The following is a 71,488-nucleotide window of genomic DNA, read 5'->3' on the forward strand; positions in this document are numbered from 1 at the left end:
AAGAGGCACCAGACTTGCTCAAATGAAAATGCTCAAATTGAATGAAAGTTGCGTACATATCTGAGGATCACTCACGTAAATTGGCATAATTTTCTGAGTTACCTACGAGAGAATTAGGCCCAGATTCGTGACGAGCAAGAAATGCATTTTACACGCAGTAATCCAAATCTAGTATGAACCTTACTATCAAAGACTTTACTTGGCACAACAATTCAACAAAACTAAGATAAGGAGAGGTTGCTACAGTAGTAACAACTTCCAAGACTCAAATATAAAATAAAAGTGCAGTAGTAAAATAAACACATGGGTTATCTCCCAAGAAGTTCTTTCTTTATAGCCATTAAGATGGGCTCAGTAGTTTTAATGATGCACTCGCAAGAAATAGTATTTGAAGCAAAAGAGAGCATCAAAAAGCAAATTAAAAACAAATTTAAGCCTAACATGCTTCCTATGAAAAGGAATATTGTAAATAAATAAATTCAAGAAGCATAATGCAACAAGCATAGAAAGATAAAACAAGTGAAGCTTCAAGATTTTCAGCAAAAAGAGAGATGTTTTAGTAACATGAAAATTTCTACAACCATATTTTCCTCTCTCATAATAATATCCAGTAGTATCATGAGCAAACTCAACAATATAACTATCAAATGAAACATTCTTATCATGAGCTATATGCATAAAATTATTACTCTCCACATAAGCATAATCTATTTTAGTAGTTGTAGTGGGAGCAAATTCAACAAAGTAGCTATCATTATTATTCTCATCATCAAATATAGGAGGCATATTATAATCATAATCAAATTTATCCTCCATAACAGGCGGTACCAAAAGACTATTATCATTATAATCATCATAAATAGGAGGTAAAGTATCATCAAAGTAAATTTTCTCCTCAATGCTTGGGGGACTAAAAAGATCATGCTCATCAAAACTAGCTTCCCCAAGCTTAGAATTTTCCATATCATTAGCAACAATGGTGTTCAAAGTGTTCATACTAATATGTTCCATGGGTTTTTTAATTTTCGAATCAAACCATCCATGTCTTAACTCGGGAAATAGAATAAAAAGCTCCATGTTGCTTTCCATTATGCCAAACTAGTGTAAAACAAGAAACAAAAAGATGCAATTGCAGGATCTAAAGGAAATAGCTTCGAGTACTTACAACGGCGCCGGAAAATAGTTTAGTAGCCGAGATCCGGAGTGTGAGTACCTTTTACCTTTCCTCCCCGGCAACGGCGCCAGAAAAGTGCTTGATGTCTACTCGCGCTTCTTTTCCTGTAGACAGTGTTGGGCCTCCAAGAGCAGAGGTTTGTAGAACAGCAGCAAGTTTTCCCTTAAGTGGATCACCCAAGGTTTATCGAACTCAGGGAGGAAGAGGTCAAAGATATCCCTCTCAAGCAACCCTGCACAATACAAGAAGTCTCTTGTGTCCCCAACACACCTAATACACTTGTCAGATGTATAGGTGCACTAGTTCGGCGAAGAGACAGTGAAATACATGTGGTATGAATGTATATGAGCAGTAGTAACGACACCAGAAAATAGCTTGATGCTACAACTGGCGTGTGGTTGATGGTGGTAATATTGCAGGCAGTAGAGATGCAGTAAAACAGTAAACAAGCAGCGATGATTTCAGTATTTAGGAACAAGGCCTAGGGATTATACTTTCACTAGTGGACACTCTCAACATTGATCACATAACAGAATAGATAAATGCTATACTCTACACTCTCTTGTTGGATGATGAACACCACTAATTGTGTAGGATTACACGAACCCTCAATGCCGGAGTTAAAAAGCTCCACAATATTCGATATTCATGTTTAAATAACCTTAGAGTGCATGATAGATCAACACAACTACACCAAGTACTAACATAGCATGCACACTGTCACCTTCACACTATGAAAGGAGGCATAGATCACATCAATACTATCATAGCAATAATTAACTTCATAATCTACAAGAGATTACAATCATAACCTACGCCAAGTACTACACGATGCACACACTGTCACCATTACACCGTGCAGGAGGAATAGAGTACTTTAATAACATCACTAGAGTAGCACATAGATTAACAGTGATACAAAGCTCATATGAATCTCAATCATGTAAGGCAGCTCATGAGATCATTGTATTGAAGTACATAGGAGAGAGATTAACCACATAGCTACCGGTACAGCCCTTAGCCTCGATGGAGAACTACTCCCTCCTCATGGGAGACAGCGAGCGGTGATGAAGATGGCGGTGGTGTCGATGGAGAAGCCTTCCGGGGCACTTCCCCGTCCGGCGGCGTGCCGGAACAGAGACTCCTGTCCCCCAGATCTTGGCTTTGCGATGGCGGCGGCTCTGGAAGGTTTCTCGTACCGTGGCTTTTCCGTATCAAAGATTTAGGTCAGGGACCTTTAAATAGGCGAAGAGGCGGAGTCGGAAGGTCGACGAGGTGGCGACACACTAGGGGGGCGCGGCCCACCCCCTGGCCGCGCCGGCCTGTCATCTGGGGCCCACAGGGCCCTCCTCTGGTGGCTCTCGGGTGTTCTGGAAGCTTCGTGGGATTTTAAGACTCTGGGCGTTGATTTCGTCCAATTCCGAGAATATTTCCTTACTAGGATTTCTGAAACCAAAAACAGCAGAAAACAGGAACTAGCACTTCGGCATCTCGTCAATAGGTTAGTTCCGGAAAATGCATAAAAACGATATAAAGTGTGAACAAAACATGTAGGTATTGTCATAAAACAAGCATGGAACATCAGAAATTATCGATACGTCGGAGACGTATCAGGCGGTAGTACCGCTCCCACATGCGGTAGTACCGGTTGTGCGGAAACTGTGGGTAACGGTTGGATTCGTGGACCTCTATAAAAGGGGGTCTTCTTTCCCAGCTCAACCTAAGTCTTTTCTCTCTCTCTCCTCCATTGTTGTTGAGCTCAAATCCTTGAGGATCTCCCTCCCCATTGATAACCCACAAGTATAGGGGATCGCAACAGTCTTCGAGGGAAGTAAAACCCAAATTTATTGATTCGACACAAGGGGAGGTAAAGAATACTTATAAGCCTTAACAACTGAGTTGTCAATTCAGCTGGACCTGGAAAAGCACTAGTAACAGGGGTGATGTGAAAGCAGCAGTAATATGAGAGCAATAGTAATAGTAACACAGCAGCAGTAGCAATAACACAGAGGCGATGGCACCAGAAAATAGTTGATACTACTTCCAATGACATATAGAACGAGTATATGATGATGAGAGATGGACCGGGGTTCCCAGCGATCTACACTAGTGGTAACTCTCCAATAACAAGTGACAAGTGTTGGGTGAACAAATTACAGTTGGGTAATTGATAGGATTGAAATAGCATTAAGAAAGAACATCAAGATTATTAATCATGTAGGCATGTTTTCCATATATAGTCATACGTGCTCGCAATGAGAAACTTGTACAACATCTTTTGTCCAACCAACCGGTGGCAGCCGGGCCTCAAGGGAATCTACTGGCAATTAAGGTACTCCTTTTAATAGAGCACCGGAGCAAAGCATTAACACTTGGTGAAAACATGTGATCCTCATACCTACGCCTTCCCCTCCAGTTGTCCCAATTTCTGTCACTTTGGGGCCTTTGGTTCCGGACATAGACATGTGCATACAACTTGTAGATACAATCTAAGCAATAAGTATAGAGCTTAAATCTAAGATCATGCCACTCGGGCCCTAGTGACAAGCATTAAACATAACAAGATTGCAGCAACAATAACTTCACAAACTTTATAGATAGACTAATCATAATGTATCATCCATCGGATCCCAACAAAAACAACATCGATTACATCAGATGGATCTCAATCATGTAAGGCAGCTCATGAGATCATTGTATTGAAGTACATGGGATAGAGAGTACCAACTAGCTACTGCTAGAACCCGTAGTCCATGGGGGAACTACTCACGGAGCATGATGGAGGCGGTGGCGTCGATGGAGATGGCTTCCGGGGCACTTCCCCGTCCCGGCGGCGTGTCGGAACGAGAGATTCGTCCCCCGAATTGGAGTTTCGCGATGGTGGCGGCCCCCTGGAGTCTTTCTGGAGTTTCGTCAATTGGTATCGCGTTTTTAGGTCGAAAGGGCTTATATAGGCGAAGAGGCGGCGCAGGAGGGGCACCAGGGCGCCCTCCCCATAGGCCGGCGCGGCCAGGGGCCTGCCCGCGCGACCCTATGGTTTGGGGGCCCCAGGCCTCCCCTCTGACTCCCCTTCGGTGTCCTGGTCCGTCTCGGTGAATTATGATGTTTGGTCTTCGTTTCGTCGAATTCCGAGAATATTGCCCGAACAGCCTTTCTGGAACCAAAAACAGCAGAAAACAGAAACTGGCACTTCGGCATCTTGTTAATAGGTTAGTTCCGGAAAACGCATAAAAACATTATAAAGTGTGAGCAAAACATGTAGGTATTGTCATAAAACAAGCATGGAACATCAGAAATTATAGATACGTTGGAGACGTATCAGCATCCCCAAGCTTAGTTCCTACTCGTCCTCGAGTAGGTAAACGATAAAAAGGAATAATTTCTGTAGTGACATGCTACTTACATAATCTTGATCATACTATTGTAAAGCATATGAGATGAATGCAGTGAGTCAAAGCAATGATCTATAGTTGCTAACAAATAGATAACATATAGCAAAACTTTTCATGAATAGTACTTTCAAGACAAGCATCAAAAGTCTTGCATAAGAGTTAACTCATAAAGCAATAAATTCAAAGTAAAGGCATCGAAGCAACACAAAGGAAGATATAAGTTTCAGCAGTTGCTTTCAACTTTCAACATGCATATCTGATGGATAATTGTCAACGCAAAGTAATATGATGAATGCAAATAAGCAAGTATGTAAGAATCAATGCACAGTTAACTCAAGTGTATGCTTCTAAGATGGAAGGAAGTAGGTAAACTGACTCAACATAAAAGTAAAAAAGAATGGCCCTTCGCAGAGGGAAGCAGGGATTAAATCATGTGCTAGAGCTTTTTAAGTTTTGAAATCATATAGAGAGCATAAAAGTAAAGTTTTGAGAGGTGTTTGTTGTTGTCAACGAATGGTAGTGGGCACTCTAACTCCCTTGCTAGACAGACCTTCAAAGAGCGGCTCCCATGATGTAGTTTATTTTTATTTTTGGGTGACACTCCTTCCAACCTTTGCTTTCACAAGCCATGGCTAACCGAATTCTCGGGTGCCTTCCAACAATCACATACCATGAAGGAGTGTCTATTTATTTTAGTTTTATTTAGATGACACTCCTCCCCACCTTTTCTTTCTCAAGCCATGGCTAATCGAATCCTCGGGTGCCGTCCAACAATCACATACCATGGAGGAGTGTCTATTTGTGATTAATTAGGGCTGGGAACCCCGTTGCCAGCTCTTTTTGAAAAATTATTGGATAAGCGGATGAAGCCACTAGTCCATTGGTGAAAGTTGCCCAACAAGATTGAAAGATAAAACACCACATACTTCCTCATGAGCTATAAAACATTGACACAAATTGAGAAGCATTTTGAATTGTTTAAAGGTAGCACATGAAGTATTTACTTGGAATGGCAGGAAATACCACATAGTAGGTAGGTATGGTGGACACACATGGCATAGGTTTTGGCTCAAGGTTTTGGATGCACGAGAAGCATTCCCTCTCGAGTACAAGGCTTTGGCTAGCAAGGTTATTTGAAGCAAACACAAGTATGAACCGATACAAGCAAAACTTACATAAAAACATATTGCAAGCATTATAAGACTCTACATTGTCTTCCTTGTTGCTCAAACACTTTTACCAGAAAATATCTAGACCTTAGAGAGACCAATCATGCAAACCAATTTCAACAAGCTCTACGGTAGTTCTCCACTAATAGGTTTAAACTACATGGTGCAAGAGCTTAATCATGATCTACTTGAGAGCTCAAAACAATTGCCAAGTATCAAATTATTCAAGACAATATGAAGCATTTTCTGTTTCCAACCAAATAACAATAAGTGCTGTAGCTTCCAACTTTTGTCATTGAACATTAAAATTAAAGGCGAAGAACACTAGTGTTCATATGAAAAAGCGGAGCGTGTCTCTCTCCCAAACAAGGATTGCTAGGATCCGATCTTATTCAAAGAAAAACAAAAATAAAAACACACAGACGCTCCAAGTAAAGCACATAAGATGTGACCGAATAAAAATATAGTTTCAATAGAAGAAACCTGATAAATTGTTGATGAAGAAGGGGATGCCTTGGGCATCCCCAAGCTTAGACGCTTGAGTCTTCTTGAAATATGCGGGGATGAACCACGGGGCATCCCCAAGCTTAGACTTTTCACTCTTCTTGATCATATATCATCATCCTCTCTTGACCCTTGAAAACTTCCTTCACACCAAACTTCTCATAAACTTCATTAGAGGGGGTAGTACTCAAAAAACTTGAATCCACTTTAGTCCTGTAGTGACACATTGCAAGAACTCAATAAAACATTAGCTACAGCTCTCCACGTCTAGAAAGCCTTGCTTAAAGTCCACAAGAGACAATGCAAAAAAAGAGACGAAATCACCAAAACAGAACAGCCAGTAAAGACGAATTTTTAAGAGGTACTTCCGTTGCTCAAATCAGAAAACTCAAAACTAATGAAAGTTGTGTACATATCTGAGGAACACGCACGTAAATTGTCAGATTTTTCTGAGTTACCTACAGAGAACCCTGCCAAATTCGTGACAGATAGAAATCTGTTTCTGCGCAGAAATCCAAATCTAGTATCAACCTTCGATTAGAGACTTCACTTGGCACAACAATGCAATAAAATAAAGAGAAGGAGAGGTTGCTACAGTAGTAACAACTTCCAAGACACAATAAAACAGTAGCAAAATAAAGACATGGGTTATCTCCCAAGAAGTGCTTTCTTTATAGCCATTAAGATGGGCTCAACAATTTTAATGATGCACTCGCAAGAAATAAGAGTTGAAGCAAAAGAGAGCATCAAAAAGCAAATTCGAAACACATTTAAGTCTAACCCACTTCCTATGCATAGGAATCTTGTACACAAATAAATTCGTGAAGAACAAAGTGACAAGCTTAAGAAGATAAAACAAGAGTAACTTCAAAATTTTCAGCATATAGAGAGGTGTTTTAGTACCATGCAAATTTCTACAACCATATTTTCCTCTCTCATAATAATTTTCAGTAGCTTCATGAACAAACTCAACAATATAACTATCACATAAAGCATGTTTATCATGATCCATAAACACATAATTTTTATCAAGCTCAAAAATAGTGGGATCAAAACTTTCAAATCCAATTTTATCAATAATATAACAAGATGACTGATCAATCTCAAGAGATATGGGACTCATAGATAAAGTCAAGACCTCTCCAATCCCATTTTCATTAGTAGTACAATTAATATTATCAAGTAACATAGGATCATCATCTAGAGATTTATCATAAATATTTGCTACGCAAAACTCCTTAGTACCATGCATTTCGACATCAGGCACAAACAAAGCATTATCATAAGATTTATCAAAGTAGCATGGATTATCATAAATAACAGTAGCATAATTATTCTCACAAGTTTTACTCATAGGTAATATTTCAAGAGAATCCACGGGAACATAACATTCAACCTCCTTTGGTAAGCATGGAGGACAATCAAATAGTGTAAGAGATAAAGAGGAAGTGTGCCGACAGCGATCACATCGACTTTGGATCCGTTTCCAACGCGCATCGTCACTTCATCTTTCAGTAGTCTTCGTTTATTCTTTATTTCCTGTTTCGAGTTACAAATATGAGCAACCGAACCAGTATCAAATACCCAGGTACTAGAACGAGAACCGAGTGAGATAAACATCTATAACATGTATATCGAGATATACCTTCTTTCTTCTTCTTGACAAGGCCGCTCTTCGAACAGCCGAGATACTTGGAGCAATTACGCTTCCGAGTGTCCCTTCTCCTTGCACTAATAGCACTCGGCATCGGGCTTAGGGCCGTTCTTAGGTTTCATAGGAGGCGTGGCAGCTTTCTTGCCACTCTTCTTGAATTTTCCCTTAGACTTGCCCTGTTTCTTGAAAGCTGGTGGTCTTGTTGACCATCAACACTTGGTGCTCTTTCTTGATCTCAATCTCAGCGAGACTTTAACATGGTGAAGAGTTCGAGTAACTCTTTGTTCATGTTACGCATATTGTAGTTCATCACAAAGTTCTTGTAACTTGGTGGCGGTGATTGAAGGACACGATTAATCCCCGATCCGTTAGGAATCACTATTCCCAAGTCAACGAGTTTCTTCGCATGCCAGGTCATGGCGAGCATGTGCTCACTAACGGAGCTGCCTTCTTCCATCATGCAGCTAAAGAAGTGTTTCGATGCTTCATAGCATTCCACGGCCGCATGAGTTTCAAATATAGCTTTCAGCTCATTGACCAACTCATGAGGATTGTGGTGCTCAAAACGTTTTTGAAGATCGGCTTCCAGACTGCACAGGATGGCACACTGAACTTGAGAGTACCGAGTTTTCGAGTAGCGTAAACATTCTTTACTTCATCGGTTTCGGTTTCTGCAGGAGGGTCACCTAGCGGTGCATCAAGCACATATTGCAGATTTCCGCCGACGAGGAAGATCCTCACATGACGGAACCGATCGGTGAAGTTGCTACCGGTTGCTCTTAAGCTTTTCTTTCTCTAGGAGCTGGTTAAAATTGATTGGGGACGCCATATCTACAACATATATTTGCAATAGTTTAGACTAAGTTTATGACAAATTGAGTTCAAATTTTAATTCAACATAATTAAAAATCTAGGTGAACTCCCACTCAAAACAATATCCCTCGCATTGTCTTAGTGATCACACGAACCAAATCCACCACACCATAGTCCGATCATCACGAGACAAAGTGTAATTTCAATGGCGAACACTCAAAGTGTTCATCATATCAATCATATGATTCATGCTCTACCTTTCGGTATCACGTGTTCCGAGACCATGTCTGTACATGCTAGGCTCGTCAAGGCCACCTTAGTATCCGCATGTGCAAAACTGGCTTGCACCCGTTGTATGCACTTGTTGATTCTATCACACCCGATCATCACGAGATGCTTCGAAACGACAAGTCTTGGCAACGGTGCTACTAAGGATGAACACTTTATTATCTTGATATTTTAGTGAGGGATCATCTTATAATGCTACCGTCGCGATCTAAGCAAAATAAGATGCATAAAAGGATTAACATCACATGCAGTTCATATGTGATATGATATGACCCTTTTGTCTTTGCGCCTTTGATCTTCATCTCCAAAGCACGAACATGATCTCCATCATCTTCGGGCATGATCTCCATCATCGTCGGCGTAGCGTCAAGGTCAATGGCGCCGTCTTCATGATTGTTCTCCATGTAACAACTATTACAACTTCTTTGAAATACTACTCAACATGAAATTTAAAGACAACCATAAGGCTCCTGCCGGTTGCCACAATACAATAATGATCATCTCATACATATTCATCATCACATTATGGCCATATCACATCACCAAACCCTGCAAAAACAAGTTAGACGTCTCTAATTTGGTTTGCATATTTTACGTGGTTTAGGGTTTTCGAGAGAGATCTAATCTACCTACGAACATGAACCACAACGGTGATACTAGTGTTGTCAATAGAAGATTAAATTGAATCTTCACTATAGTAGGAGAGACAGACACCCGCAAAGCCTCTTATGCAATACTAGTTGCATGTCGAACGAGGAGCAAGTCTCATGAACGCGGTCATGTAAAGTTAGCCCGAGCCGCTTCATCCCACTATGCCAAAAGATGCAAAGTACTCAAACTAAAGACAACAAGAGCATAAACACCCACAAAACCATTGTGTTCTACTCGTACAACCATCTATGCATAGACACGGCTCTGATACCACTGTAGGGATTCGTTGCATAGAAAACAAAAAATTTCCTACCGCGAGAACGCAATCCAAGCCAAGATGCAATCTAGAAGATGGTAGTAACGAGGAGATGATCGAGACTCACCCTTGAAGAGTTCCAAAGCCTACAAGATGAGGCTCTTGTTGCTGCGGTAGACGATCACTTGCCGCTTGCAAAAGCGCGTAGAAGATCTTGATCACGGCGCCACGAACGGCAGCACCTCCGTACTCGGTCACACGTTCGGTTGTTGATGAAGACGACGTCCACCTCCCCGTTCCAGCGGGCAGCGGAAGTAGTAGCTCCTCTTGAATCCGGCAGCACGACGGCGTGGTGGCGGTGGTGGTGGAGAACTCCGGCGGAGCTTCGCTAAGCGTGCGGGAGAGAAGGAGGAGCGGGGCGGCTAGGGTTTGGGGAGAGGGGGGCACCGGCCACTCTAGGGGTGCGTCCACCTTGTGGTGTTGGGGTGGCCGGCCCCCTCCCCTTGGCCCTCATTATATAGGTGGAACACCCAAGAGTTGGTCTACAAGTCTTCGAATAAGACCCCAAACCAAAACCTTCCATATCACATGAAACCTACCCAAGCTAGGACTCCCACTAGAGGTGGGATTCCCACCCTTCCTTGGGAGGGGGTGGCCGGCCCCTTAGGGGAGTCCACTTGGGACTCCTCCCCTTAGGGTTGGCCGGCCATGGTGGTGGAGTTCCTTTGGGACTCCGCCTTCCAAAGTGGATTTCTTCCGGAATATTCTAGAACCTTCTAGAACCTTCCATAAATGCACCGGATCATTTTCAAACTTATAAAATGACTTCCTATATATGAATCTTATTCTCCGGACCATTCCGGGACTCCTCGTGATGTCCGGGATCTCATCCGGGACTTCGAACAAATCTTCGAACTCCATTCCATATTCAAGTTCTACCATTTCAACATCAAACCTTAAGTGTGTCACCCTACGGTTCGTGAACTATGCGGACATGGTTGAGTACTCTCTCCAACCAATAACCAATAGCGGGATCTGGAGATCCATAATGGCTCCCACATATTCAACGATGACTTTAGTGATCGAATGAACCATTCACATATAATACCAATTCCCTTTGTCACGTGATATTTTACTTGTCCGAGGTTTGATCATCGGTATCACTCTATACCTTGTTCAACCTCGTCTCCTGACAAGTACTCTTTACTCGTACCGTGGTATGTGGTCTCTTATGAAATTATTCATATGCTTGCAAGACATTAGACGACATTCCACCGAGAGGGCCCGAGTATATCTATCCGTCATCGGGATGGACAAATCCCATCGTTGATCCATATGCCTCAACTCATACTTTTCGGATACTTAATCCCACCTTTATAACCACCCATTTACGCGAGTGGCGTTTGATGTAATCAAAGTACCTTTCCGGTATAAGTGATTTACATGATCTCATGGTCATAAGGACTAGGTAACTATGTATCGAAAGCTTATAGCAAATAACTTAATGACGTGATCTTATGCTACGCTTAATTGGGTGTGTCCATTACATCATTCATACAATGATATAACCTTGTTATTAATAACATCCAATGTTCATGATTATGAAACTAATCATTCATTAATCAACAAGCTAGTTAAGAGGCATACTAGGATCTCTTTGTTGTTTACATATCACACATGTATCAATGTTTCGGTTAATACAATTATAGCATGGTATATAAACATTTATCATAAACATAAAGATATATAATAACCACTTTTATTATTGCCTCTTGGGCATATCTCCAACACCACAACCGTGTGATCAAGTTGGAAAAGGAGCACACTCCATTTTGGACGAGCTAACCACTCTATTTTGAACGAACTAATGAGGAAACTTCGCTTTAATGCCATATTATTTACTTGGCATGATATTTCATCTAGAAGTTATATCAGATATTTTTCTTCTATAATTAGAGTGATAGATTCCTCGGCAAGTGCCACAGATTTGTGCGACATTTCTCTAGAAAACACACTTTTTGCAGATAGCCCTTCCGTGATCTAAAATTTTCCCTGTACTCATTTCATTCATCATTCTATCCAAGGACTCTATGGATGTTTGTGGTATTCGTATCTGATAAGTGTTTATATAAGACAACCATATTATATATAACATGGCATTTTATGTACTAGACATTTAACATTTATGTTCCAAAGTTAATGTTGGAAAGATTTATGCCAGTTTGGAACACATGGATCTCTAAGGTGAATACAAATTAGTTCTCTGAGAATAAAAATAAATCTAAGCTAAGTTTGAGGAGGGGAGTATATGGCTGTTCTAATTAGGAGAACAAAAATAAATTTAAAAAGTTTCTCGATTCCTCATTATCAGTTCTACAAAATAGAGTATGCTTTGCATTGTTTTGTTCTCAATTATATTATATTAACATGGAACAAGTTGGCTACTCTTAATTTTGCTCTCAAACATGAACTTGCTATGACCATTGCACTTGATCAAATCCATTGATCTATTGAATAGAGCACTAGAACTGCTACTATAATCCCGTAGCACACAAAGAACAAGTTAGTTTTCAGTAATAGCAAACTCTGAAATCTTTGTTTATGGCATGTTCTGCCCTGACGCTGTCGTATGTCTATATATGTCACACAAACAACAAGTCAGTTTTCAGTTTTTAGTCAAGTTCTGAAAATTTTGTGTGTCTCGTCTTGATTGTGTCATGATGCCATTGTTTCTTCACACCGAAGAGTGATCTGAATCCTTGGAAACAACCACACCGAACATCGTTTATAAGGAGGTCTTTAGCACTAGAAGTTGCTACACCAAATTTGTGTAGCTTCCTTAAAGATTGGCACCATGAAGAGAGGGCACCACGTGCGCTTTCCATGACATGAATTTTTTCTAGTGAGCTTCGTGGTTGGCGGTGCACCGATGGTTGCCGAGGCAGATGGAGTCGAGAAGGACGCAATCAGATAATTTGGGGAGGGAAGTGTGGGTGTATGGGATTTTGTAGATTAGGGGTCTAGGGTTTTGGGAAGAGAGACCAGGTCCGGTGACACGCGATGCCGCGCCAAACCATGTCGTGTTGTCAACGGGCTTCTTCATGTCTAAGTCGTAGGTTGACTATGAGAGGACGTCTCGAGGAGTCGAAGCACGGCATGTCCGTTTCACGGATCGGCTGAAATACCGTTGAGGCAGCAAGGAGTGGGGAGCTGCCTTGTCGTGCTTGTCTGCATCCTAACAATACAGAACAGCAACGACCTGAGGATGGCGAGTTCTCTGATAGGGATGAGTGAGTCAAGGACAACGCAACACATATGACACACCCCCACGCGACATGGGCGGAGCCGGTGGAGCATGACGAGCTCGCTCCCACCACGGGTGACCTACCTAAGGACCATTCACCGCCACGTACAAGGCGGCATGCAATCCGCGGGCTCTCCCTCGGCTCGACATGTGTACGTGCCAGGCTAGCGGTCTTCGGGTCGCCGAGGACTTGGCGAGGTTGGCTGCCTCCTCCTAGTATCGAGATGAGTTGATCTAGACATACCAGTTCGGTTGAATAAGGGGAGAAAATACCACATTAGACTTCATGATAGCACGGTAGACTGGTTAACTGGTTATTAAAGCTTTTACTGATTGTCTATGTGTTTTGTACAAGTGATTACAATAAAATATGGTGTTCTATAAAAAAACAAATGTTATGGTTCCTTACAAAAAAAAGTTCACCAACAATTTCCTCAAGATAAAAACACTTCCAAATAGGACACGTATCCCCGCAAAAATCCTAGCCACCTCCAGTTTAGCCTCCTCTATAGATCGGTTCCCTCTCCTCCGGTCGGCTTCGTCGGCATCAGGAGGAGTGGGGAACCCGATCTATGCGTGGAGTTTCCAATAAAAGTAGTGTTTTCAGTTGATTATGTTAGGATTTTGGTAGCCGTCTTCTTGTTGGTTTCCCCAATGGAGATGACATCGTTTGCAATAAGTGATCTTCGGGCTTTCGTTTGACGACGAGATCTCCTTTTCGACGTCAACAGTGGTGTTGAAAGATTACAATCCTCTAGGTATGGGCCTTCAGATCTTGCTTCACCAGATCGATTTTTGATCTTCTGTCGTTGTTACCGCGAGGAGGATTATCCCCGCTGTTTTTATCCCGGCTGCTACGTCATCGACAATGGTGATTCGTATTCTCGGCTCTCCATCGACATTGATAAGGCTAGTCGGTTGTTATTCCCTGACATACTGGTGTTGGTACTCTTGCCGATGTTGAATGACTGCTTTAATAGTTGCGCGCATGCACGCAGCCTTGGCATTGCGGCTCAAATTAAAATTATGGGAGAACCTTCATTGGTATTTGTTATCTATTTGTGGCTACCTTCAGAAGAGTGCAAGATTATGTTCTAGAAGAAGATAAAATTTGAAGACCTCGAAAAATTGTTAGTATCTTTTAGACTTATACTCCCTCCGTTCCTTTCTATAGTGCCTATAGATTTTTGGCACGGAAATTAGCACATGAGTATTTTTTACACAAGACCCCCTGATTGAACGATTTGAGATCAGACTAAAATTAGGGAAATCGATAACTTTCTAACTTACCGTAACAAATCTCAAAAATCTGTCTGATTGACTCTCCATATATGTGCAGCCAGGTTTAAAGGAAAGAAAAACATTGATTTCTAAATCTAAGCAATCCTTGGGGCCATGCATTAGGAATCTCAATTAATTGTTTCCTATTTTGTATGAATTTTTTTTCATGCATGTCGTGTTGGACTTGACCGGGGAGGGGGTAATTGAAAAAAAGCCAAGCTACAGCCTTATATTATGAAACAAATGCTAAAAATCTATAGGCACTATAGAAAGGAACGGAGGGAGTATTTTGTAATTGTTGGAGTCAGCTCGTGTCTACATGTACTATTTGTTACTATAAATATAGGTGGTATTGATTGTAGAAAAAAAACAATTTCCTCAAGATTTTGCGATAGGATACTAGTCGACAGAACACGGGGTTATTTTTGTCTCAAGGCATCTCCAAAAGAAAAGAAAAAAAAAAGGACTGCCGTTCTCACCGACTGAAATTGTAGCTGCAGCAGTTCCAGTGTGAACCATGGCCTCCCAGCAACCACCAGAGCCGCCGCCGGCGGAACCATCTCCTACCACCTTAACCGCTCTCGGCGACGACCTCCTCCGCGAGATATTCCTCCTTCTCCCCTCCCTACCGAGCCTCGTCCGCGCCGCCTTCGCCTGCCGCACCTTCCTCCACGCCGTCCGCTCGTCCCCCGCTTTCCCCAGCCGCCGGCCGAGTTCTACCATTGCTCCAACGACAACTTCAACTGCTTTGATTTCCACATCATCTCCCCTGAAGAGGACGACGGGGTGTTCCGCGTGATCTATGCCTGCCATGACGAGTCGCGGGCACGCGCTGCGGTCTTCTCCTCGGATACCAGGGCGTGGAAGGTTTTCCCCTGGTCCCAAGCTGTGAAGACGCTGCAGTCTGCCCAGGAAAAGCACTGGCTTACCGCTGGTAGGTTCGTCTACTGGATATACTTGGATGAAGCCTCCATGCTCCTGCTCAACACCACGACATTACAGTTCTCTCGGATGGATCTGCCGCCCTACTTGCAAGGACGTACTCACATGTTTAGGGTTGGCAACACCAAGGATGGGATGCTCTGTATCGTTGTTGCAATTGCATTCAAACTGTATGTTTGGGTCCGGAAAATTTGTGATGATGGGTGAAAGGTGAGCTGTTTGATTTAGAATTTATTATTGAGGAGACTGGGTGTACACTCGAGGAACACCGTGAACTCAAGGTTGTGGGTGTTGTTGATGGATTTGTCTACTTCTCTACCCGTGAGACCTTCGAGGATGCCAATCTTCCATGCTGGTTCCTATCTTTAGATCTGGAGACATCAGACATTGACTTGCTTTTTCAGAAGAGATATGATAGTCATATCCATCTCTACATTATGCCGTGGTCTCGTTCTTTGGTATGCGACAAGCCATGTCTTCAAGTTGAAGGTGCTTCGTGAAATGTCGGCAAGGTATCATTGTCTTTTTCTTTTTGGGCCATCAGATGATTTTTTTTTTTCATTTTTGATATTCCGAACCTGACAAAGAATAGGTCATTTTTATTCTATGATTCAAGTAAACTGCAGTATCTACATTTTCTTAGCCTTCATCAGATACTTGCTGTTGTTAAAAAAACTAGCACAGTATATAGAGTTATAGACAGTATTGAGTCTTTTTTCTCTCTTATGTCAATATTATTTTACTTGTGTTTAAACATACGACATTTTATTGGATATGGATACAGTCCTAAATGTGTAACTTTGAATGTTTTGATATATATGAGTGCAGTGCTAAGAAATAACAAAATATGATGGAACTTTTTTTATTAGAAATATTAAAATACATGTTTTTTCTCAACAACCTATTTTGTAACCCATTGGGCGACGGTCTAGATTAAAACTTCCCATGCAACATATATATGCATTTGATGTGGTCAACAAATTTATGAATCGGTAAACTGGAAACAAAGTTGCTTCTAATTTCTTGATCTTGTGATAAATACAAGAAAAAAAGTGCACGAATCCTGCAATTTCGTAATTCTTTCATGTTCATTTAAGTAGACGACAAAATTCAATAGTAAAGCTAATTATGACTCCATGCATCTGGAATTCACGTGAGGTGAATATTTGATGGAAAAGGGCCTTATATCGCTAAACTTAACTTCAAGTAATTACATCTCAGAAACATAACGTATTAGGATTGGATGAGAAAAGTCTGACCTCAAAGGGTGGTAGCACAAATGAAAGAAACTGAGAATGACCCAGTCCGGTCTTTTCTTATCCATCTTTTATGATTGGTGATTAATATATTGAGCAATATAGACTCGATGTGGTCCAACCCCTCCCTGGACCCCACGCAAAGCAAGAGCTTCATGCACCGGGCTGCCCTTTTTTTATATTGAGCAATATAGAGGTCAAGAGCAATCATTTTTCGCTGAGATATGGGAAAACAAATGACATACATTCTCAAGATAGCATCAGGATTCTCTCTTAAAATTAATCATCTGTTCACTTGCATAGGGTGCTGATTTTACCTGAAATTGAGAGGAGATATCCATTACTTTACTTCAAGCATAAAAATTGAAAATACACGCATTAAGTGCCATTACATGGATATTGTATGGAAAAAAAATAGACAAATAAACATCGCTAAAAAAACCCTGAAGAAATTTAATAAAAGGTAGCCATTCATGTCAGATACCTTAGAGGGGAAAAAAACGTGTATAATCTCTTTTAGGCTAGATGTCACCTAGAGGTTATCGATAATAGGTTCAACCTGAGAGTTGTACTATGAATCATAAACCCATAATATATACTGCAACATGGTTGCAAATATGGCAAGGGTGGTTTCCTTTTCAGTAATGGCTCAACTCCTAAACATTTTCATTCTAGTCAATTTTAAACTAAATTGTATGTTTTGAGATGAAACATATTAGTACTACGATTTCCTCTGACTTCTAAGAAGTTACTCTTAGGACCATAAGTGACATAAACTTGTCAATATGATTTGGATTCCTGATCTTACAGTAGTGAATGATGAAGAATAGAGTCTCTTTGTCCTTATAAGTGACCTCACAATGTAAAATATATATTGATCGAACTTAAACTCATAGTATGACCCTTTGAAAAGTTCATATGTCTGCGCTGTGAATTTTGTTTGGCATAATCCTATTTAAACTTGGATTTCAAGCCGGATGGATGAGCTTAAAATCAGAATAATGCGGTAATGATATTGTATTCTGCTCCTTGTAGTAAATGTAATTGGAAATGGAAAGAAAGAACACTCACACTACGGGAAAGAAGGACGTTGCCGTGCAACAATTCGCACGGCAAAGGGCTCTATACGCACGGCAAAGACTTTCCCGTGCGATTCCGCACGGCAAAGATCGCACGGCAAAGTCTCCGTCGGCAACGACATCTTTGCCGTGCGCATCGCGAATATTGCACGGCAAAGGCTTTGTCGTGCGTCGATTTCTTTGCCGTGCGTTAATAGCCTCTGCCGTGCGGGCTGCCTTTGCCGTGCGTCGTGAGCCTCTGCCGTGCGGGCAACCTTTGCCTTGCGCCATTTCTAAATACCGCACGGCAAAGCCTAGTTTTGAATTAAAAAAATTAATGTCCGCCACCGCTTGCGTCTGCTACTGCGCGCAGGCGCCGCCGTATCCGCGTCGCGGCGTGTCACCGCGCCAGGCCGTCGTCTGCGTCGCGGCGTGTCACCGCGCCAGGCCGTCGTCGCGTCCAGGTTGCCGCGCGCCAGGCCGCCGTCGCGTCCGCGTCGCCGTGCGCTAGGCCGAGCCCGAGACCGCCGTCGTCGCGTCTGGGTCACCGTGCCCCAGGCCGCCGTCGCGTCCGCGTCACTGTGCGCCAAGCCGAGGCCGCTGTCGTCGCATCCGCGTCGCTGTGCGCGCCGTCGTGCGTCCGCGTCGGCGTGCGCCAGGCCGAGGCCGCCGTCGTTGCGTCCGGGTCGCCGCACGCCAGGCCGCCGTGCCTCCGCGTCGCCGCACGCGTGGCTGAGGCTTCCGCATCGCCGTCGTGCCATCCGGGTCGCTGCACGCCAGGCCGCCGTCGTGGCGTCCGGGTTGCCGCACGCCAGGCCGCCGTGCCTCCGCGTCGCCCAGCACGAGAGAGAGAGAGAGCTAATAATTTAGGAGAGAGAGGAGAAGGGAAAGCAATGGAGAGAGAGCGCGCTCACGGTGGAGATATTTTGGTTGAGGCTGCATGTGCGCGGGGTCCCCACATACAGAAGGGAAAGCACAGGGAAGGATTGGAGAGACCAAGGCCGTTGTATTTTTAAAGATCTAACGGTGCAAGGAGTAAATCCGTGGGACTATGATTTGGACCAATCAGAACATAGCTCCTTTGCCGTGTGTTACACAAAAACGCACGGCAAAGCCACACCTTTGCCGTGTGTAGTGTCCTGGTACACGGCAAAGAAAACTGCCGTGCATCGAATCTTTGCCGTGTGCTGGTTTCTTCCGTTGCCGTGCGTGGATTCTTTGCCGTGCGCTGATTTCTACCGTTGCCATGCGGCCTTCTTTGTCGTGCGTTTAATCGAGTCTTTGCCGTGCGTCGTTTCTTTGCCGTGCATTTTCCTGACTTTGCACGGCAAAGATTTCTTTGCCGTGCGGAGGCGCATGGCAAAGAAAGGTTGCACGGCAATGCCTATTTTTCCGGTAGTGTCACATGTCTACCATGCTCGGAATATATATGTAAATTAATAGATGATTAACCCGCAAAATAAGTGATACATGATTATATTAATGTTTAGTTCGGTTGCAATCTAAGTAAAACCAATTAAATATAGTTGTATAGTGGATGAGAGACTGAAACATTCTGATGTCAGTTGATTACTGGATTACTCCCTCTGATCCAAATTAATTCTCGCAGATTTAGAAAAAAAATGTTGCCTAAATTTGTCTAGATTTATTGATATGCAACAACTAATTTGGGTCAGAGGGTACTACTTTTGATGAAAAAAATAATTCATTGAATCAATTAATAAGTAGGCCTACTAAAGAAGTTAGCTGAGGTATTCCCAGGATTACTATACTATCGAGCCGACGGTAAAAATTGGATATACTGAAACTGGATGGTTAATTTTTTTTATAAAAATGGATGCTCCATTTACTATATGCAAAAAGAGAGATTGGTCTAATAGATAGTCTCGCCTACTCTATAGGTTTCTCTTAAGGTTGTTGTTGGTGTGGCCTAAAACATAAATTGCATGTATAGTGTGTGATTGTGAAGGATATCTGTGTGAACCTATATCAAAATATTCTGATCGAAGACTAAAATAGATCGGCTTGTTTAAATATGTGTTTCTTGGTTTACTGTTCTCCGAAACAGCATTGGATTGAATCATTGCTATAAACTAGTGTGTAAATAAGCTGAATGAGAGCTAGGTTGTAGGTAAATTAGGCACTTGTCGATTATAAAAAGTGTAGTGAATCATTTATATGTAGTCGGTCTCAGTCCTAATCTTCGTAAATGGACTTCTCAGCTCAAAGCTGAACATTTATATTTCATCAATATAAGAGCCCTTACGTAACTCACTTGCCATTGTATGCTTGGGAATTTAGCGATGACATCACCAGAATATATGTTACAAACGATGCTAGCTTTAATTGTTGACCTCAAATATTTGACTCAACTTGTAGTCTTAAAAGAATATATGTATGTCCAGTATCTTGCATCTATTCAATTAATTATTGATTCCAGTGAAAACTGAGTAGGGAAAAGGAAATTAAGAAGCTAAATTGTAGTAAAATAGATTCAGATTCCCCATGCTCAATCGAAATTTATTTGGATAGGCGAACAAATATCCAATATAGAACATAGAGGCTCGAGAAAATAGCGTACACATCTAACTTTTGGAAACTGAGTAGGGAAATGAAAAAAAAAAGAAGCTAAATTGTAGTAAAAGAGATGCAGATTCCCCATGCTCAATAGAAGTTTATTTGGATAGGCGAACAAATATCCAATATAGAACATAGAGGCTCGAGAAAAGAGCGTACACAGCTAACTTTTGGTAATAGAAATAGACCAAGCATGATCAGCATACTCACGTCGTCATCTGGAAAGGCAGGAACATGAGCGTATTATACTCTTGTAGTCTCGTTCCCTCTACGCTGGAAGGTCCTCACCAAATTCTGATCAACCTTTCATGGGAACCCCATCTATGCCACCAATGCGACATGTAGAAACCTCAATCTGCTTGTTCGGTCCCTCTTGCCGGAGAGTACGCAACCACCACATGTATAGTTAGACACTGTATGCCGTTCAAGACGCCGGAGGATGCAGTCATGGTACTGTCCGACACGTCATCCAGCTAAGAATCAGCTCATAGTCATCAACTCATCGTGAGTCGGGCACATCTGCATGGGTACTGTTGAGGAACCCTCGATTGTGTGGCCTGGAAGCATCAACATGAAGGACCGTGGGTGGCGGCCGGCGGCAGTGTGAATTCCTATCATTATAGATTATAGGCATGGTAAAGCATCTGAACAAATACCTTCACACATTCACATGGTAAAGCATCTGAACAAGCATATCATGCCGTAGCTTCAGCTGAGGCTGCGACGATGAGGATGAGGGCGATGTGCAGGGCCACGCAGATAGGAACTCATCTCTTGTATTTGTGTAGGCAAAGAAAATTAACCTAATGGGACACATCGGTATAGGGTCATAGCGTGGACGTGTTTTTGTATGTAATGGCAAAGGTGGATAATTATTTTATACTTAAATCTGATGGTTAAATTTTGGCCACATATTTTAGATCTAACTATCAAAATAATTAAGATGATGTGGATTAATGTGGTGTCTTTATTTTAGACCTCCGTATTTTGCTTTTAGTATATAATAGATAGTAGATGCTTGCTGTGTTTCTTTTTGGCACATTCATGCTAAAGGACAGCATTAATGCTAAGCCTAGCAAGTAGTGCCGTCTGTTTATTCCCTGATGTTATCGAGCAAGTCTTTAGCTCTTTATCACTCACTGCATTTTTAATCGTGTTAAATTTCACTTTTCTGAGATAGATTCAGTTTTTTTATTGGAACAATTGACAACTTGCCAATTTGATTATAAACTTTTTATTCAGTTGCCAGTTAGACTGGAGTTTGGACTATTAGTAGCTAAATGCTTGTAAGAGCTTCTGCTGATTGTTATGCACCAATAATGTGGTCATCAGCATGAATGAAACCAAATAAATTAAGTCTAGATTCCTTTTTATATTGCAAAGGGATTTACTGTTCGATGCGATTTTGGGGGTCAGTATTTCAGAGAAGTGATTTATTGTCTCTACCATCACTGAAGTAATGTTCTCATTTTTACAAACTGGGATCTCATGCAGGATTGACAGCCTGCCTCTGTTGGGATGTTGTAGCAACTACAAGTCTTCAACAGGATGGATGGATCAAATGGGGAGGTCTGAAGGTGTAGCTCAACTAAGTGTATCTGCTCAGAGATGTCGAGAAACGATGATTGTTTGTTCTATCTGTATTTGGTTATGAACTGTTAGTGATGTTGGGGGAATGTTTATGAAGGCTACAAACCAAGTTTGTGAGGTGTATTATGTGTACTTTGTTGTTAACTCTTGGTGGTGTTGGGAATGTTTGAGAAAGCTATAAACCTTGTTAATATCATGCGGTCAATTTCTATTTTGGTTATTTATCATAGTAATTCAAATGATTAAATCTTGTAACTGTGGCCTTTTCAGAAGCTTACATCTTTAGGCATAGTAGTAATTTATTTTCTTTGTTGTGTACTAAATCCAACACTAAGGTATACTTGCAGTCCTTCAGTTTTGGAACCTGCATTCTCTAGCGTGGTGGCCGTGTTCGATGGCGTTTATGAGGGAGCATGTGAAGTTCCAAAGATTTTCACGTTCTCAGATAAGAAGCCATCATGTCCATAAGAATGCCAGCAAGAGTAAAAGTTCAGGTCGCTCAGAAAACATGGTTGTGACTTGTAAGTGCTCATGTCTTATTTCAGAAGACTTCCTCTTGAGTTAATTATAAGACTGATATGTTATCAGCTGAGGCCTATGTAAGTACTATCATATGGTTTAGAGACCCTGTGAGTTAATTATAAGATACACATGATTTTGGAGAATTCTGTTTCCTCAATTCCCTGGATTCTGTTTCCGTTTCTTTTTAGGTGAATTTCCTGAAAAAATCTGACTAAAACTCTGTCAGCCCCTTGACATCATAGTCAGACCCTTCAACTGTATATTAAATCATCTGAACTATCAACAATCAAATTTTACAACAAGAGATATACAACAATTGATGTTAACACCAATACATAACTGACATTCTGCTAGATTACAATTCCTTTATCTCCAGACACGGCAATCCCGTATGAACAATGACGTGACCTTATCAGGAAACCTAAATGAATATAAATAATAATGTACAAGTGCTCTCCCCTAAGGGACTTATGGCTTGGTAGGCACTTGATCCTCCATCTAAACAATTCTCACACTGCATGATCAGTTCGGGGGATCCCATGCTTTTGGAACCATTCAGGCATATGAAACCTTTCGTACAAGGCTGGCCTCACATCTCTCTGGAGAGAGAGATGCTTCAGAAGTGGAAATATAACCTCCATGAGCTGGAAATTTGCAAACAAAACAAAATCAATATACCTGTCGAAACTAGAAAACCAGAACCACTAAATGATTGATGTGTATTATCAGTTACTTGATCATCTGAGTGTTGTCCGGCAGAAAATGGAACACAAGGTATTCCGTTCAAAGGCTGCACTATGAAGCTGAACGGATTGTTGTCGACGATGACGATTCTACTGAATTCTTTGGACAGGCAAGAAAGATCTTTCACATGCTCTCTGTACTCCCTGAAATTGCGCACCCAGTGATATCAGCAAATGAAATGGCTCACTATGTCATTGACAAATCAGTATTATATCCACTCTCAATAAGGCTTGCACCAAACCGCAAGAATCTAAGCAAATCACTATTAAGTAAGTGACAAGTGAACATGAACATCTGTTCATGCATAGATAAGGAAAGCACCATGAGTTCATTACTAGAGACTGGAACAGGGACATGCCTTGAACGCAGTGGCACAGATGGATTATGTTTTGTGACACAAATGTAATTAATTAACTGACATATTGACCCTTAGAACGTAAGTAACTATTGGTTATCTCTAGCATGCCCACCATTTTGATGTCCTCTACACCCAATCAAGCAAACGATTCTCAGTAAAATGCATCCTAAGCTATTGAAGATGCGTGCATCTCCAATAGTCCAAAGCAAGACCAAGAGAAGTGGAATTAATGAGCAGCTTCTTTCTTACTGGCGCCAGAAAGCATGAGAAAGAATATGGATTGACTATGAAGAATGGGCAATAAATTCCTTATATTCTGTCCGCCTGCCTTAGCAGCCCCTTCGAGACTGGCATCAAAATGCATAGGTCCATGGCCACGGCCTCCAACAGCGCACACTATGGTCTGCGCTATAATCCTTACACAACTCAAACACTGCAGCCTATCATCTTCCTCTCTAATCACCCATCATGTGATACATGCAATGCATGATATGCCTTACTAGAAATGATTGTGTGGCAACCTTTTACAATCTGTAACTCGTAACTCAAATTGATGGAAACTGACCAATCTCTATTAGTGTGCACCTCATGCAAATTAATGAATTATAAATAAAACTTGTGTGCTATTCGACCTAAGAAAATACTGGTGTCCATTTAGCATTCAACTGATTAGTTTAGCACACAAGACAGAAAGCAAATTAGTAACGGTTATCACCAAGATGTGGTTACAACCGCACAATGTTACACAATAGTTTGTATCCCATAGGGAAGTCTGTATTACTTACGTAGTAACAGTTGATGGACGATAGAGACGGAGTTTGAATCTATTGTGGGCATCTATTCTATCCACTAAAGGTCTTGCATAACCTGAGGAGAAATTTGCAGAGGTTTTGTGAGAGTGTGAGGTTGAATTGATTGGCTCATGTGACAGACAAATGCAAAAAAAAGGTAGCATCCAGCCAGCAAACGTACCTTCCAAACCTGCTGTAAATAGGATAAGATCTGCAAATTCACTAGTTTTCTTCAAAAATTCATGTAGACCAGGACGTTCAAAAACAGTAACATGATTCACCTTTTGTTTTCCTTCAGCGTCCTTTACAGATCACACCAGAAAAAAAAATTCTTTGTCAGTAGCGATTAAAATGATTATGGAACTGAAGTAGCAAGAGAAGAAGTTTGGTACCTTATCAGTGGATATGCACTCCATGTCAAAGCAATGTAGTCCCGCTTCAACAGCTTGGGCGCGTACAATAGGAGGAAGACCAGATGACTCATACGCAGAAACTAAAGTCTCGTCCAAGTCAAGCACTACCTGAACAGATAGCCAAGATTTATTCAGACACAGTGAACAAGTTTATAACTAAAAATGACTTCCTAAATTTTGGTTCGTTAATAGGTAGTGATGTTTAGCTTTAACACAAACATTAATTCAGTTCGTTCTATTAGTGTGAAGCTATAAGCTCATCAGGGACCCAAGTTGCTTGCCTGTCCAAACTAAATATGCTTCCAAAAAACCCTGTCACGAGTATATGTGCTAGTAGCAACGACGATGGTGGTGACCAAGGTTTGGTTGCGGCAAGGTCATGTTAGTCGGCTCCGTTCCGGCGTGTTCGAATGTCTTCGTGGTGGTCTCTCCTTGCTGTGAAGTCGAAGCCCACCCTCGGGCGGTGTACGATGACCTTCGAGGGGCGGTCCGGTGAAGGTCCTATTCGGCGCTTGTCTTGCGCATCTCCTCTCCAAGGCTCGCCGTCAGAAGCGGAGCTGCCGGTCTCTCCTCGATGAGCCATCTGTTTGGCATAGGCCGGCTTGAGCTTCTTAGCTTTTGTGGGTAGCCAGGGTGGCTGGGTGTGCCCTTCTGGCGGAGTGTGTGTGGTTATGGGTGTGCTCTGGCACTGTTGTTGTTGGTTTTTGCCCGGTTTTCTCCTAAAAACCGGGCACCTTCTTCTTAATGAATGGATGAGGCAAAGCTTTTGCCTCCGTTTCAAAAAAAAAAAAAAAAACTCACATGCTGATCCATCTATCATCAGCCAAGTGCATAATCTCATAACTCAGCTCCAATCACGATGCTAGTATTGACAGCAGGGTGAACTATCTAAAATAACAACGCAGACAGCAACTTTTCTAAAATCACCTATGCCAAATTGACTACACGATAAAATGCAATACTACCAAATTGCCTGATTAAGTATTTGATCTTCTAAGGTAGCAACACTGGAATCCCGTAAATTCTCAAAGCAGCCCTTGTCTAGATGTGAGATTAATGCAGTCCTTGGCCACTAAAACCAATAGGCCCTTGTTTTGGGATTGAAGCACAGCAAATCCTCACTGCTCGTAAAGTTATTTGCTACTGACACCATTAAGCTTTGTTTTGGATTCGCAGCACAACGAACTGTTGGTGCTCGTAATCGGAGAAGATGCCTTTTTTACCACCCAGCACCCCAAAATGGCTCTATAGCACACGCACGGATTCAGCAGCCAAAAGAAGACATCAATCAAGCAAAACTGAATTAAGCAGGCGAAACGCCCAATTAGCTCAATCAATCGCTCCGCCTAATCACCCGAGGACCGAAGCATACTGTAATTGGATACAGACAGGTCCATCTCCTATCGTATTGGAATCCATCTCGTTCCCGAAGTCTCCATTCCCCTCCGCCCAGAACACCAAATTAGCTCGAATGAATCCAATAAAAGCCGGAATCTTTCGTACCGTGAGGCGCTCCAGGGGCTCCAGCGGAGGCGCCGGGACAGGAGCCGCGTCGGCCGGGATCTCGGAGCGGAGCGGCATGAAGGCCACCTCCGGCAACGGCTGGTCGGAGGCCGCCGTGGAGGAGAGGAGGGGGTAGCGGAAGCCGACGAAGGACAGGAGCTGGGCGCAGGAGGGCGTGCCGCGGAGGATCTGGAGCAGGACCTGGAGGAGGAAGCCGATCCACCCCACGACCGCCTGCCATGCCTGCGTCGCCGCTTTCCCGCGCTGCTGGTGCTGCGCCGCCGCCGCCGCGGTCGGCGAGTACACCTCCGCGGCTGCCATGGACGCCAGCGGCAGGTTGTCGCGCCACACGCGTGCGGGCGGGGAGGGGCGATGCCGGAGGCGACCGGAGGAGGGTGGAGGTGGTGCTCGGTCTCTGCGGCCGCGTGCACGTACGTGGACGTGCTCTGGTGCTTTGTGGCCGGGTGGGCTTAGCGGGACAGGGGATCGGTGATTGGGGGGTAGATTTGGTGGGCCCAGATGTCAGGGACAGTACGGCTAAACTGGCGAGCTGCCGGGAGGAGAGGAATTATCATACGGCCACACCCAGTTTTCTCCTGGTTAATATATTTTGTGTGCATTTCTACATGCTGGCTTTGAATCCTTTGATGCTTATCAGCATGTGCTGCTACTAATTAATTTGTTTTGACGAAAGTAACTATGAACTATTATGGTGTACTAGTAACGTTGACATGGTATTTTGGTTTAAAAAAAATATTTGCACCACTACAGAAATGCTAGAGAAATTCTATATTTTGCGTGCATTTCTGCCTGCTGCCTTTGATGCTTATCAACAACCTGTGTTAATTAATTTGTTTTGACGAAAGTAACTATGAATACTTATAATGGTGTACCAGTAACGTTGAAAATGGTAATTTAGTCAACCAGGTTCAGTTGATTTCAACAATGTGCTTCTCCATGCCTTGATTGCTGAGAACAGCTGGGTTAAGATAAACACGTTTCCTGGACGGACTATTTGTACCAGCTACAGAAATACTAGAGAAATTCTACAGCTGACATTTTCTTCCAAACTAATTGGCCAACTCTTTCCACGGTGCTAAGAAGATGTTGAATTAGACGGCATAGGGAACTTAGATAAAGGAATTCTGATGGTTGTTAGAAATATTCCTTTCTCCCAAGAGATGGCATGCCGCACTGCCTTGCAGCGGAGACATTCTTTCTCGACATTTCGTGCTTGATGATTATACCTAAGTAAGTAGGCCCCTTTGACCCGCTCTGTGTTCTTAACGATTAACAACAACGAAAACGTCAAAGCGGAGTAGTTTGGTCGTAACAGGCGCATAACTAGAGCCAGCAATCAGGGAGACAGAAGGAAGAACGGACATATGGAACTCGGAAAAAATGCTATCCTAAGTTTTTTTTTTAAATCTGCATTTTTTACAGAGATGCAAAGACGATTTCTAGGAACGGTCCGATTTTCGTTGAGAAATACGTTGTATTTGGGCTACACAAATCAAAGAAATGTGGCTTTAAGTATACATGCATGTGAAAATTCAATTTTGGTCCTCACATTTTTCTATTTTGTGTAGGTCACAAATGAAAACACAATTCTTTGAAACTTTTGTACATAATAAAATCGTATGTACTTGCATTTTCAGATTTTTTCGAAGTAAAAAAATGAATATAAAAAAAATCGTTAGCTGGGCTACATGTAGCCTGGTCACTTTTTGAGGTTTCCTGACATTGGAGTCTGTAACGTGTTGTACTATCTAGCAAAGAATTTGCATATACCCCCATTATTGCAGGGGCGTGGTGTTCTGGTTCTGGGGTTATAGATCGGGCGCATACGGGACCTAGATCGGGCTCTCTCTATGGCAAGACAGAAGGCATTGGTGGTGCATCGGGTGAGTCAGCCCGCTATAGGTTTGGAAGGTGGGTCGGCCGGTAGGGGTTGATGATGACGATGCATGTTGGTGCCGCTAGGGTCATAGCTAGCATGGATTGATTGGTGTCAAATGGCGCCAATGGATTTTACTATTACCCTTTGTAATTGAAGCAATACTCCTAGAAAATCAAATTGACACTAACAAATTCAAAGGAATTTCACCAATGTAGTGTTTTCTTGCTACATATTGAAGTCATCGTTGTGCTTCTTGTCTCCCTGCCCTAGACGATGTGTGGGAAACCCTAGATCCGATACAATCAGATCGAACAATTGAGACACTAGTTCTATATATTTCCTCTTGGTGCACCGTCCTAGAGTTGGATCTAGCTAGTGTAACCACTAGGTTGGTGATTGTGGTCGACAGGTGCTCATGTGGCAACAACTATGGTGGCGAGCACCTTGCATATATAGTTCTCCTCCGTTGCTAGTCCTCAGATCTGCAGTTGTCATGTTGTCAAGTGGGTTTAGCCAATTGTCTGGTTGTTATAACTCTAGCTTCACACAACTAAGTGAGGTAGTAGTCTATGGAAAAATCGTGTCACTTTGTCGAGGAGGAGCGGTGACCATAATGCCCTTAAAATGAAACTTGTTTAACTATTTGATACTGTTGGATGCAGGGCCGGTCCATAGATTTTGGGGGCCTTAGAACAACACGACACCAAGGGCCCCTTCTTCAAAGTAGTGAAACTTCCCTACAGCCAAGGGGCCATTAAGAGACAAAACTTAAAACACATTGTATTTCTAATGAAAAATGTTGCACTAATGCAATAGAAATTTAATAATCTGTACATTTGATAGACACATGGTCTTTGGAATCTCGATGAAATTTTAAACTACTTGTATTTAGTTATCAGGCGAACTATATACCAAATACTTATTTCTAACAATAGCTTCTTTATACACGTGTGTATATATGTACCTCTACAATTAATTACATAAGAAATTTATGGGAGTAACTGATTTGTATGCCTAGCAAAAATGTGAGTAGACATATTTGATACTAAATTAATAAGATGATGGAATATACGGTATCTGAAACATACATGTATAATTGGGGCAAACATAACTGTTGTGAATGAGAGGGAGCTACTTGCATAATAGTATAATTAAGCTGATTGTGTCATTAGTCTCCACTAATAACTACTCATAACGTCGGGAAGGCGAGGACCAGTGTTGTTCTTCACATTTGGGGAGACCAGACATAAATCGTGGCATTGGGAGAAGTGATTTAAGTTTTAAAGTATTTTGTAAGACAAGTCAGAGTTGAGGCATGGTAAGCCATAACTTGAGCCATCTCTTGAATGTTGAAACTCAAAATTAGAAGTTATATTAATATGAGCATACAAACAATTCTTTATCCGGGCCTCTAGCTTCTAGAGGCCTATGGCGAGCGTCCCTCTGCCCCGTCCTATAAACCAAACCTGCTCGCCTACAAAGGGAAAAACATAAGGTGTGAAATATTAACCAACTACCATCCCGTAGTAAACGGTGGAGGGATGTTACATGTTGTGGAGACGTTATCCAAGTAAACTTTGGTGCGTGGCATGTTCTTTATTCTGCAATAGCATAATAAGTCCAGTTTAGTAAGCATGGGCTTAAGAAACTGATAAAAGAGTAGACGTCTCTTGCTTGTCATCACTCGACGTCTCCTGCTTGTCTACGTTATCCGGCCAATGGTACCTGGATGGGCTGCTTTAGATTCTTTTTTTCGAGCGGTTGCTTTAGAATTTAAAACTGATAAAACAGTCTTGACGTCACACTCTGGATGAGTGCAAAAGGCTGTCAGGATACACGCTGGTCGTTGAGCTGTCTCCACACAAAAAAATCCTGCAAAGTTTATCCACTCGAGCGAAATTGAATTTACCACCAAATTCATGCCAGTGAAGTAATTTACCATCAAATTCAGCAGTTCAGATTAGAGTATATGTATTCTTTGATTATGTGTTTGTTAGCTTAGCTCGACTGTAGTGTCCACGCTAAAAGCATGAGAAGATGCTCTAGTTTGTTTAGCAGCTTTCCACGGTTACGTTTAGTCGTTTACAGATTGGTCTGCACTGGCACCTCAGATTTGGAAAAGAAGGCACCAGAGGAGGAAAATGGCTGTCATCAGTTCGGCAGCACCGCAACACAGCCGCACCTACCTCCTCGAGCGAGGTAAGGTGGTTTTCGCCAACTTTTCGACGCGCCAAACGTTTCTTTCGTAACATTTGCACGGCGGCAGATTCTTTGGCAAACTAGAGCGAAAGCCAAAGGGGTACCTGATATTTTTCTTCCTTCGTTTCTGGCTTTCGGCAGCGAACAAAAGTCTAGTATGGCATGTGCCAATGTTTCAGGACAGTGCTAATGGGACTTTTGGTGCAACAACCTTTCTCAAGCGGCCGGTCATCGTGAGAGGTATCTGATGGTGCGCTATAGCTACAATGTCACCAATCATCGGATTTTCAGAAGCTGCAAAGTAGCAACATACTGTCGCGTCTGGTCGCACTTTGTGCAGGTAGTGCAGACTACCAACGATTGGTTGGACGTGACATAAACTCTACCCGCCGCTGCCTCTACAACCTTCTCCCCCCCCCCCCCCGATGTCGTTGGAGGATGTCAGCGGGCAAAAGCCGTCTGGTCGACCATGGAGGCGGGACTGTCTTCTCGTGCGGTGTTCGTGCGGGCAGCCCTTCGGATGCGGTGGGGCATCGCCTCGAACGACGCGGCGAAGACGATGGAGTTAGGGAGTTGGGGCGGCGGCCCTAGGCGCTAGGGCCCCAAACCACAATTTTCATCCTGTGGGGTTTCAAGGGGATGTGTTGCGAAGCTTTGCTTCTCGTTAACTTCATGGGACATGTCGATGTTTGTGATTTTCATGGTGTTGGTAGAGGTGGGGAAAGTCAAGATGACTATGATCGGAAGATCTGAAGGTATTGTCGAAGACGGAGTCTTGAGACGATGGAGATGTTGCTTCACAGGCTATTGTGCGGGCACGGCTTTAGAACGTTGTTCATGTCTGGATCATGCATATACATTCAAGCCTAGTGATTGATGCTTTGCAGCGGCGACCTTGGTGAGTAGGAGCGGCATCACTTGGAAACTTCAGTTTTGGTAGTGCTCTTCGAGTACTGAGTTTCGATATCTAGGGTGAAAAGTTAAGATCTGGCCTTCATTGGGCATTGATAAGAAATTCTAGATTTCCTCTAAGGTAAAAACCTACAATATTTTATTGGCCGTGATAGCATTGGCGCCCTATTCATTTGTTTCTTCTTGGATGAGTCCCTTTTGGATAACCTTTTCTGTAATCAAGGTGTTGTATTTGGTGGTGGTTTAGGTCCAGCTGCTAGGAGTGATCGATTATTGTGGCGGAGTATTTTCCTTTTTCTTTCTTTGTTTTTTCCTTTTTGGTTGTTTGCATCCTTAATGTCTCAACTCGTTCTTGACATTAAGTTGGGGGGTCAAGCCAAAGAGAGAAATCAAAAAAATAAGCTAACAAATGATTTAATGATCAATGATACGATCCGCCCATGTAGTGTGACCGTACCATATGTCACTAGCTTCGTCCCGCCAAATACTTTCACACCATGCAATAGATCGGAGATGCGAGACTTAGAGACACGGTAGAACAAGGAAACCTCACATCCGAAAAGGATCTAGAGTGCAAAATCGCAGAGGGAATCCACCGCCGTCGTTGCTTGGATCTTAGAGGCTTTGGCATCGATCTTCGTCATCATCATCACCTTCACCATCTTCATTTATCCTGTTGTAATCCTAAACCCTATTGTGGATTTTTCACTTGTATTCATTCTATCCCTCATATTCCACCCATATAATGATGATGTTATTTTCCTCCATGTGTGAGTAGTCCTATTTTTGGGGGAAATAACGAAACCTTAGCAACATTATAAAATAAAATAAAGATTTGTGTTTGTCTTCTTTTGAAATATATGTGTGGTGGCCTTCTTTAATAACGATATGTGTTGTCGACCACATAATATTTGTCTTTGGGCATTGGGGGAAAACATCATTTGTACGTAGTTGGAGGAACATGGGAGTTAAGTAGGTGGCATCATCAACCGCCTCCACCAACTATGTATAAGACTGCTCATAGTGGGAGTAACATAGGTAGTAACATCACACACCCCAAAACATTTTGGTGATATGGCATGCCAATAAATGAAAAAAAAGAGTGGGGTGGTACTAGCTATGTTACATAACATCACACTTCTGAAGACAAGATGAGTTGACAATCTAATATAACATGCATGATACCACATATATGTAACTACCCACTATGAAGGTAGTAACATAGGGTAGTAACATGGCATGTTACTACACTATGTTACTCTCCACTATGACTAGTCTAACCCAAGAGTTAATATCTATAATCATAGGGAACCTTTAATTACTTAGGATTTCAACCAAGGGCTAGGGGAACTCGTGGTGATTATGAGGGGCATATGTTAGTGCTACTAAGTGCACATTTATGTGGACCTCATCGTATACACACTACAATGGCTTCATAATATCTTAATCAAATACTTCATAATATGGTAGTGGTGAGTCTTCAACTCCTTGAGAACGTCGTTATCGAGTTTCAAGTCCTTTACATCGCTCATGTTGTCTCTTCTCTGCATTCACTTTTCAAAATTAGCTACATACACCATGTGCACTTGCAGACATCACCCGGCGGAGGTGACACCTACCCCGCACCCCCAACCCTAAGTTCCTTCCTCCAACGAGCTAGGTTGGCCGACCCTCTCAATCTCCCTCTTTTATGGTTTCTATCATGCAGTTGAGGTAAGGTTGAGTGGGTAATTGACTTGACTAAGCAGTAATATAAATCTCAGCTAGCTGAGAATGAGGAAAACTGGATTATCACCATATACACATGCCCTTATCATCACGGTCTGGTATTAATATATTTCCTTTCATCGAAAAGATGTAGATCTTTTAGGATCCTGTCGTTTTTTTTGTTTTCGTCAGTGTGGTTTCAGATTTGACTCCTTTTCGATATGTGGATCATATTTGACAATGGTTGATTCTCTGGTAAGCTTGTCCTTTCGAGCCTTACCACGACTGCAACAAACTTTGCTTGGCTCCGTGATAGAGGAACAAGGGACGGTGGCGCGCTTTCGGTTCGCACTGATGCCTGTACTCGTCGCTAGATGGTCTAAAGACTGAATTATAATTTTTATTAGTTTAAGAAATTTTACAATTACTATAGATGATTATCGATAGATCAGTAGACTTTTTTTAAAAAAAAATGTTAAGGTAAACACACGCACAATGCATCGGTGCACCCACAACTGCACAGCTTCTTAGGGCATCTCCAACCGAGCGACCCAAACGAACGCGCTGGGCCGCCGTTTTGGGCCGTTTGGGTGGCCGCCCGGACACGCGGACAGTGCCCCGCGTGTCCGTTTGGGTCGCACGCTGCGCTCAACGCGCGGACGCAACGCAAATTCAAAAAAAAACTAAAAACAAAATAAAAATCTAAATTTAAACGATATTTGATTAAACATATGCCCTATTTTAGGCAAATTTGTACATAGCCCTATTTTGGGCAAATAACTAACAAAAGAAGCCCTCTATACGGGCTTTAAATTTAAACTAAAAACCCTAAGCTAGGGTTTGGTCGACGCGGTGGCCGCCGGTGCGCCGCCTAGGCCGTGTGGGCGTCGTCGGCGTCGGCGTCGACGACGTCCCCGGGCGGCGAGACACTGTTGTGGCTCGACCGCGCCGGGGACTCCGGCCACGGAGACCACATGGCGTCCTTCCAGATAGAGTGGGGGTCCGGAGCCACCCGAGGAAGCGGCGGCGCACGGAGCAGCGCCTCCTCCCTGAGGCGCTGCTCCCTCTCCTGCCAGGCGTGGCGCCTGGCCTTCTGGCGCCGCTCCTCCTCCGCGCGGCGCCTGCCCTCCTGCCGCCGCTGCTCCTCGCGTCGCTCCTCCTCCGCGCGACGCCTGGCCTCCTCCCGCCGCGCCGCTTCCTCCTCCTCCCGTCGCGCCTGGGCGTACAACTCCCAGGCCTCGGCTTCCTCCACCGCCTGCCGGGCCGCCTCCTCCATCTCGGAGGTGCGAATGGCCGCATGGAGGTGCGGCCATTTCACGTCCTCCTCCGCCGTTGAGATGAGCAGCGCGGCGCGGAGGTCGGGGTCCTCCTCGGAGGACTCCAGCTTGGGGTGCAGCAGCAGCGGCGCCGGTGGCGGCAATGCCGCGCCGCCGTGGGCGGCCTCTCCGATGTGGAGGCCGCCGCGGTTCCCTTCGGCCCGCAGCGCCGGCGGCGGACACCGGATGCTGCTGGCCTCGTCGTCATTGGCTCCGGGAGCGAACACTCGCTTCAGGGCCATGGCGGCGGTTGCGCTCGGGGAGTGGAGTGGGGACTGGATTGGAGGGACAGATCCCCTCCAGTCCACATTCAATAGCCTCCCCGATCACCGACAGGTGGGCCCAAGGAAGACGAGGCGCCAAGCGCCCGGACGCGACCGAACGGCGCGTGTCATCCGCGGCCACGCAAACCTAGCCCAGATTTGGGCCGGGTTTGCGTCGTTCCGAACACCGCGGCCATCCGCATTTGCGGTGCGTCGCCGCGTTGGGCCGCTTTTTTGTCCGGCTGGACCCATCAAGACGCGCGGGCGCGGGATGGGTCGCCCTTAGAGCATCTCCAGTCGCGTCCCCCAAACGGCGTTTGGGGGATGGCGGACAAGAAATGGGGAAAATCGCGTTCCAGTCGCGTCCCTCAAAGCTAAATAGCGCCTCATTTTATGTCCGGCGTCCCCGGTAGAGACTCTGTGCATAGAGTCTCTACCGGGGACGCGGGACACAAAAACAACGCTCACATGCATGCATGCAGCTCCTAGTCCCCACATGCCATTCTCTTTCCCCACACTTTCTCTCACCTACTTTTCTCATATGGGGTGGTCCCTTCTATTAAAATGCATACATCCGGACGCTGTTTGAGGGACGCGGCTGGAAAGAGCCTCTTTTTTGTACAGATTTTTTATCTCTTTTTATCCGATACGGTCCCAAACGTGCTCCAAATTATTTGTGCCGGACGGTTTTTTAAGGAACGTGACTGGACAATGGAGATGCTCTTAGCACTACCAGACACCCGTCGCCCCGTCGGCCTCTCAGTCTAGGCTACGAGAAAACCGTTTTCGATACGGACCCGAGGCGACCGACCGAGCCGACGAGGACGCGAGCGGGATGCAGCAGGCGCTGGGCCTGGGCCGCGCGTGCAGCCTCGGCCATTCCAGCCGCCGCAGCACGGCCACCACTCCTTCCCCCGCCCCTCCACCTCTCCCTCCTCGCACCACCAGCAAGAGCGGCGGCAGAGCCGTAGCCGTGCGCGCCGAAGCCGCCTCGTCGGCGCCGCGGACGATGGAAGCCACCAAGCGGGACGAGCCGACGGTGGTGACGCTGCGGCCCGTGGAGGCCACGCCGGAGTCCTTCGCGCCGTTCGGGCAGGTCATCGCCGCCTCCCCGGACGGCGACCAGTTCGGCCCCCACGACGCCCAGCTCGACCTCAGCCGCGGCATCCCCAGGTCACGCACACCACAACCACCCTCTCTAGATTCCGCACGAACCAGCCCCAGCCAACCAATCCTCTGCCACCTGGGCTAAACTGAAGATTGCGACCTCCGCTTTGGCAGGTTCTACATCATGAGACTGGAGAGCAAGCCGCTCAAGTTCTCCACAATCACGCACCACGCCGGCGTGACGCAGTGCCTGGGCTCCATCGGCGGCCAGGACTGGTACCTCGGCGTCGCCAAGCCTACCATCGTGGACGGGGCGGCGGAGCAGAGCGGCGGCAGGAGCCCCGTGCAGTCGCGCGCTGGGCATTACTACCTGCCTCCCGATCCGGCCGAGGTCTGCGTCTTCCGGGTCTCCGGTCCGAAGTTTCTCAAGCTGCACACGGGCACCTGGCACGCCGGGCCGCTGTTCGAGGCACACGCCGTGGATTTCTATAACCTCGAGCTCAGCGACACCAATGTGAGTGCTACGCTATTCAACCATTCATCAATACGGTCAGCGCTTCTGGAAGATAATCGTTGCATCTAGTAGATTATAGGTTATTTTGTCGAGCTATGCAGTGTCATTAAGTTATAAAATTCTATATATGTAGTGTCATTAAGATTGAGAATCTCAATTGCTTCATCGAGCAGAGGCATCAGTAGTGATCTTTAGCAGCAGTAGTGCATCGTGCATTTGATTGTAACATGTCATTAAAAGTTCAAAACCACAACACTAAGATAAGAGTTTCTTCTAGAATAGTTTCTATGAGGTTTTGTGAAACAGTTCATTATGTTTGCATTTTTTTTTGAGAGAGAATTGTGGCGCTTTATTGATTAAACAACATCATTACAAAGTATTTCCCCGATGCACTCCGGAATAACATCAAAAGAAATAGTATTACAAATAGAAGGCTCGCTACTACGAGCTAAAAAGGTATGCGCCGCGCATTCACCTTGCGTCCAACATGTTTGAATGAACAAACAGAAAACTCTGAGGCGAGACGTTTGATATCACCCATCACAGAGCCTACAAGAGATCGATTCCTCGCTGGGGCTGAAATCTTCTGAGTCGGAGAGACAATCTGGTGGCAGTATAATGTGTCTGAAGCCATGATCCCTTGTGAACACAAGAGTTCTCCGAACCGCGTAGCCTCTGAAAGTTCAGGGGAGATAATGCCATATATCCATTCTCTGCAAGCTTGTGTGAGGGTACCTGAGTGGTCACGCACCACAACACCCAAGCCCATTCGATTATCGGCCTTGAACACAGCGGCTTCTGCGTTCTTGCAAACCAGACCGGCAGGTGGTGGAGTCCAACGTGGACGGAAGGAGGAATCACACCTGTTAGCTGCCGAGGTTTTGAAGCAGTACCGTACTATGTTGTACACAAATGCCGTGATCTTGCTAGCTATCCGCACTGGTTGCAGCCGGTCATGTCCGTTTCTGGCATCTTTTCTTGTGTGTCCAATTGGTGCCAGCACGTGACCACCATTGTGGTCACCTGTATAGGAGACACTCTATCCACGAACTCGAAAATCCACTGTTTCATATCCGAAGAGGAACCCCTTCTGAGCTATCTGAACATGCTCTTTCACTGCATCCCAAACCGTCCTAGCAAATGGACAGAATAAGAAGATTTGGTCCACTTCTTCCGAACGCCCACAGAAAACACATCAATCTTCTGCTGGGATCTTACAGTACTGGAGCTGAGCCCAGTTGGAAGGCAATGGTGAGCCATTCGTCATAGCACTGTGTCCCAAGCTTTATCTTAACATGCTCTTTCACCACTTCCCAAGCCATGATGTTTGCATTTTTTGTGCATTTTTTACACTTTGCAAACCTAAGTTAATTGGCTTATAGCAAATATAGAATGTCAGGCACTTCATCATGAGTTTGTAATTTTATACTAGTATTTCACTTAGCAGTCTACATGTCTTTTAGGCATCACTTTACTGTTTCGCGCTGCCGTGCATAACTTTAGTCCCTCATACTCCTATATGTATTTCAGCTGAGTAGTGAATTAACTTGGTATGTTGTCTATCTAGTGAATCAACTTGGTATGTTGTGAAAACTCATAGCTGAATCGGCAACCACCTCAGCAGAAACCTTGATATGTTGTCTATCTAGTGAATGAACTTGGTTCTCTTTTATTTCTGACTTCAGTTTGTGTTTCTTAATTGTTACATGTCTATAAAGCTTTCACTTAGTCCATATGCTACTGCTGCGTAGAGCGGTATCTTGTCTTAAGTGAATTATTATTGTGAGCTCAGCCTGACTTAACTGCTAGTGTATCCAGAGTCGGAATCCTGATAAAACTCTTGTACAAGTGCATTATTATTGTTCAGCTGGAATTGGTAACCAACTTATCTCTCCTAGATTGAATAATGTATGTAGAGTTGATAGCTACATGGAGCCCAGTTTTTTTTAATAGAACTGGTGCTCACCTAATCTGTAAAATAACTTGATCTTATTTAGACCAAACTCAGTATTATGTGCCTAAAAAGATTCGACCGTGTAGTTGATCAACTGGAAGTGTACAGTTCTATTCTGATGGTAACCAACTTGTCTCTCCTAGATTGAATAATGTATGTAGAGTTGATGGCTTCATGGAGTCCAGTTTTTTTGATAGAACTGGTGCTCACCTAATCTGTAAAGTAGCTCGATCTTATTTAGACCAAACACAATTTTGCGTGCTAAAAAGATTCGACTATGTAGTTGATCTGCCAAGTTTGCTTGGTATCTCAAATCTTCCAGGATGTGATGATGTGAAGCTTGCAAAGATATGCTACTTTACAATTCCACTACCAGTATTGGGCTTGAGTTAGATGTTGCTAGTTGAGTTGCAATCGTTGTAATCTTGGGCTTAATCTGAGGCTTTTCCGTCATTTGGATGCGCTACAGTTCTAATCTGATGCTTCTTCCGCAAATATTCGCAGGTTGTGGATCACACCACGCACTATTTCGAGAAGCAGGATGGTGTAACCTTTGTGATCGAGGACTGAGATGGCCCAGGCACGAAGCTGGAGTCGACTGCACCGGGCGCGCCCACAGGTCGTGTTCGTGACCACATGGCCCGTATGTAAATATAATAAGCCACGTATTCTAATGAGTACAGTGTAATACAGTAATGTGAGTACAAGTTACAACCCACGTATGTCTGACATCTCGTTAGTCTGCTGCTTCTTCAGTCTGTTTTGTTGCTCGAAGCCGAATTGGGCTGCGCCTGCCCAAAACTGGAACGAGGTTCGTTCCGGTACCCAGCGGCAGCCGGTCGATTGGTGCACGCCGCGAGGCACCACATGGCGCGCGGCCGCCATGGACACGGAGGCTAGGCCAGCGCGACCAGCCGACCACCGCTGGCACGATGGTTGTGTGCAGCTCCCCTCGACACCAACACGCCTCCGCCGTCGTCGCAACAGCGTTGGGTGCTTTGTTGGTCACAGCAAGCAAACACAGCACCCATGCCGATTGGCAATTACTACCCGCTGCTCACAATTAATAATTAACGACTTTATTAAAGCGCACGACGCGCGAGGTGGCGACACGGGAGGCGCCGGACACTGCCCAAATTCCTCCGTCTCCGACTGCCTGACTAGACACCGAACAATCAACCGCTCTTTTTAGTCCTTTTCTCCCCGTCCCCCACTCGCTCCACTCCACTCTCCCCACGCCTGCCTGACGAGCCCCTATTCGTCTCCACTCTGATCGGCCAAGTGCGTGCCCCGGCGAAGAAGCTCTCGAGCGCCGCCGACCGATCGTCGTCCATGGTGAGGTCCCAGTCTCTCGACAGCTACTCCTCCGTCCAGGACGTCACCTACAGGTTCCAACTCCAGTTCCACCGACGCTTCTTCAGTTCCCGTCGCCTGCCTGTTGTGATCGATCTTTGCATCAGGGAACTCATATATATGTTGTGCTTCCTCCCTGGCTTGGCAGCTGCGGCTACTGCGGCTACGCGCTGAACCTGAGCTCCTCGGCGCGGGACACGGCCACCATCGGCTACTCCAAGTACGGCAAGCAGATCAGGAAGGGCGTCGTCGCCTTCCACGCCGTCGACGAGGCCCGATTCACGCTGGCCGACGAGGTCACCTGCGCGCCCCACTTCCGCCCGGGGCGCGCCTGGTCATGGTCATGGGGCCTCTTCAGGAGGAGGTCCCGCCTGCTCTGCCGCAAGTGCGGCGCCCGCATCGGCGTCGCATACCAACAACAGGACGACGGTGAGGACTCCGCCGGTCTCTCCGCGTGCAGCGGCGGCTCGGACGACGACCTGCGCACGAACTCAGCTGACAGCGGCGCGTCGAGGCGGAGGAGCTACGTGATCAGGATCGGCGCGCTGCAGCCCTCCTCGGACGATTTCACCGCTGTCCCCTTCTCCCTATGACGAGCATATACGGCGGTGCCAATTGACTCTGGCAGTGTATACTGTATACCGCGAGTACTGTTGCTGAATTTTGTTCCTCTGTTTTGGGCTGTTTGTACTAGAAGAGATGCATGTAAATTGGATCTGTTTAGTAGTGAAGTTTCACCATGGTTACAGTTTTGAATCACCTTGTACTGAGTACTATGTATCAATGGCTTAATTCCTGTGTGGTTTTTCCTGTCCATGGACACCAGTTTCTGACATGAAATTCTAGGTGGACATAGGACAACTATATATTTCCAGTTTTTTTCGACATTGATTTAATAAGCCGACTTGAAAGGGGAAAAAAAAAATCCGAATATGAACCATGGTTGTGCTTAACAATATCAGTTCTTCTATGCAGCCAACTCGCTAGGAGTTAGGAATTTGGAGCACAGTCTGAAGGTTTGCAGTCAGGACTCCAGGTAAGTCCATGCAATTAGTACCTCAGTTAGTCAGTCGGATGTCATGGCGAGTCCTCGCCATCCGACTAATCCAAAAACTTGGATATGCAAAAGGCCAGTCATTCTCTTTCTGTGCAGTTAATTAGTAAATCTGGAAAGTTGCACTGCTCAAACAATCACTATCATTATCATATACAAGGAGCTCTTTAGCTGCTGCAGTACACTTGCCAGGTTTCCCTATTAGCTATGAAACATACATACAATTCAAATAGGGATAACTGAATAACATGTTGTAATAATAAAATCAAACGAAGAAGAATGTAAAAAAAAAAAAACAGTGAATATGACTTTCGTGGTTTGCTATCGTTTTGCTTCTAGTGGCTATTGAGGTGGCATTGGTGTGTCCTTCAAAAAATGTCTGAATATTATTAACGCTTGTCGAGGCCGGTGCAGAGGCACCTCATGCCCTGCACCTGCTACGGTGACGAGGGTTAGTCCTTTGTAAACCTGACTCCAACCCCCAACCTGCAAAACAAAGAGGAGTACTCAATATCATACTGGAAACAGTTCTTTCTCAGCCAGAATTTTCTCGATTTAGTGATAAAGCCTTTTAGTAAACCGACCTTTCCATGGTCATACCAAGGGTACCAATTCATCAGCGTTGGTAGCTTCAGAGCACTTATCGAGTATCTTGTTGCAGTTACAGGAACTACTGCATCAGTATCCCCACTGTGAAAAAAGTAAAATGCATGGTCAATCATTATCCTAGGTCATGATCATACAATAGATTATTTTGCAGCAACCAGAAATTATTTCAGAATTTGGTAACGAGGAATTTTCATTCCTCTTCCTTCCCTGAAGGGGGAATAGTCAAAAAATGTTTGGAGAAGATCTTCACTTGTACAATAGGTCGACAACAATATAAGATGGAACTAATATACCGCAGTTAGGGTCGAACATAACACATAAAGATGAAACAAGACAGTCTCCATGTTAAGCTGCCTAAACCATGTACTAGACATCCTCAAATAAAACTTAGTAGATGGCTCTGTCATGCAAAATATAGGAGCTCTCAAATAAGCAAGTGCTGGGCCTTCTGGCGCTAACCTGAAAACCCATATCTTCATACCAGCTGCAATTAACTCGTGGTAAATAGGAAGCATAGATTTGGGGGAATCCGCCCAGTACGGACCGACAATATCACTGCAACAAATAGATAAATGAGTAAATATATGCTTAAAATAAAGGGAAGAACTTTAAAATGTATTTTTCAGTCAAAATAATAAAAACCTGCAAGTTTGCCAAGGGTATTGAATTCCAGTAATGTTAGCGTGTAACGCCATCTGCACTTCTGGTAGATTGTAGTAAATATTTGAATATCTTTCGGTGCAAGGATCATAAGCTCTAGACAACCAAGGCTGTAAAAAAGTACCATAAGCTTAAATATAAAGTAAATTTAAACAATAAAATTGAACAATACCTAGTTATATACATTCAGCCATTCAATCAAGTGGAAAATAGCAATTTTAGGCAGATAAATAAGAACCAAAAACGGAACAAATAGTTCGAGAGTGATGCAAGTTACTGTAGCAAATTTAGTTATCTTTCATTTTAACATAGGTATCAATCTGAAGTAAAATACTTGATACAATTATACCCAAATTCAAGCAGTGTTAATTGCCACAGGTGCATGGATGCACTCTGTACAAACACGCAAGCGGAAGCCTCTGAAAGAAAATGCAAAACCACCTGATTGAAAGTAGTCATCACCAAAATGTAAATTTCATGAACACATTGTATTTCACCCATTACTTCATTTGTAATGATTTTCTGTATTTTGGTTCCTATTTACTAGAACACTAGCAATTTTACACTTTATTTCTTAACCACCTTGAGAGTTGAGACTGAACTATTTGCTCATTATCCAGCCTGAAATAATGGTGAACCATTGGGGTGATAGTAAATCAATCTCGACCGTTTACCCCGTTTCATCTTCTCTAGGTTTATATGCATTTACTATAAGAAATCATGTCTCAAAGTAACATAGCAGTGCCATGCTTAACAATCTGATGTTTAACCAGCACTTTATGTTCGACATTGTACTGCTGCCTGCTCATAGAATACATACTCCAATGATCTTGTAAGCAACTAGTTACAATAATAATGTACCATTAAATTTTGATGTAACAACTGGAACTAACAAAGTTACAGCAGGATCAGTTTTCAAGATTTAGAAGATAAAATACTTACATAGCGTCCTCCGAGGCCAAGTTTGAGAGAGGCTGTGTTATTGCAGGGCTTTGTATAGAGACTGTAAGGATCAATATTGCCTTCTTCGGCACTAGCCAGGTTCAGGTTCTTGGCACATTCAGGAGAAGGATGCGTTGCGGAATCAAAAATGCACGTCGCCTTCAAGTTGTGGTAAGTGCTATCAGAGATCAGACCATGGCTCCACCAGTACTCAAATGTGCCAAGATAGTCGTGGTAGTCATCCGTAACCGCATTCCCCACCTTCATGATCAGGAATGGTATGTTTTCAGAGGCTAGGGTACATAATAAAACTTGTGCAATCAAAACAGGGATTTCAAATATTCACCACGAATCCTTTGAGGTTAAGTATTGGGTTCTGAATGCCCTTGTTCTTTTCGTAAATGATCTTGGCTAGTTGCGGAACATAATGGCCTGAAAATATCACACATGACAAATAGCTTGAGTCTTCCTTTTAGCAAAAAGGCCAGAACAGCAAATTCAAAACTCAGGCCCCCGTTTGGAACAAGGTTTTTTTTTCCACCAATTCATGTAGAATATTTTGCAAAATTCTTGCATTTAAAACAGGCCTTTATAGCATACAATATATACCTGCATAGCTCTCTCCAGCAATGTAGAACTCCCTGTACTTGTACTGTGGGAATCTGTCCAGCCAATTCACGAGAAAAGCGTAGGAATCCAGTGCTACAAGACAAAAATAAAATTCCAAGGACAGGAAGTTGGTAACAGAATTCTGAAGAATCAGTGTCACTGGACAGCATTGCACAGAAATGTGCATGAATCAGTGAGCAGTTACCTGTCTTGGCATCCCCCGCGGTGTACAGATCCACCGACGTGTTGGAGTAGGAGAAGCCCACTCCGGCCGGCGACTCCAGGAAGAGCAAATTGGCCGCTGCAACCAAAAGCAACATTAACACACTCACTCACACTGAAGAAAAATTGGGCCACTTCCGATGATACACTGACTGGACTGGAGCCTATCTGCTGCTGATAAGCTGGAGCTGAAGAAGAAGACGCACCCTTGTTCCAGGAATTGGGGTTGAGGTAGAGCGTCTTCCCGTCCGGCCTGATGCGGAACGGGCCGACCTCCTCCGACGCGCCGTAGCCGACGGAGGAGCAGCCGGGCCCGCCGTTGAGCCAGAGGACGAGCGGCGCGATGGGCCCGGCCGCCGGCTCCGCCTCGACGAGCCAGTAGAAGAGCGCGCGGCCGCGGGCCTGGTTGACCGTGACGTAGCCGGAGTACTGCGAGAAGGCCACATTGGGCGGCTGCCCGGGCAGCTGCCGGATCCGGTCGCTCTCCTGGTCGGCCAGGGCGGCCGCTGACAGCAGCAGCGCCAGCAAAGCCGCGAGCTCGCGAGCCATTGGGGGCAGACAGAGCAGCAAGCTCCAGTGGCTGGAGCTGGACCGGCTGTTGGCCCCCTGCGCGCGCAGCGGCACACTATAGTAGTGGGAGCCTGAGCTGAGAGCTGAGCTTGTTTGCGCTTGCTCAGTACGCAAAGCTTCTTCTGCCTGCCGCAGCCACTGGAGAGTGGAGACTGACAGCGGGAGAGGAGCTATAAGAAATTCAGGGCCGGCACGCACCAAGAAGTCGGGATTGCTTGCATGGATTTCAGCTGCAGGGCAGGGGATTTGGTTCTCGATCCTTACGCCAGCGACAGCTCAGGTCAAGGGACCTCGGCTGCGCTGGGTCCCCTCGACGGAAGCGCTAGCTGAAGGAATGGTGGTGGCGGGCGGCCGATCTCACATTCTCATTCCTTCTGACCGGCGCGCCCCACCGAGGCGCGCGGTGGGTACGGGGGAAGCAAGTAGGAGATGAAAATGTGCCAGGATTTTTTGCTCCGCGTGATGCGATGATTGACTAGCAGAAGTAGAGTACAGCTCAGGGGCGAAGGAGAAAGGGAGAATCAGATCGTGTACTTGGCTCAGTGGATTTCAAGACTAAATTAGGTGCCCTTCGTGCTGCCGGTGCTGTGTGCAGTGTGCTACAGATCGGTGGGCATTGCGTTGCGTAGTTAGCGGCGCAACGACGCGGAAAGTGGCCCGTCGGCAATAGTATAGTGGCGGCGAGCGTGGGTTTGTGTGACCGGAGGTAGACGAAGCTGGAACGGGCACATGGGGGTTGGAGGGAAAACGGGAGGTGCTGGCGCGCGGCAGCCAGCGGCGAATAATAATTCACTCAGGAACGCATCTGTCCGCTGTTCGCCGCGGCAGCTAGCGGTGGCCGTCGTGCTCGTTCACGCGTTGGGCGGCGACACGGGCGCGGCAGTGAGCTGTGCTCGTTCCTCTGTCGTTAACCACCGTCTCTCTTATGGTGCTCGACCGACATGGACAGTCCGAGACCCGCTGGACGGCTGGAGCGGATAAACCAGAGCCGGTGGACGGCAGACGGCAGTAGGAATCTGCCCTGCCGCCACTGTGATTAGCAAAAGGGCTTTGGAGACGCTGTGATGATGGCGAGCGGTAGTACACTGCAGCGTCGGAGGCTCCCCAAAAGAATAACATGCTGACTGCCGCATGATTGCAGCGCGCACACGCAGAACAGAAAGCAGAGATTGCTTGGGGGAAAGCGCTCACGTTTACGCGCGCATTATATTCTTTATAGGCTTCCATCTTTTCTAGCGCACCGTCTGTGTCTCTCTCACTCACGTTAGGCTCTTCTGTCTACAGCGCCCAACAACGAACCTCATGTCATGTGGGTGGGTGCGTGTGTCGTTGAGAGATGAAATGATGTGGCCTACGTGCGTGCAGGCCCTATGCCAAGTTTGGTGCCCGTAGCGACGTGTCGACGTACCAGCATGCTCTTCAGCGTCACCGTGTGTGGCATGATATACGCTCAACAACTGAACTAGTTCGACGCGCTGACAAGCGGATCTCGGATGCCATCAAACACTGAATCAGTATGCCCTCCGTACAGTTGCGGAGCGAGGGATTGAAGTGGACCGGGTCGGAGAAATAAGTTCTACTGTACTTTTTTTTTAACAGAAAAGCTAACGTATTCAACCAAAAAGGTCCATATCCTCTGGGTTCATGTTGATCTCCTCTTTTTTTCTGATGTAGCAAATTATATATCCTGACCAATATCAATCCTTGTGGGAGGATAGGAGCCTGGTCTTGTAATGATCTTTTGAAGCAATATATTCAGAAGGGTCCATATCGATTCAATTTGCATATTTCATCAAGTATAACTACAAAATGACTAAAAATAATTAGAATATACAAGATAAAGCTACATTTTTATAAGATAGTATCATACCATTAAGTTGTATCAATTTGGCAAGTCGAAACTGTCGAGGAAACGTAGCATAATCTTCTTGTCATCATTTTTTTGCAAATATCTCGTTGTCAACATAGCTTGTTCGTTATCCTGTAACATTGAAATGGAAATTAATCTTCAGCAATCTCTTACACACTACTAGTCACTAGACAAGTACACCTAGAAAATAAAACTGACATTTGAAGTAAAAGGGGAAATCAAGGGGGAGACTCGTATAGGATCTCTACTTTTGGTGAGATCCTAGGATCTACACATAAAAATCATATTTAAAAATTGTGAAAAATCTGAAACTTCTATACAACATACCTACGGGCTGTTTCTACAAGTCCAAGAAATTTTTTGCTTCAAATTTGACATACAGTTAGAGAAACAAAAAATACAAATTGTACAATGAATAGTGTCAGTTTTGGGTGAACACTATTCACACGCAAATTTATCCTTTTTGGTTCTCTAAGTGTAGGTCGAATTTGAAGCTGCAAATTCTTGCTCTCCATATGTAACATAGATGTGTATTGTCACCTTTTTTGAGAATATTTGAACATGTCTTGCCTTTTCAAAAATAAATGATCTCATAGATCCTATATAATGGTAGATCGTACCCAAGTCATGCCCGGGAAATCAACCTCCTGCTGTTGTTGTTGGTGTGCCCTCTTTCTAGAGCCTTTTGCCTATTTTTCTTGCTAAGCTAGAGCCCGTGCCGATGTTTCTTCCTCCTCCACTTGAATCCACTCAGCTTCCTCGTTGGCGTCCATTGGAGCAGGGAGGGCAGACGCAGGGAGTGGTGAGGCAAACGGGCACGACTCGATCGGGGCCTGTTTTCTTTTTGCCTCGAACTGAGCCAGTTTGGTCGACCATCCTCGACCCCCTACTGGCTCCGCATGTGCCTCCGTACCCTGGGTGTTGGGTGGCTTGTATCAAACACTTGATCAGTATGCAAAAGTACTATCACCAAATTGGATATACATGGCATCTAGGGAGATGCGTTTGAGACCCATATGCCGAGAATAACCCGGCCTATGAGATCGGAGATCACGTGAATTAGGACCTAGGAAAAAAAAACCAAATCAACTATGTTAAGAGAAACTTTTAGTAGTCCCACTCTGATGCAGATGTAACTCTCTCATAGCTATAGTAAGGCATGTTGAGATGTGCGGCTCTTAATGAGCAAAGAGGGTGTCCTACAAGGCAATCTGAAGGAACACACATATATGAGCAACACTGATACAGTGTGGGAGAATTGGGTGAATCTCTAGCAAGTTCATGAAAGACTGGGGAGTATGATTTGTAAGCTCCACCCGAGGAAAGCCTATGGAGCTTAGTACAATACCGACATTAAGTGAAACTTGCTGCACAAGGCTAACAATACAAGACATACTCAATTATTCAGTTGTAGTCAAGCGTAGCTCCTTATCTAAGTGGAAGTTTAACTTAACAGTCTCCACTAAAGTGTATGTATATTAATTGGTGATTGAAACTAATGTGCCTTTGAGATCTGGTAGGGGATTTGTCGGATGTAGATGGGCGGAAAGCAGCCCATATAGCCTACAATTTTTGAAATCTCAAGACCCATCACGTGAGGGCTTGGAGATAATTTTAGGGACTAAAGTTTAGTCCCATATTGCTAGTTGCGAGGGAGTCGGAGCTGTTTATAAGGGTTGCTATTCTAGTCCTTGCAAGTTAGTGCGAAGAGAATGAGTCATCGCGCACTCTGTAACTGAAAGTGCATGGAGATCCCATGTGTGGTTTTGGTAATTGATGACAATCCCCTATGGACTAATGTTTGCATTGAGTTATATTTGTAGGAGTTATCCATAGGCAATGCTTGAACCATATGTTGGATTCAAGGTTGCAATAAGGAGAAATTGATGAATAATATCAAGTGTCTTGAAGATGAAGATGAAGTGAGCCCGCAAGTTTAACTTCAAGACATCAACATGATGAAGAATGAAGAAATGAAATGCAAGTTCAAGATGAACCATCTCGAAGAGATCATTTACTTGAAGCTTGACATTCATATGGTGATCATGGATATGTTAAGATGCGCCGAATAAGAATCTCTCCCATGGTAGATTATGGGGGAGCAATCCACAAGATTTCTTCATGCAAGCACTATCAAGAAAGGCGTTTGATGACCCACAAGTATAGGGCATCGCAACAGTCTTCGCGGGAAGTAAAACCCAATTTATTGATTCGACACAAGGGGAGCCAAAGAATACTTGAAAGCCTTAACAGCGGAGTTGTCAATTCAGCTGCACCTGGAAACAGACTTGCTCGCAAGAGTTTATCAGTAGTAACAGTTTTATAGCAGTAGCGAGTAGTGAAATAACGACGACGAGTGGAACAAAGACAACAGTAGTGATTATAGTAAACAGCAGGATTAAAATAATGTAGGCACAGGGATGGATGACGGGCGTTGCATGGATGAGAGAAACTCATGTAACAATCAAAGCAAGGCATTTGCAGATAATAATAAAGCGGTGTCCAAGTACTAAGCAATCCATAGGCATGTGTTCCGTATTTAGTCGTACGTGCTCGCAATAAGAAACTTGCACAACATCTTTTGTCCTACCAGCCGGTGGCAGCCGGGCCTCTAGGGAATCTACTGGAAATTAAGGTACTCCTTTTAATTGAGCACCGGAGCAAAGCATTAACACTCCAGGAACACATGTGATCCTCACATCATCGCCTTCCCCTCCGGTTGTCCCAATTTCTGTCACTTTGGGGCCTCGGGTTCCGGACAGCAACATGTGTATACAACTTGCAGGTAATATCATAAAACAATGCATATCATCATGAAACAATAACATGTTTAGATCTGAGATCATGGCACTCGGGCCCTAGTGACAAGCATTAAGCATAACAAGTTGCAACAATATCATCAAAGTACCAATTACGGACACTAGGCACTATGCCCTAACAATCTTATGCTATTACATGACCAATCTCATCCAATCCCTACCATCCCCTTCAGCCAACAGCGGGGGAATTACTCACACATGGACGGGGGAAACATTGCTGGTCGATGGAGAGGCGTCGGTGGTGGTGATGGCGATGATCTCCTCCAATTCCCCGTCCCGGCGGAGTGCCAGAACGGAGTTTCTGGTCCCGAGATGGAGTTTCGCGACGGTGGTGGCGTACTGGATGGTTTCTGGCGACTTCGACTTCTCTCCTCACGTTTTTAGATTGAAACCCTTAAGTAGTCCAGAGGGGGGCGTCAGAGGCTGGCCGAGGGGGCCACACGCTAGGGCGGCGCGCCCCCCCTCCAGGCCGCGTCTGCCTGTTGTCTGGGGGCCTGGGCCTCCCCCAGGTCTGCCCTTCTGGCTCCGTGATTCTTCTGGAAAAATAGGCCCTTTGACATAATTTCCGGGGATTTTCCTGAAAGTTGAATTTCTGCACAAAAACGAGACACCAGAGCAATTCTGCTGAAAACAGCGTTAGTCCGTATTAGTTGTATCCAAAATACACAAATTAGAGGCAAAACAATAGCAAAAGTGTTCGGGAAAGTAGATACGTTTTGGACGTATCAACTCCCCCAAGCTTAGCTTATTGCTTGTCCTCAAGCAATTCGGTTAACAACTGAGTGCGATAAAAGAACTTTCACGAACACATTTGTTCATATGATGTAAATATTCTCATGACATGGACAAGTACTTAGGCAATTCATAATAAGATACATGCAAATAAGATCATCTAATAGCTATGTCAATCATGGAAAAGGTACCAACAAATTAATAATAAGCATCATGAATCATGTCTATCAGCAGGATTGCAATGTTCATAAAAGGATATGATAAAGTGATATCTCGCTTGCCCGTATTTGTACAGCAAAACATAAATGCTCGGGCACCTCTGAAGTTCATGGAAAGACTAGAAATAGAGATTGTCAAAGATAAAAGCATCAAAGTTATACCACAGTTAATCACATTTTGGGACAAGCATATTATACTAAGAATGACAGTTGTGCTCTCAAGAAAGTGCTCAAAGAAAGGATGGTGACACAACATGAAAGTAAAAGATTGACCCTTCGCAGAGGGCAGGGATTAACATGCGCTAGAGCTTTTCATTTTTAAAACAGGAGTAAAACTATTTTGAGAGGTGTTTGTTGTTGTCAACGAATGGTAATGGGTACACCAACTACCTCGCCAACCAGACTTTCAAGAGCGGCTCCCATGAAGGACGTTATTTCTACCAGCAAGGTAGATCATCCCTCTTATCTTTTGTTTACACACGTACTTTAGTTTTATTATGGGTGACACTCCCCCCAACCTTTTCTTACACAAGCCATGGCTAACCGAATCATCGGGTGCCTTCCATCAATCTCATACCATGGAGGAGTGTCTATTTGCAAAATTAAGTTTCTTACTGATGAATCAGAGCAAAACATGTGAAGAGAATTATTAATGAAGTTATTAGTTGGGGCTGGGCACCCCGTTGCCAGCTCTTATTATGAAAGTCTGTCAAAAGTAAATGACAAGGTTGAAAGATAAACACCACATACTTCCTCATGATCTATAAAACATTAACACAAATTGAGAAGCATTTTGAAGGTTTAAAGGCAGCGCATGAGAATTTACTTGGAATGGTTTGAAATGCCATGCATAGGTATTTATGGTGGACACTTTGGAATAACTTGGTTTTCAGGGATTTGGAAGCACGAGCAGCGTTCCCGCTCAGTACAAGTGAAGGCTAGCAATAGACTAGGGAACGACAATCAAGAGAGCGACCATCGTCATAATCATGCTTGCGGCAAAATAAATTAACGGAGGCATAAAAGTGATACAAGAACTCGAGGCAAAGTAAATCATCGAGGCTTAATTGACTTTTGTTCAATCATATGCATGCGTGAGCATGTTCCAAGTCGATTCAAATGAATTATTCGGAGGAGGATACCACAATGTCATACCTATTTATGAATAAAACAATGCAAGCAAACATCCATGACATGCTACTCATATTAATAAACTGGAGCTAAACATGAGAGATCATGAACTACTAGACTTTCTTAAATGACATATACCTCACACGAACCAACTAAGCATGCTCACATGGATGAGTATATGTACAAAAATGAAAACTAATAGAGTTCATACCAGCCTCTCACCACAGTCGAATTGTCGTAGATCGTCATTATTGCCTTTCACTTGTGCAGCTTGAATAATATGGAATGAAAACCACGCTCCAGCCACCGAAGACCATTGAACTCCAAAATGAACTTTACAAAACCAAAGAAGAACAAGAAATATTTTTTGTGTTTTCGAATTGGAAACAAGAACAAAAGGAAACAAGCAAACAAAGCAAAATCTTTTTGGATTTTCTTATAGCAAACCAATGATAGCAAATAAAGCAAAATAAAAGCAAGAAACTAAAATAAACAAATGGTGAAGAGAAACAACAGAAATATTTTTGGTCTTTTTGTGTTTGAGGAAAGAAACAAAGCAAAAACAAGAAAATGAAAACTAGAAGAGTCACATAAACACAAAGCAGCAGGAATTCGTCAAACTTGAAAGCAGTACAGTAATCAATTTTTAAGAAATTCTTCCGCTGCCCAGCTCGAAAAGTGTTCAACTAATGAAAGTTAGATAACAACCTGGGGAACATGCACAAAAATTGGCTTCGCAAAATAACGTTCAGGCTGTTTTTGAGAATTTTTTTGGTATCAGTACAGAATCTGTTTTCAGGCAGCACCTTCCCAAATATCATCTCCCTCTTATTAGAAAACCACTTAAAGAAGCTAAACAAATATATACAAGTATCAAGCAACTATAATATGCAGAGAATGAGTGATGCCGGTATACCTCCCCCCAAGCTTTGGCTTTTGGCCTAAGTGGGGTTTAACCCCAGCGAGGGTCAGGGTTCCTCGTCGGTGGATCATACATGGCGTAGTCATAATATGGTCCCGGTGCAGAAGAAAAGGGTGAAGGCTCCACATGCCCAAAATGTTGATGCGAAGAACTTGCTGCATCGGATGACGAGTCGAGGTGTTCCTCGGCCTCCTCCGTGTCGTCTCTTGCATGATGGTCATCTCCCTCTATGTATGCATTCAGTTCACCTTCCTTGACTGACCAATCCCTCCTGGAATCAAGGTTAAACAGAACAGGTGCAGGCAATCCTACTAATTTTTCAGTTTTCTTAGTTGTTCTCCAAGTTTTCTTGTAAAATGTTATCTTGTAAGACAGGTTACTCAAATTAAACAAATCAGAAACAAACTCATGTTTAATCATGGAGTCTATGTCAAGTTTCTCTACGGAAAGATGAATATCAAGATGGTGAGGCTCTACACCATGCATAGGTAATAAACGAGAAGCGATGAGACCTCCGCAAATTCCTCCCTTCTCACGGTTAGTAGCAAGTCTATAGGCTATCAAAGCTCCCAAATTATAAGTCCTATCACCTTGCAATGCAGCAGCTAAAAAAGCTAAATCCTGGATAGATAGCTTACTTGCATTCTTCCTAGTAAGAACGCACTTGGTGATGAAATAAGCAAAGTAACGAATAGCTGGGAGTTGAATACTACTGATTTTACCACCATCCTCTGAGAAGCTTCTTCCTTGACAAATCATCTTGTAGAGACTCAAGAGCTCCTGCGGTAGTCCCCTTATCTTCTCGCATGATCCCCATTGCGGCACTCTAATTGCTGCACAAAAATCATCGAAAGGCAAGTTGATAGTTTTATTATAAATTTTGTACCGAACCATGGGGTTAGATTGAGACCAATTGAATTCAAAATCCTGCACTACAGACATAGTCAATTTTGCATATTGGCATGGTTCACCAACAACAAAATCATCCAACCCTGCACGGGAAATTAGATTTTGAACATCTCGCAAAATTCCTGCACTTCTCATAAAATCTATGCACGGGTAGTAAGAGGGGTATACTCCCTCTTCGTGGCGAACTCTCATGACCTGTTGGACCTCCAATTCTTGTTGGTTTAGTTGATGCCTATTCCACTCCATTTTCTGAAATTTTTAAACAAACATTACAAAATTTGGCTTGGTGACATATAATTGAGGGAAACTACTATAGGAACTTGCTAGAGTACTAATCATGCATCAAAACTAGTTTTTACAACTTAGAACAAGCATGCAAGCTCACTAAACATGTTACCTATAGCAGCAAAATATTCAATATATACTCAACCAAACAAAATTCTACTTGGATAATCGAAGGAGTCACATACCGGAGAGCAAATGTGCCAAATTTCAGACAGAAATCTGGGCTGAGCAAAGAGATCGAGAAATCTTGAGCTCTTGAGCAGAGACGCGAGTGAGAGAAAACTGGTGCGAGTTTTTTCGGGAGAGAGAAGAGAATGGGAGGAAGAGATGAAGTGGTGGGGCAAGGAGGGGCCCACACACTAGGGTGGCGCGCCCCCCTTGCTGGCCGCGCCGGCTCGTGGGTGCCACCTCGGGGTGCCCCACCGGTCATCCCCGGGTGCTCCCGTGTGCCTCTTCGAAAAATAAGACCAACGGTATAATTTTTGTGAATTTTTGAAAACTTTGAAAAATGCACATTTCTGGGTATTAAATTTATTATTACTGGGCAGAAAAAGATTTTGAAATCTCTAATTAACTAAAGAACTTTGCAAAACAAAAGTACTACAGCAAGTAGAACAAGTGGAGGAAGAAAGAGATGTTGTTTACCTCCTCTATGCATATAAAAAGTATTTGTTAACAAGGTTGATCAAGTCTTGCCACCAAATAAATTTTACATAGCATAAGAAGAAATAAACCTCAAATCAATCATGTTACCTTGAATTGTATTGATATGGATCCAATCATAATATTTTGGTATTCTTCTTTTGGTTCATATATAGCACAATCAATAGCTCCAACTTTGATAGTTCTCACATTAGAAATGGTAGTAACTCCACATAATTTATCAATCCTCTTGGGGAAATAAATAGTATGCTCCTTGTCATCAACATTGAAAGTAACTTTTCCTTTATTGCAATCAATAACAGCCCCTGCGGTGTTAAGAAAAGGTCTCCCAAGAATAATAGACATATTATCATCTTCAGGCATTTCCAACACAACAAAATCAGTTAATATCAAGCAGCTTATTAGTAACTTGAACAGGAACATCCTCACATATACCAACATGAATAGCAAGAGATTTATCAGCCATTTGCAAAGATATATCAGTTGGTATCAACTTATCTAAATAAAGTCTCTTGTAAAGAGAAAAAGGCATAACACTAACACCTGCTCCCAAATCACATAGAGCAGTTCTAACATAATTATTCTTAATAGAACAAGGAATAGTCGGTATACCTGGGTCGCCCAATTTCTCTAGAACTTTGCCATTGAAAGAGTAATTAGCAAGCATAGTGGAAATCTCCTCGTTAGGAATTTTCCTTTTGTTAGAGACAATATCTTTCATCTACTTTGAATAAGGAGGCAATTTAATAGCATCAGTCAAAGGGATTTGCAAGAATAAAGGTTTCATCCAATCGCAAAATTTATTATAGTGTTCTTCTTCCTTTGATTTTAGTTTCTTAGCAGGAAAAGGCATTTGCTTTTGAACCCAAGGTTCTCTTTTATTACCATGTTTCTTAGCAGTAAAATCTTCTTTAGTATACTTTTTATTTTTAGCATGCTTTTCAGGTTCATCTTCAACCTCTTCTTTATCAGAAGCTTCATTCTTATCATTATCTTTATCATGTTCATTACCACTTTCAGTTTCAAGCATCGAAATAGAAATACTATTAGGATCATTAACAGGTTCAGAGGATTCTACAACATTTTTATGTTTCTTCTTCTTTTTCTTAGAAGGAGCATTAGGTTTAATTCGTTGAGAATCTTGTTCAACTCTTTTGGGATGCCCCTCGGGATATAGAGGATCCTGGGTAGAAACACCGCCTCTAGTTGTTACTTCATAAGCATGTTTTTCTTTAGAACTATTTTTTAACAAGTCATTTTGCACTTTAGTGAGTTGATCAATTTGAGTTTGAATCATATGAAAATGTTTAACAAGCATCTTAACATCATTAGAGGTTCTCTCCACAATATCATGCAAATTACTAATATCTTGAGAATTTTCCATTAAATGATTCTCTACTCTCATATTAAAATTTTCTTGCTTAACAATATAATTATCAAACTCATCTAAGCATTGAGCAGGAGGTTTTGAATACGGAATATCTTCCCTAGTAAAGCGTTGAAGAGAGTTTACCTCAATCATGGATGAAGGGGGAATTATCTTACATAAATCTTCTATGGGAGGTAAGTTCTTCACATCTTCGATTTAATACCTTTCTCCTTAAGAGATTTCTTGGCTTCCCTCATATCTTCATCATTTAATTTAATCAAACCCTCTTCTTCAATATCGGCGTCGGAGTTGGTTCGTGTGTAGTCCAATCATCATGATTCCGGCCTATCTTAGCCAATAATTCTTTAGCTTCGTCTCGGAGTTCTTTTCCCGAAAACACAACCAAGCACAACTATCCAAATATGCTCTAGACTCAATGGTTAGTCCACTATAAAATATATCAAGTAAATCATGCTTTTCCAAATCATGTCCAGGTCGAGCTCTGATAAGAGAGCAAAATCTTGCCCAAGCTTCAGGCAATTTCTCTCCATCTTCCTGATCAAAGCTATAAATTTTCTGCAAAGAAATATGTTGAGCACTAGCAGGAAAGTATTTCCGAAAGAAAACATCAAGCAAATCACTTGGACTATTAATAGAACCAGGAGGCAAACTATTATACCAAGTTTTAGCATCATCCTTTAATGAGAAAGGAAAAAATTTAGCAACAAAATAAGTACGCATCTTGACATCATCAGAAAACAAGCTACTCAAAGTAGAAAGTTCATTCATGTGTTCTACAACACTTTCTTTTTCAGTACCACAAAAGGGTGTTTTCTCAACAATAGCTATATGAGATAGATCAAGAGAAAAATCATAATATTTATCCTTAATGTTTATAGGAGATGTGGCAAATTTAGGATCAGGAGATAGCTTATATCTAACAGTATGTTGTGCAAGAAACTTTTTAATTTTTCTTGCATCAGCAGTAGCATTGCATCTATCAATAAAATCATCATCAAGTTCCACATAATCCTCATCAGGATCATCACTAGAATATTCAACAGACTCAGGTGAATTAACAGGTGTAGCAGTATTTTCATTAAGAGTTTCAGTGTTTTCAATTTGTCTAGACCTAGCAATTGTAGCATCTAGAAAAGATCCCAATGAACCACTATCATCAAGCACAGCAGAAACATCATCAATATTATAAGAGTTTTCGGATTCAGTGAAGTACCAAGCAAGTGAAGCTTGTGGTGGTGAAACAAGTTGACTTATCACAGTATGGTGAATCAAGAGCAACAGAGGTACTCAGAGTTGTACCTTTTCTTGTAGTGGATGGTAATATGGCGACTTTAGGATCGCGAGATTTACCCATGATGGAGAACTTGCAGCGAACAATATCAATCCAAGTGAACTTCCAAATAAAGCTATGCTCCCCGGTAACGGCGCCAGAAAATAGTCTTGATGACCCACAAGTATAGGGGATCACAACAGTCTTCGCGGGAAGTAAAACCCAATTTATTGAGTCGACACAAGGGGAGCTAAAGAATACTTGAAAGCCTTCACAGCGGAGTTGTCAATTCAGCTGCACCTGGAAACAGACTTGCTCGCAAGAGTTTATCAGTAGCAACAGTTTTATAGCAGTAGCAGTAGTGAAATAACAACAGCAGTGGAACAAAGACAGCAGTAGTGATTATAGTAAACAATAGGATTAAAATACTGTAGGCACAGGGATGGATGACGGGCGTTGCATGGATGAGAGAAACTCATGTAACAATCAAAGCAAGGCATTTGCAGATAATAATAAAGCGGTGTCCAACTACTAAGCAATCCATAGGCATGTGTTCTGTATTTAGTCGTACGTGCTCGCAATGAGAAACTTGCACAACATATTTTGTCCTACCAGCCGGTGGCAGCCGGGCCTCTAGGGAATCTACTGGAAATTAAGGTACTCCTTTTAATAGAGCACCGGAGCAAAGCATTAACACTCCATGAACACATGTGATCCTCACATCACCGCCTTCCCCTCCGGTTGTCCCAATTTCTGTCACTTTGGGGTCTCGGTTTCCGGACAGCGACATGTGTATACAACTTGCAGGTAAGATCATAAAACAATGCATATCATCATGAAACAATAACATGTTCAGATCTGAGATCATGGCACTCGGGCCCTAGTGACAAGCATTAAGCATAACAAGTTGCAACAATATCATCAAAGTACCAATTACGGACACTAGGAACTATGCCCTAACAATCTTATGCTATTACATGACCAATCTCATCCAATCCCTACCATCCCCTTCAGCCTACAGCGGGGGAATTACTCACACATGGATGGGGGAAACATTGATGGTCGATGGAGAGGCGTCGGTGGTGATGATGGCGATGATATCCTCCAATACCCCGTCCCGGCGGAGTGCCAGAACGGAGTTTCTGGTCCCGAGATGGAGTTTCGCGACGGTGGCGGTGTACTGGATGGTTTCTGGCGACTTCGACTTCTCTCCTTGCATTTTTAGATCGAAACCCTTAAGTAGTCCAGAGGGGGCGTCAGAGGCTGGCCGAGGGGGCCACACGCTAGGGCGGCGTGCCCCCCCTCTAGGCCGCGCCGGCCTGTTGTCTGGGGGGCCTGGGCCTCCCCGTGCCTGCCCTTCCGGCTCCGTGATTCTTCTCGGAAAAATAGGCCCTTCGACATAATTTCCGGGGATTTTCCCTGAAAGTTGAATTTTCGCACAAAAACGAGACACCAGAGCAATTCTGCTGAAAACAGCGTTAGTCCGTGTTAGTTGTATCCAAAATACACAAATTAGAGGCAAAACAATAGCAAAAGTGTTCGGGAAAGTAGATACGTTTTGGACGTATCAGCGTTCCATCTTGTTACTGTCAAGATCATCATCATCGAGCTCAAGAGGAACACGCAAGGTTAAGGTTTTCTCTTGATAGGGTTTCTTTCTTACCGGTCTCATGTTGTAGTTGGAGATCGATTATAGTTTAGTTGCCGTACTATCAAGAGGGCTCTCGAGTGAGTAACTCGATCGTATTATTCGGAGAGCTCAAACCTTTGCATCCTTGCATCACTTTATTGGTTGTTATTTAGATCTTATCCATGTGATGTTTTACATCTTGTGCTTATTCTCATGACAAGCTCTAATTTATCGAGAATGGTTTTTGGACGGAAAACTTGTTGCATTTTTGAGGTTGGAGGTTTTACCGGTTTGTCTTTTATAGATATGTCAAACCTTTTATCATTTGTTTCTATCATCCCTTGTTGTACTATGAGGGTTCCCTGCATTATCTTATAGATCTCTTTACTAGCTTCAAAACGAGCCCAAGATCATCAAAATCGGTGTCCGGATGCTCAAGTTATGGTCTTTCTCGTTTTGATGTTGCTGCTAGTTTTCCCTAGGCCGGATAATCCGGGGCCGGATATTTGCAATATCCCCCTGAAAAATGCTAAGGACTAAGCGGCCGAGCCCCCGGTATACCCTACGGATATTTGGCCGGATATTTTGCTTGGCACCGGATAATCCGGGGGGCGGGGGTGGATATTTCGGCCCTTACTCAAGCCAGATTATCCGAACCATGGTATTCCCCAATGGCTTGATTTTCTGGGGGATATAAATACCCCTTCTTCCTCCTTGGGCGGTAGCTTCTCTCACTCTCTCTCTTCTCCATTGTTGACCTTGAGAAGCTTGCTCTATCTCTCAATCCCTCCATGATGCTCGCCCCCATTTGAGGAAAAAGAGAGAGGAGATCTTGATCTACATTTCTACCAATCGAATCCCTATCTTAGTGAATGGAATCCTCTAGATCTTGATCTTAGAGTTCTATGTGAATTTCCTTATTTCTTCCTCTCTTCTTCCTCCACAAGATTTTCTAGCTTTGGTGAAATTTGAGAGTGAAGGATTTTCCATTGCATTTGGTGCATCGGTTTGAGTTCTCCACGATGATTCGTGGTGGTGAAAGCAAGAAGATTGTTGCTCTTAGGTTCTTGGAACCCTAGATGGATTCTAGACCTTTGTGGTGATTTGTTGGGAACCTCCAATTAAGTTATGGACGTGTTCCCCAACCTTTGTGTAAGGCCCGGTTTCCGCCTCGAAGGAAATCCCTTAGTGGAACAGTGACCTAGGCCTTTGTGGCAAGGGTCACCGGAGAATAAGGTGAGGCGCCTTCGTGGCGCTCGGTGTATGGTGTGACTACCGCATATTTGGGTGAGGCATCTATGGCGTTGGTGTGCATCGAGCAACCACACCTGAACATGAGGCCTCTTGTGGCGTTCGGGAGTACTAAGCCACCGCACCTCTCCAACGAAGATTAGCACTCGCAAGAGTGTGAACTTCAGGATAAATCATCGTCTCCCGTGTGTCTCGATTATCTCTATACCCCGAGCATTTTACTTATGCACTTTACTTTGTGATAGCCATCGTGCTTGAAGTTATATATATTGCTTAGCATAACTTGTTGGTGCACATAGATGAACCTTAATATATAGGCTTTGGACTTGACAAAGTAAACGCTAGTTTATTCCGCATTTGTTAAGACGATCTCGTAAAAGTTTTAAACCGCCTATTCACCACCCTCTAGGCGACATCTGTTTCCTTTCAGTAACATCCCAACTTTTTTTAATAAATAAAGGAGCGATCATGTGTATTTCATGCATCTAGTTTGTATTTGAGCAAAATTTGCATCAAACCCTAATGTGCAAATTCTTCTCTATTTTTAATTGCTTTCAAAATCTCTCAAGTTTTTACAAGATAAGCATCATGGTTTTTTTGTTATTCAATGAGCCCATGTGTGCTTTGAAATATCTCTGAAAAGTTTGAGTTTTCAAACCACATTCAAATAGATTCAAATTTGAATTTGATTTGGGAAATAAAAACCAGAAAAAAGGAAAAGAGAGAGAGAGCTCTCTTCTCTCTCTCCTCGGCTCAGCCCACTTTTCCCTCTCTTTCTCCTCTCCCTGGACGAAGCCCAGCTCAGCCCAACCAGCAGCCCATCGGCCTAACATTTCCCGCAGGTTTTTTTTCGCAAAAGCGTCTTCGTCCCCGCGCCTCCAAGCTCCTCGCTGGCAGCCTCGCCGACCACCCGATGCACCAACCGCGTGGAGATCCTCCGCCACCACCCAGGGACCCTAGGTCTCCTAGTTCCCCCTCTCTCGCACTCCCGCGCCAGAGAACCCTAACCTTAACCCTCGTAGATGCTTGATACGCGTACAACACGCGTCCGTTGGGAACCCCAAGAGGAAGGTGTGATGCGTACAGCGGCAAGTTTTCCCGCAGTATGAAACCAAGGTTTAATCGAACCAGTAGGAGCCAAGAAGCACGTTGAAGGTTGATGGCGGCGAGATGTAGTGCGGCGCAACACCAGGGATTCCGGCGCCAACGTGGAACCTGCACAACACAAACCAAGTACTTTGCCCCAACGAAACAACGAGGTTGTCAATCTCACCGGCTTGCTGTAACAAAGGATTAGATGTATAGTGTGGATGATGATTGTTTGCAGAAAACAGTAGAACAGTATTACAGTAGATTGTATTTCAGTATAGAGAATTGGACCGGGGTCCAGAGTTCACTAGAGGTGTCTCTCCCATAAGATAAACAGCATGTTGGGTGAACAAATTACAGTTGGGCAATTGACAAATAAAGAGGGCATGACCATGCACATACATATTATGATGAGTATTGTGAGATTTAATTGGGCATTACGACAAAGTACATAGACCGCTATCCAGCATGCATCTATGCCTAAAAAGTCCACCTTCGGGTTATCATCCGAACCCCCTCCGGTATTAAGTTGAAAACAACAGACAATTGCATTAAGTATTGCGCGTAATGTAATCAGTAACTACATCCTCGAACATAGCACCAATGTTTTATCCCTAGTGGCAACAGCACATCCATAATCTTAGAGATTTATGTCACTTCCCCAGATTCACGGAGACATGAACTCACTATCGAGCATAAATACTCCCTCTTGGAGTTACAAGCATCTACTTGGCCAGAGCATCTACTAGTAACGGAGAGCATGCAAGATCATAAACAACACATAGATATAAATTGATAATCAACATAACATAGTATTCTCTATTCATCGGATCCCAACAAACGCAACATATAGAATTACAGATAGATGATCTTGATCATGTTCGGCAGCTCACAAGACCCGACAATTAAGCACAATGGGGAGAAGACAACCATCTAGCTAATGCTATGGACCCATAGTCCAGGGGTAGACTACTCACACATCACTCCGGAGGCGACCATGGCGGCGTAGAGTCCTCCGGGAGATGATTCCCCTCTCCGGCAGGGGTGCCGAGAGCGATCTCCTGAATCCCCCGAGATGGGATTGGCGGCGGCAGCGTCTCGGAAGGTTTTCCGTATCGTGGCTCTCGGTACTGGGGGTTTCGCGACGAAGGCTATTTGTAGGCGGAAGGGCAGGTCAAGGGGCGTCACGAGGGGCCCACACTACAGGCCGGCGCGGCCAGGGCTTGGGCCGCGCCGCCCTATAGTCTGGCCACCTCGTGGCCCCACTTCGTCTCCTCTTCGGTCTTCTGGAAGCTTCGTGGCAAAATAGGACCCTGGGCGTTGATTTCGTCCAATTTCGAGAATATTTCTTTACTAGGATTTCTGAAACCAAAAACAGCAGAACAACGAAGCGGCACTTCGGCATCTTGTTAATAGGTTAGTTCCAGAAAATGCACGAATATGACATAAAGTGTGCATAAAACATGTAGATATCATCAATAATGTGGCATGGAACATAAGAAATTATCGATACGTCGAGACGTATAGCTTCTCTGCTCGTCCCGAGCAGGTAAACGATAAACAAAGATAATTTCTGGGGTGACATGCCATCATAACCTTGATCATACTATTGTAAAGCATATGAGCTGAGATCAAATCATTCAAAGCAAGTATCTATATTGACATAAGAGATGATAATGCAAGAGTTAGACAAGCTAGAAGTTTTCATGAACTATTGCTTTAAAGACATGCAACCGTACAAAGTTCATTAAAAATATATTAAGTATTCAGCATAGAATTTCTATCCTTCATTCCAAGCATCAAGTAAATTTTCACAACATAAGAAGGATTCAGTCAAGTAAACATAAACATGAACGTCATGAATCAACTGTTTCGAGGTCTACTCAACCGGTGAGCGCAAGCATTTGGTATTAGCACCAGGATGTTATGGCATAAAGAACGTTAATGGGGGTTTGGAAGGCCAAATAGAAGAAAGGCTTGCAAAGCTGTAAATGACCATTAGACAAGAGGAAGCCTTATGATCGAAGCTATGCAAGGAGTAGTGATTGCCATGCAACGGATGCACATAGAGCTATATGTGTATGAAAGCTCTCCAATGGAACTAGTGGGGGTGCATCCAACTTGGTTGCTCACGAAGACCTAGAGCACTTTTGAGGAGGCTCATCATTGGAATATACAACCCAAGTTCTATAGTGTAAATTCCCCACATAGTTATACTAGTAAAACATGAAAACTCTCTCATATGAATGTAGGTGCTGAACATGAGCACAAATGATGACTATAAATAATGCGGGTGCTAAAACATGAGCACAAGTGTGGATAAAAGATAGTAATGCTGCCCCCTTTTTTCTTTATTCTCTTTTTTTTCTTTCTTTTCTTTTTTCTTTCTTTTCATTTTTTTTCTTTCTTCTCCCTTTTTTTTTCTTTTCTTTTTGGTGGCCTCCACGGCTCTTTTCATTTTTAGGGGCAACATCCTAATATGACAACACACTTTTTGGTACAAATAACTCATAATGAATGAAACATGATGTATAAAACTGTATGCCTCTGCCAGTGTAGCAGGATGTGCAATGATCTAGCGTAACATGGGTAAACCACACATCAGCTGTATATGATCATGCAAAGCAATATATAAATGATAAATGACAACATGACATGTAATGTAAAAATGGATGTTGCATGGCAATATATCTCGGAACAGCTATGGAAATGCTGTGGTAGGTAGGTATGGTGGCTGTTTTGAGAAGATGTATGGGCTTATGTGTAGGAGAACAAGAGAAAGTTCTCCCACGGGTTTGGATGTACTGGAGAAGTATGCACAATTCTCAATGTGAGCAAAAGGCAATGCACAGTACCGAAGAAGCTAGCAAATTTGGATGGTGGAAGTGCCAAAAACCGTAGCTTAACATTAGTCAAAAAGAACTCACAAGCTTATTGCAAACAACTAGCAGAGTTCATCATTAAGAGCATGATTAAAATTTACTCCAAGGAGGGCCGTTCACGGTGGCACAAGTACCCCGCTAGCTCCCTCGACCTTCAGCACAACTTAGTTATTACGATGAACTCTCAGACATGGAAAGCTATCAAGTCCAACTACGCCTTCAACTATTTAAATAGAGTTTGTAGTACGGCACAAGCTTAAAGACAACAATCCACTACTAATTTTAACTCATTTATCCAGCAAGCCTTACCATCTAAATATCTCAAAACATTTGCAAAGAATCAAGTTATCAAAGCTCAATGTTCTACAAGTATTTTATTATTCACTACCACATGCAACATTTCCCGTTTCCAACCATACAACAATTTAACGAAGAAGAAACTTCGCCATGAATATTATGAGTAGAGCCTAAGGACATACTTGTCCATATGCTACAGCGGAGCGTGTCTCTCTCCCATAAAGTGAATGCTAGGATCCATTTTATTCAAACAAAACAAAAACAAAAACAAACCGACGCTCCAAGAAAAGCACATAAGATGTGATGGAATAAAAATATAGTTTCAGTGGAGGAACCTGATAATGTTGTCGATGAAGAAGGGGATGCCTTGGGCATCCCCAAGCTTTGACGCTTGAGTTTTCTTGATATATGAAGGGGTAAACCACCGGGGCATCCCCAAGCTTAGAGCTTTCACTCTCCTTGATCATGTTGTATCATCCTCCTCTCTTGATCCTTGAAAACTTCCTCCACACCAAACTTAGAACAACTCATTAGAGGGTTAGTGCACAATCAAAATATTCATGTTCAGAGGTGACATAATCATTCTTAACACTTCTGGACATTGCACAAAGCTACTGAAAGTCAATGGAATCAAAATATCCATCGAACATAACAAAACTGGCAATGCGAAATAAAAGGCAGAATCTGTCAAAAACAGAACAGTTCGTATTGACGAATTTTATCGAGGCACCAGACTTGCTCCAATGAAAATTCTCAAATTGAATGAAAGTTGCGTACATATCTGAGGATCACTCACGTAAATTGGCATAATTTTCTGAGTTACCTACAGAGAATTTTGCCCAGATTCGTTACAGCAAAGAAATCTGTTTCTGCGCAGTAATCCAAATCTAGTATGAACTTTACTATCAACGACTTTACTTGGCACAACAAAATACTAAACTAAGATAAGGAGAGGTTGCTACAGTAGTAAACAACTTCCAAGACACAAAATAAAAACAAAGTACTGTAGTAAAAACTATGGGTTGTCTCCCATAAGCGCTTTTCTTTAACGCCTTTCAGCTAGGCGCAGAAAGTGTGTATCAAGTGTTATCAAGAGATGGTGCATCGTTATCATGAGCTCCCCATCCGTAGTGGTACTAAGGGCTTTGTCAATTTTAGGCCTATAATAATACTTCTTTGGTTTAGGCACTTTAGAGACATACATAAACTTTTGCTCCTTACCCACATAAGCTTTCTCCTTATATTTAAGAGAAGAAAATGTTGAACCCAAGGTTCCCATAGCTTTTTCAAGTTCGTCAATCCTATTGCTTTGATCGTCATGGACAACACAAGTTCCTAGGACACTAATTCTTTCATCAATTCCTCCTAAGGATTTATCAAGTTCATCAGTTTTATCAAGTAACATTTCCAATTTAGCTTCAATACTTGGAAAATTTTTCTCTAAGGTTTCCAATTTTTTCATAACATCTTCAAGAAAGATTTCAGTTTTAACTTCATCAACAGGGGGTATTCCAAATAGACTCTCAATAATGCAGCTAGCTTCTAATGCAGGAGTACTTAGGAAGTTACCTTTCGCGAGACTATCAAGAACATACTTATTCCAGCTAGAGATACCAACATAAAAATTCCTGAGTAGGATAGTGGTGGAGTGTTTCTTAATGCACCTATTATGGGCATCACTAATTCTATACCAAGCATCTCTTAAACATTCTCCCCCTTGTTGCTTAAACGTACGAACTTCAACTTCAGGATTACTCATTTTAGAAGTAGTAAATAAAGTAAACTAGATAAAGTAAATGCAAGTAACTAATTTTTTTGTGTTTTTGATATAGCAAACAAGATAGTAACTAAAGTAAAACTAGCAACTAATTTTTTTATATTTTGATTTAGTGCAGCAAACAAAGTAGTAAATAAAACTAAGCAAGACAAAAACAAAGTAAAGAGATTGGGATGTGGAGACTCCCCTTGCAGCGTGTCTTGATCTCCCCGGCAACGGCGCCGGAAAAAGTGCTTGATACGCGTACGAGCACGCGTCCGTTGGGAACCCCAAGAGGAAGGTGTGATGCGTACAGCGGCAAGTTTTCCCTCAGTATGAAACCAAGGTTTAATCGAACCAGTAGGAGCCAAGAAGTACGTTGAAGGTTGATGGCGGCGAGATGTAGTGCGGCGCAACACCAGGGATTCCGGCGCCAACGTGGAACCTGCACAACACAAACCAAGTGTCAATCTCACCGGCTTGCTGTAACAAAGGATTAGATGTATAGTGTGGATGATGATTGTTTGCAGAAAACAGTAGAACAGTATTGCAGTAGATTGTATTTCAGTATAGAGAATTGGACCCAACGAAACAGCGAGGTTGTCAATCTCACCGGCTTGCTGTAACAAAGGATTAGATGTATAGTGTGGATGATGATTGTTTGCAGAAAACAGTAGAACAGTATTGCAGTAGATTGTATTTCAGTATAAAGAATTGGACCGGGGTCCACAGTTCACTAGAGGTGTCTCTCCCATAAGATAAACAGCATGTTGGGTGAACAAATTACGGTTGGGCAATTGACAAATAAAGAGGGCATGATCATGCACATACATATTATGATGAGTATTGTGAGATTTAATTGGGCATTACGACAAAGTACATAGACCGCTATCCAGCATGCATCTATGCCTAAAAAGTCCAACTTCAGGTTATCATCCGAACCCCCTCCAGTATTAAGTTGAAAACAACAAACAATTGCATTAAGTATTACGCGTAATGTAATCAGTAACTACATCCTCGAACATAGCACCAATGTTTTATCCCTAGTGGCAACAGCACATCCATAATCTTAGAGATTTCTGTCACTTCCCCGCATTCACGGAGACATGAACCCACTATCGAGCATAAATACTCCCTCTTGGAGTTACAAGCATCTACTTGGCCAGAGCATCTACTAGTAACAGAGAGCATGCAAGATCATAAACAACACATTGATATAAATTGATAATCAACATAACATAGTATTCTCTATTCATCGGATCCCAACAAACGCAACATATAGAATTACAGATAGATGATCTTGATCATGTTCGGCAGCTCACAAGACCCGACAATTAAGCACAATGGGGAGAAGACAACCATCTAGCTACCGCTATGGACCCATAGTCCAGGGGTAGACTACTCACACATCACTCCGGGAGGCGACCATGGCGGCGTAGAGTCCTCCGGGAGATGATTCCCCTCTCCGGCAGGGTGCCGGAGGCGATCTCCGAATCCCCCGAGATGGGATTGGCGGCGGCGGCGTCTCGGAAGGTTTTCCGTACCGTGGCTCTCGGTATCGGGGGTTTCGCGACGAAGGCTATTTGTAGGCGGAAGGGCAGGTCAAGGGCGTCACGAGGGGCCCACACTACAGGCCGGCGCGGCCGAGGGCTTGGGCCGCGCCGCCCTATAGTCCGGCCACCTCGTGGCCCCACTTCGTCTCTTCTTCGGTCTTCCGGAAGCTTCGTGGCAAAATAGGACCCCGGGCGTTGATTTCGTCCAATTCCGAGAATATTTCTTTACTAGGATTTCTAAAACCAAAAACGTAGAAAACAACGAATCGGCACTTCGGCATCTTGTTAATAGGTTAGTTCCAGAAAATGCACGAATATGACATAAAGTGTGCATAAAACATGTAGATATCATCAATAATGTGGCATGGAACATAAGAAATTATCGATACGTCGGAGACGTATCAATGCTGGCCACCCCTGCCAAAGTCTTCACCGGTGAGCCCCCTCCAGCCTCGCCGTCACCGCCATCGCCACCAGGGTGAGCCCCTCTTCCTCTCCATGCCCTCGCCCTGCCCGATTGCGCTCCGTAGCGCTGCCGCGACGAGGCACCTACCTCGACCGCCGCTCGGCCTTGTCGGTGGCCACTCTCCGACCACCATTTGGTAGCGGCGCCGCCAGCAAATGGTCGGCCACATCGCGCTGCCCGTTTGCCCCTCGCGCGCGCCCTCTCGCGGTCGAAATCGCCGAAGCCGAGCTCGCCTGTGAGCTCATGGCCGTGCTGATGTCAGCATGACGCCATAACTCTTTATTTTCTGTAAATATTTCTGTAATTCATTTTTCTATTTAGGAAAATAGTATGACATGTGGGACCCTCTGTCAGATATTTGATTATTTCTTAATTATTTAGAAAATAATAAAGTTATGACGAGTGGGCCATATCTGTCAAAGTTTTAATAATTTATGGAAATTTAAGAAAATGTTTTAAAATGAATTAAACTTTGGAAATTCATTTTAAATCAGAAAAATACAAATAATATATCAAAATGTTCAAAAAAAAAAAAACAAATCCTAACTGTTTATCCATGTGTCATACATGCTTGAACCAACTAAAATTCAAATCTTAGCGGAACCCTAATCAACCCCTCTCATATATCGGGTTCGATGCAGATTCCCCTTTAATTTCAGTTGATGCACCTAGGGTTGTTCCAACCCCTTTAATTGTATGTGAATTGCATTGTGCCATGTCTTGTTTGTGATCTTCCTTTCCGGTATTTGGTTCTTCTCGATAGGGACCGAACGCGAGCCCGTGATCAACGCCACCGAAGAGCATCACTCGAACAACGAGGGACAAGGCAAGCCCAACCTGGTTCATATATGGTTTTGAAATGTTTTTACTTCTGGTTCTTAGATATTCCATATGCTCCAGATATGTATTATCGGTAGTTATAGTTATCCTATGTGTGCATATTCCATACTTGTAGCCTAAAGTTCCTGATCCACTGCTCCAACCAAAACTAAGTTTGAGCTTGTACGCATCGCTAGAGTCGTATGAGATATGCTTAGCCATGCTTAGTTGCTGAAGTCTGATCCATCCGGTTGATGAATCAGAGCTACGAATGAACCTAGTATGACAGGATGACGTGGTATGATCAGTAAAGATAATAATCATGTTTAAACACTTGGATGGGCCACCACATGGGGATGTGGTGATTTGAGTCGTTCTCGTCGATACTAGGACCTGATTTCTCGCCATCAGAACCAAGACTGAGCGTACAGACATACGGGGCCTATGGGAACCCCTTAGCCCGAACTTGCCTAGCTTACCCATGAGTCACTTAGTTTGCGAGTTCCATTGTCCATACGCATGGGGAAAAGGTAGAAAAGGTTTTCAAAGGTGCATCATACAGGGCGTGGCCGGGGCATTAAACTGGATCCTATGCGCACAATAACCGGGACCGCCTCGAAGAATGGCTACCTACGATGACGGAGTTCTCCAGTTAAGTTGACTCATGGAATATGCGAAGTAAGGGAAATGTTTTGGTCGACCACCCTCTGCCGGCACACCAAGGAAGTGTGTTAACCTAGTGGCATTAAGAGTCAGTCGGCGCGTGTGAGTAAAGTTGTACACCCCTGTATGGTTAAATCTTTTTGAAAAGTCGTGTCCATGGTTACAGACGACTTGGTGATGGATTCTGTGATCATAGATAACTTGGACATAATTGTAAAACTTGTATCAAGTGTGTGAATAAGGATCCGTTCTCAGGGTATTGAGGGGGTGATCCTAGTTGATAGGTTCAACAAATGATGAAGATTCGGTGGTTTCAACATGATGATATAGTGCTAGAGTTGTTATCACTCTATTATCCGTTTTAAAATTGGTCTGGATAGACGAGGTTCTTCTCCCTCTTGTTTACAAAGGAACTGGCTTTACACAAAATAAGCTCCACATAAAGTCTCACATACCCGCTTTGCTAACAGGTTGTACTAAGTCTTGCTGAGTCCCTGTACTCAGCTTTGCATACTTTGTTTCAGACAATGCCCCTCCAACAGATGGTGATTTCTACCTTGACGTCGTCGAGTAGTTTGGAGTTCCCAGGCGGCAGCCTGAGACTTATGGGCTTGGACGTCGCCTTATGTTATGGCCTCTTAGGCCGTTTGCAGTTTTGTTATATAGAATAGCATAATTTGTTTTCCGTTACTTGTTGTAATGTGGTCAGTGACCACTACGTGTAATAATTTGTATCTTAACTCTGTTAAGAGTTGTAATATATTTTCTTTCAGCCGTAGAGTCACTATTGTATTACCGATTCTTACACTGTAGGCCCTAGAGATCTAGGTTAGGTTTATGCTAGATGTGAATCTGGGTTTGTCTAGCCCCGACCTCCGGGGTTCCCGACACACTCCTCCTCCTCCTCCTCAGCCCCCCCCCCCCGCGCGCCTCACCTCGTCAAGCATCGCACACACGTGCGTCGTGTTTCGTGACTCGAGTTCTAGTTCGAAATCAGTTTTGTGGAAGCCTAATTTTTTGCTTGGTGCACCAACTGAGAAGGGTACGTGTCAGCGTACGTGTGCATGCTTGCCGCGTGTATGCGACTTTCTACTCATGGCGGTTGGAACACATCTAGAGTTCTCCACTCACCCCCTCTCTCTCTCTCGCCATGTTTCTTTTGTTACGTCGCCCTCTAGTCTTCCCTATCGCGGCGACTATGTGCACGACCGTACAGGAGAGCAGGTTTCCGAAACCCCGCCCGTCGACATCCTGCACCGAGAGGCGGATGATAAGGGTTTTGAGAGCTTCTCGGCGCGGCTGCTCGATGATGCTCGTCTTCTTCCGCGTTGTCCTTATTTTTCTTCGACGGATCCGACCTCTCCGACAACAACATGGGCGACATCAACAACGTCCATGGTGTGATATGTGTGCTCTTCATCTCAAATATTGCAGCACTACTTGTTCCATATTCAGGTATGTCCCATGTGTTCAGTCTGATGTGTATGGTTAAATATGCAGGTGCAACTTTGGTATTGCTTTTGGTAATTAAATACAATCGGAATTTGCCTAATAAATATCCATAGAAGTAACTTCTTATCTTTTAATCCTTTAATTTCTATAACGAAATTAAGTACTTGGGAGACTATACACATGTCTTGACCCTATTATAAAAAATTAGATATAATCCTTGTCTCTTCTAAGTGTGGAGTTTGGCTTTCCCCTAGCTCAAATAACGTGGGAACAGTGATATTCTGGATCACGGATCATGTTCTTTTATGGTTATCTTGCGCCTCCTCAAAAGTTTCTTAGTGGATCGAGGATTTCTTTTTTGGTGGGAAGGATAGAGGAGAACACTGCTCCAACAAGTGTAGCATATGCAAGGGTATGAACTTCGGGATACATCATCGTCTCCGTGTGTCTTGGTTACTTCCCAACCCGAGCTTCTTTACTTTGCGATAACTTCCATGCTTGATATTCTATAACCTTGCTGCTTATATTGCTTAGCATAGGTTGTTGATGCACATAGGCAAACCCTAGTTTATAGATTTTGTGCTTGACAAGTAAAAATGTAATTTAATTCTGCACTCGTTTAAGCCCCATCGTGGAAGTTTTTTAGACCACTTATTCATGCCCCTCCCACTCTAGGAGGCATCCTTGGTCTTCCAGAAGTGCAAAACCATACCCACCATGGCACGATAAAAAAAAAAAACACAGTGCATGCAGTGGCGCAGAATGGTTCGAAATGTTGGTATGACCAACGTAAAAGACGTAGTATTGTACATGGAAAACTGCCCCCCCCCCCATACACACACAGACATAGGAATGTAATGTATATGTGTCATGTGTGCTCCTCCCTTCTCCGCCTCCCCCTCCCCCCCCTGCGTCAGGACGCGTTGAATGAGCCGAGAGCCGAGCGGAGGTAAGACATGTGCCTCTATATTATAAATCAATCAACCCTTTAATCAAAAATCAGTCTATCCAATCATTTAGCTGCTTGCTACAGACCATCCAGCCCAACTATTTAGAAATTCCAAGCACATCCAATACAACTACTTAGAAGCTTAACCTGCGTCTACTCAAAAAAAAAAAAAACTTAACCTGCATGTACCATTTTTCTTCGACGGGGGTGAGTAGTGGTACTAGCGGCAACGACTTGGTCTTGATTGGTTGGACCCGATATCTAGGATGAAAACCTAGCCCCAGCCATCTCATGATGGACATGGCGACAAGATCAGCGCGAATGGTTTTCCCTTTTTCTTA

At 43.6% G+C, this 71,488-nt stretch overlaps 4 protein-coding genes and 1 pseudogene across 4 annotated transcripts; 3 read left to right on the forward strand and 2 right to left on the reverse strand.

Moving 5' to 3' along the window:
• Nucleotides 1-14,975: 14,975 nt before the first annotated feature.
• On the forward strand, nucleotides 14,976-21,920 carry LOC124667146 (annotated as a pseudogene).
• Nucleotides 21,921-22,675: 755 nt separating this feature from the next.
• LOC124665133 (CTD small phosphatase-like protein) lies at nucleotides 22,676-26,576 on the reverse strand. Its single transcript, XM_047202535.1, has 6 exons — nucleotides 26,241-26,576; nucleotides 24,717-24,845; nucleotides 24,506-24,626; nucleotides 24,319-24,400; nucleotides 23,165-23,318; nucleotides 22,676-23,075 (listed from the first exon to the last, which is right to left on the reverse strand). Exons 1-6 carry the CDS (start codon nucleotides 26,559-26,561, stop codon nucleotides 22,941-22,943), a joined length of 942 nt encoding a protein of 313 aa, XP_047058491.1. The 5' UTR covers nucleotides 26,562-26,576; the 3' UTR covers nucleotides 22,676-22,940.
• An 8,796-nt stretch (nucleotides 26,577-35,372) lies between these two features.
• LOC124663031 lies at nucleotides 35,373-38,758 on the forward strand. Its single transcript, XM_047200792.1, has 3 exons — nucleotides 35,373-35,710; nucleotides 35,819-36,158; nucleotides 38,617-38,758. The coding sequence occupies exons 1-3, from the start codon at nucleotides 35,373-35,375 to the stop codon at nucleotides 38,680-38,682; spliced, it is 744 nt and encodes a 247-aa protein (XP_047056748.1). The 3' UTR covers nucleotides 38,683-38,758.
• A 664-nt stretch (nucleotides 38,759-39,422) lies between these two features.
• On the forward strand, nucleotides 39,423-40,066 carry LOC124660422 (uncharacterized protein At4g08330, chloroplastic-like). The gene is made up of 2 exons (XM_047198233.1): nucleotides 39,423-39,500; nucleotides 39,614-40,066. Exons 1-2 carry the CDS (start codon nucleotides 39,445-39,447, stop codon nucleotides 40,056-40,058), a joined length of 501 nt encoding a protein of 166 aa, XP_047054189.1. The 5' UTR covers nucleotides 39,423-39,444; the 3' UTR covers nucleotides 40,059-40,066.
• A 584-nt stretch (nucleotides 40,067-40,650) lies between these two features.
• On the reverse strand, nucleotides 40,651-44,110 carry LOC124660423 (serine carboxypeptidase-like 27). Its single transcript, XM_047198234.1, has 9 exons — nucleotides 43,768-44,110; nucleotides 43,545-43,640; nucleotides 43,340-43,432; nucleotides 43,077-43,162; nucleotides 42,731-42,991; nucleotides 41,771-41,898; nucleotides 41,588-41,683; nucleotides 41,104-41,209; nucleotides 40,651-41,005 (listed from the first exon to the last, which is right to left on the reverse strand). Exons 1-9 carry the CDS (start codon nucleotides 44,108-44,110, stop codon nucleotides 40,862-40,864), a joined length of 1,353 nt encoding a protein of 450 aa, XP_047054190.1. The 3' UTR covers nucleotides 40,651-40,861.
• Nucleotides 44,111-71,488: the final 27,378 nt, after the last annotated feature.

This window comes from Lolium rigidum, chromosome 6 (assembly GCF_022539505.1).
Source record: "Lolium rigidum isolate FL_2022 chromosome 6, APGP_CSIRO_Lrig_0.1, whole genome shotgun sequence".
NCBI classification, from domain to species: Eukaryota; Viridiplantae; Streptophyta; class Magnoliopsida; order Poales; family Poaceae; genus Lolium; species Lolium rigidum.

What these genes read in the sequence shown, in the direction of transcription:
- LOC124665133 (XM_047202535.1), bottom strand. Translation starts at nt 26,561, where the DNA reads ATGGCAGCCGCGGAGGTGTACTCGCCGACCGCGGCGGCGGCGGCGCAG. An exon ending in AGTGCATATCCACTGATAAG is followed by an intron (nt 24,627 to 24,716) that starts GTACCAAACTTC and finishes TGATCTGTAAAG; the next exon opens with GACGCTGAAGGAAAACAAAA. An exon ending in CGTCCATCAACTGTTACTAC is followed by an intron (nt 23,319 to 24,318) that starts GTAAGTAATACA and finishes GCGCAATTTCAG; the next exon opens with GGAGTACAGAGAGCATGTGA.
- LOC124663031 (XM_047200792.1), top strand. Translation starts at nt 35,373, where the DNA reads ATGCAGCAGGCGCTGGGCCTGGGCCGCGCGTGCAGCCTCGGCCATTCC. An exon ending in CTCAGCCGCGGCATCCCCAG is followed by an intron (nt 35,711 to 35,818) that starts GTCACGCACACC and finishes CCGCTTTGGCAG; the next exon opens with GTTCTACATCATGAGACTGG. An exon ending in TCGAGCTCAGCGACACCAAT is followed by an intron (nt 36,159 to 38,616) that starts GTGAGTGCTACG and finishes AAATATTCGCAG; the next exon opens with GTTGTGGATCACACCACGCA.
- LOC124660422 (XM_047198233.1), top strand. Translation starts at nt 39,445, where the DNA reads ATGGTGAGGTCCCAGTCTCTCGACAGCTACTCCTCCGTCCAGGACGTC. An exon ending in GTCCAGGACGTCACCTACAG is followed by an intron (nt 39,501 to 39,613) that starts GTTCCAACTCCA and finishes CTGGCTTGGCAG; the next exon opens with CTGCGGCTACTGCGGCTACG.
- LOC124660423 (XM_047198234.1), bottom strand. Translation starts at nt 44,110, where the DNA reads ATGGCTCGCGAGCTCGCGGCTTTGCTGGCGCTGCTGCTGTCAGCGGCC. An exon ending in CCCCAATTCCTGGAACAAGG is followed by an intron (nt 43,641 to 43,767) that starts GTGCGTCTTCTT and finishes TTTTGGTTGCAG; the next exon opens with CGGCCAATTTGCTCTTCCTG. An exon ending in TACCCTTGGCAAACTTGCAG is followed by an intron (nt 41,684 to 41,770) that starts GTTTTTATTATT and finishes TATTTGTTGCAG; the next exon opens with TGATATTGTCGGTCCGTACT.